This window comes from Megalobrama amblycephala, linkage group LG1 (assembly GCF_018812025.1).
Source record: "Megalobrama amblycephala isolate DHTTF-2021 linkage group LG1, ASM1881202v1, whole genome shotgun sequence".
In the NCBI taxonomy this organism is placed as follows: domain Eukaryota; kingdom Metazoa; phylum Chordata; class Actinopteri; order Cypriniformes; family Xenocyprididae; genus Megalobrama; species Megalobrama amblycephala.
In genome coordinates, this window is record NC_063044.1 from 70,073,666 (window position 1) to 70,136,995 (window position 63,330).

Below are 63,330 nucleotides of genomic sequence, written 5' to 3' on the forward strand. Positions count from 1 at the left end.
TCTCTGAATTATTATGATAATATTAAGACAAGTAAACAACAATAATTATATCATTATATCAGCTTGTTGATTCTTATGAATGATATTATATTCTTAATTTTGACAATAATATACAACACCAAAATATGCCTGTTAATTTGCAGTATATATTTATTAGTAGTTGTAGTAGCACTACTGCTAGCAGTTCTGTTTTAAAATTGTGTATTTCTTTCTTTTTAAGTGGAAACGCGTCCTGTTGAAATTAATTGTGGTGGTAAGTCTTCTCTTGTCTTCTACTCTTGTCAGTGTGTATGTCTAGTACAGTACAAAAGTCCAAAACCTGTGCATTTCTCCACCTTAACAAGTGTATGTAACACCTGATGATCATGTTCTCCAGCATGATTTAAAATGTTCTAAAGAGCATCTTGGAAGCTATTTTAAATCCTTTTGTTTATTTAAGGTACACTATGTAGCTTTTTAAAATAAACAAAATTTAAATAATGATAATAATAATAATACATCATCAATCCTTCTTAAAAAACATGATTCACTGATTCACTATGGTAAGTGTTTATATTTTAGACCTGTCAGAACAGTTTTCCGACATACATCACTCGCCCATGCGTGTCTCGTCACATCCGTAAATAGAGAAAAGTTGCTCCGGCCGCTTTGACGCGTGTCTGGTGTGGGAGTGGCACAGGTTAGCTGTCACAAGAGCAGGAAAGGAAGAGATGGAGCAGCTGAATCTCCAACCTCTGGAGAATTGCCTGTTTTAAACAAACACAGTGGAGAGTCTGCTAGAGAAAAGAGAACGCGACAGAGCTCGTAATAAAACAAGAATCAACATTAGCTCGGTTTTAGATGGCGAGAACTGATGGATTTGAAATGTAAAAGCGTTGCGGTGATTAAAGAGTTTTTATTACTCGACAGATGAGTGTAGCGATAAGTACGTTATTTAATCAATTTATGGGTAAAATATGAATATAATTAATCATAAAGCTTTATGTCTAATTATTATGCATATAACGACCCAAGGGGGAATTAAACATATATTGTGAATTAATTACAACGAATTATAATCAATGACATATATGATTAGTTCTGGTTTAATAATTGTTTAGCGAAACTGTTTGTTTGTCCAGAAAAATGTAAGCTCCTCGTAGAATATTATCAAAGGAAGGTTTTTCTCTGGCCATGAGAAAGACTTCCTATTCTAGCATCCAAACGTAAAGCAAGGATAGGATCGAAACGTTAAAGTGACCTGGTTTTTATGAATGAGCAGAAAACAAACAAGCATGAATATACTGTTTTTAATATATGAAAACAACTACCGAGGTTATACGTCTAAATATATAGAGAGGATATACATATACATATATATATATACAAGGGTGAAAGTGAAGAAAAGGGGGAAGAGAGGAAGCAAATAGCAAACTTACAGTCCTCGAAAGCCAACACAGAAATCAGTTTCATTATCTAGATCAGTGGTTCTCAAACCTGTCCTGCGGACCCCTTACCGCTGCACATTTTGTATGTCTCCCTCATCAGACACACCCAGTTCAACTCTTGCAGTTTCTACTAATTAGTTGATGAGCTGAATCAGGTGTGTTAGATGAGGGAAACATGCAAAATGTGCAGTGGTGAGGGGTCCCCAGGACAGGTTTGAGAACCACTGATCTAGATAAGAAACGGTTACTTGCATCAGTATTGCATATGGAGTTTCGGTTCAGCGCGGCTGCAGTCTCGTTGGTTTCTTCCGTTTCCACGGGAAGGTTTGAACTGAGGACTTGAAAGTTCGTTTTGCTGAAGAAGATGGTCGTCCCGGAAGAGAAGCGCGATGGAGGCGCGTGGTCACCGGAGACGTCCGGGAGAGACGTGCACGAGATAATCGAGAGACAATTGGGAGACAACGGAAAACTGTGTGTCTTTGCTTTTATGGAAACAAAGCTAACACACCTCTTTGGCTGGACGGCCAATAGATGCGTGGCAATGTTTGGCGGGCAAGGTTTTCTTTGTGTTGTCTCCGGGCTGAATGCGACGTGGAACGAGCTTTAAAAAGAATCCAAACTTGACAGACTTGACAGCATATAGAAGAAGTTATAGTTTCACAGGCAAATTCCATCATTAGAAATAACATTAGCACCACTACAGTCATTTAAACTAAGTCTAAACACTAGGAATACATACATGCACTTGACATACATGATGGGTACATTTTGGCACAGTCATATTTTGAGAATAACTGTGCATACACTCTCTAAGCATATTCGTGTGTGCGTGTGTTGGGTTTTGGCTGTAATGTCTGTCCGTGCCTATCTTGCCGTAATTCGATCCCACATTTCTACAAACACAGTTCAACAGGTTAAAAGCTTTCTGAAAATTCCACAGTTTATTGACTACAAACGGATCCATCCAGACGTTACATGAGTGAGGTATTTAATTCCAGGACCAGATAGACTGCCATATGTAGCTCTCTAACAGAGTTCACTGTACAGCATCTTTTCTGAAGCGTCGGCTTCATCTCCACAGTCATGCGAAGACAAAGCACAACTGAAACAGTGTTGCATGCCTTTTTGTTTTTTAACTGATAAAGGGCCAAAAGTTACATAGTGTACCTTTAAATGAAAGTTATTCATTTAATTTCATGAAAGGTCATTAAAAGGTAACAACATAATAACAAACAAAACTTCCATTTAACAGCCTGTGCGACAGGATGGACTGCCTTTGGATGCAGATGCTTCAAGTTTTATAATGAGCTTCGACCATGGGCTTCAGCTGAGGTATGATACATTCAGCTTCTGATATGACATAAAAATAAGAATATTCTTGGATTAACTCTGTAAACATCTGTGACACCTGTCAGTTATCATAGGAAAGTCATTTCAACTTGTTCCTCCGGTTAAAATCAAAATATATGTTAACAGTAAAGAAATTACAATGGAGCTCCAGGATGTGAACAAACATCCCTGTGATAATACTGAAACATCATAATGGTCTGAATATACAGACACAACACATTTCATGTTATCATGAAAGGATCACTTAAAAACTTTATTTCTGTGAGTTATGTCTAATCTATATACAGTATAACCAGAACCTTTTCTAGAAAAGTAGTCCCATCACAAATGGCAGATTTTATATTTCATGGGTATTTCATGAGTAAACATTACTTTGATGGTAACTGAAGGCATGTCACAGATTTTGGCAGATTCATTTAAAATAACATTGTGTTTGCTCATGTCTCTGCCTCTACAGTATGCGTGTTCGGTCTATTATAAAGGGAACCTTGCTTCTGTACACAGCCATGCGGAGTACATGTTCATAAAGGACCTGATTAGACGCACAACTTATGGATTAACACCTACCTGGATCGGAGGCCGTAATGCTGTATGCAATCATTTTTCCATCATTCTTTCTGTGTTACTGGGCATTTACAGTTACATTAAAACTCATGTAATACATTTTTCAAAATGCATGAGCATAGATGTGTTTTTATCATTTATTTTTGCTCCTCAGAACAGTTAGTTTAGTGCATTGGCAGCCATGAGAGGCACCGCTCACCATGAGGATGTCATACTCCAGTGTTTGTGTTGTGAAACTCGATGTGAAATAGTGTGGCTGATAGAGATAACTGAGTGATTTAACACTTTCTTACACAGTTTTCACATATTCTTTACTGATACCCTTTCTGTGAAATAATTTCTGTTCATTTCTGTTTAGATTTCTGACATGTTTAAAGTGGGGTTAGGGTTCATGAGGAATCATCTTTTAGATAAATAAAGATCAAACAAAGCCATGTAAAGCTGTGGACATAAACACAATGCTGTTTTTTTTCTCTTCTGTTCATAGGAGGGACTTTGGTTCTGGAGTGATGGAACCGAAATTAACTATAAAATATGGTCGCCTGGACAACCCAGTAACGGTAAAGATGAGCTCTGCGTTGAGATGAACTCTGTCAGTAAGTAACTTCTGTTAATGCTCATGAAATAACATGATAAATGATCCATCAATCTGAATTGTGTTAGACCATCAGAAGATTAGCAGATACTGCTTCATGTCATACTGTATATCCAGAAGCTAGAAAATAACTTTTTCATCACAGTTAAAAATGTTTTGTGAACATTCATCACAAACAACATGTTGCTGATTGTTTTCTAGACATCAAATCCTAATATTTCTGTGTCTACCATACTAAATAAACATTATTTAGTTTTTGCATAATACACAAATGATAAAAAACAACTATATTTTTCTGTCTTTCAACAGATGGCAACTGGAATGATGTGAACTGTAGAGAAGATAAGCCTTTTGTGTGTGTGAAATAAACCAGCATGTGAAGAATCAATGTAGAAGAAACAAGCTACTGATTCATTTACTTTCCATTAGAAATGTTTAATGGAGGCTAATAAATGTGTTAAAGGATTAGTTAACTTTTAAATAAACTTTTCCTGATAATCTTTCCATGTCTTTCTTTCTTCAGTCGAAAAGAAATTAAAGTTTTTGATGAAAACATTCCAGGATTTTTCTCCTCATAGTAGATTTGAATGGGCACCAAACGATTGAAGGTCAAAATGAGTTTCACTGCAGCTTCAAATTGTTCTACATGATCCCAGATGAGAAATAAGGGTCTTATCTAGTGAAACCATTGCTCATTTTCTGAAAAAAATTGAAAATTATATAAGTTTTAACCTTAAATGCTCATCTTGAACTAGCTCTCTTCTTCTTCTCCTCTATTAGAATTCCAGCAGTGTAGAAGCTGCTAAGCGTATTACTGCCCTCCACAGGTCAAAGTTTGAACTAACTGTTATATACTATTGAACTAGCATATTGCATATAAAAATTAGTTAGAACAGATTATTTTAGTATTAACAGATGTAAGCAACTGCTGTTGTAATCAAATGTCCCATTTTGTCCAAAATAAAAATGAAATTATGCTTGTTTTGTTGTATTTTAGCTGCGGGTACAGAGTTGCAAATCAATCATCTGTGGTCAGTGTCCACCCTATAGCTCCCACTCAGCACTGGCCTCAGCGAGATCAGCTTTCATATTGTTTAAATAGTAAATAGGCAAAATTGTATGAGCACTCATTGTTTAGTGATGACCATATTTTTTCTTGACAGTAGTGATACCCTGGACCACCTGTCAGATTTGATGGATCATGATCTTTGACCTGTCTGACCTCTGTGACCTCTGGGGCCACCCATGACATCCCCCTGCCCCACGGGCCGCCCAAAAGTTTTTCCCATCCCCCTCCCATGGTTGACCGTAGTATCACCCCCAATGACCTTTGACATTGTTGGTGATCCTCCGGGGCCTGATATGACCTTTGTCCACGTATTTTGAATAGCGATGTTGACCTGTGAACTGTCAGGATGTCTTCTGGGTGATCAAATGGCAGACGGATGAATTTAAAAGTCAAGGGTAATTTTTGAACTCTGACACGCCATATTTGAGGGTGTGATGTGACGGCATCTGCATTCCGGCTTGCTCGGGTCATTTTAGTATATTTCAAAAAGTTAATTGAATTGTATAAAATTAAACATACTTCTAAAACAGTATTAAAATTATTTATAAAACAACTCACATTTTCAGAGAGCAGGGGAAAAACACTCCTTACTATTTTGATGTCTTAACTTGAATAGCAGAATGCAATGAAGTCTAAATCTCTCTCTCTCTCTCTCTCTCTCTCTCTCTCTCTCTATAAGCACCTTCATGCATACTTTATTTATACTAAGGGTACCCCAAGCTTTTTGGTTCGTAAAAACAAGGTTTGAGCTAAGCAAACACATGTGACATAACTATTTTATTCGCTCTGCCCGCTATGAGTTAAGATCGCTATTGGACCTCTGTAGGTTGTGGCAGATAATTGAGTTGGTGATTTATTCTATTTAAAATTATAAGCCAAATAGCCTAATAAAACCAATAGCCTAAAGTTACCCCTCACGCTCTTATAGTTTTTAGTAAAATTGAATAACCATTAGCAGTGTGAGACAAAAACAGAATGCTATGGAATGTTTACGCCTGTCGTCTTATACAAACTCATATGCCAGCACTGTCACACACATTTTAAAAGTTTGTTTAAATAACATCTTACCAGAGAGATTGTCACCCTTCACATATGGTTAAATTCCTTGCCAAAAGCGTCTTCTGTTGTCTTTCGGTTGCCCCCCTGACATTTGGGTAAATAATCCAGCTCATATGGACATTGATACTTTGATTCGTGAGGGTGGGGAAGTAAGTGGTTACCGTATATTACCGAGATCCTGTTTCAATAGTAAGAGAGATTAACTCTACAGATTTAGCATTACACCTCAAATTTTTACACAATGCTTTTAGCGAAATAATGGCATTTGCTAGAGACATCTGCGGTGATGCTAGCGTAATCATTATGACCCTTATGGGGTCTTCTCTGTCATTACCCATTCATACCATTTTAACAGATTGGAATAATTATGATGTCAATCTATTTACCGATCAAATTGAGAGAGTTTTACAAAGTAATGTACAGATATTGACGGACAATGTAGTTGCGGTCGAAGTTGACGTGGCCATGAACAGACAAGGAGGTGGTCATCGTAAACTCACAGATTTAGCACTCGATCAGGTCATCAAATGCAAAAAGATGTCATTATTTTGCCCCACGAATATTACAAATAAATTATACTTCTCTATCTGCATTGCGCATTTCCTCAATCCGCAATTGCCCGACAACGAGTTAGAAACACTAGCCGCGTCCATCCACAATGACGCAGGCTTCTCAATTCAAGACAAATTTTTTTTTGGTGATTTAAATTCATTTGAAAGTCTTTTAGACATGTTTATTTACTATTGTTTTTTTACAGGACGAATGCCGGTGCGTTAGAAACGTAAAAAAATTATGATGAACCTCACCCTAAAATGGTATGTCTTTATTTGTACGACGATCATTATTATGGGATTCTGAATTTGAAGGTATTCATTGGCGCTGACTATGTATGCAAATTTTGTTTCAAAGGCTACTTAAACCCTAGAAATCCTCAGTGCAAACACGTCTGCATCAAAACATCAAAACATGCAACGTATGCTTTGATGCTGATTTTTACAAAAATCCTAAAAGAACCATGCATTGCCCCAATTGTTTGCAATTTTGTAAGTCAAGTTACTGTTACAACACCCAAAAAAAAACACACCCTGTATGGGAAAAAGCACTGTGCGACACCATAAAACATTGCAGACTGTGTAACAAACGATACGACGTCATAGGTCGAGGTGTGGGGGCACAACACAAATGTAGTCCGAACTGTTGCAACCATTGCAGTGAATGGGCTACACCAATGCTTCATACAACCCATACCACCCAAGGAACCTAACAAGAATAACATTTTCTATGATTTTGAAATGCGTTATCAAAATGGAAAACATATAGCCAATTTTGTCTATGCGATCACTATTGAAGGAGAAAAATTTGTGGCAGAAGGCCCCGGCTGTATAGCGCAGTTAATCACACACTTCAGACAGCCGCGGTACAAAGGATACTGCTTCATAGCTCATTGTGCTGCCAGATTTGATTAGTTTCTAATTCTGGAGTATTTTTGCAATACAGGGATTGCATTAGATGTCATAATGCAAGGTTGTAACCAATGGTTACAATGGCCCTGTCTAAGATGCCTGCGGCGCTAAACTTAACAACTATGGAATAAAGGTATTTTCCCCATCTTTTCAATAGGGTGGAAAATGAGAATTATATAGGACATTACCCCGATAAAAAGTTTTACAATTACGAAAACATGTCTGATAAAGACTGTTTAAAGTTTGATGTGTGGTACACCAGTGTTTCAGGTAAATTGTTTAGCTTCAGGAAAGAGTTGTGTGAATACGCTGTGAACGATGTTGTCTTGCTACGTGAACAATGCATGAAATACAGAGTGTAGGGCCTCGCTCGACAGAACTTACCAATGACTTTATCAATGAACAACGTGATCGAACAAAGCTTCATTTGACAAAGGATTAATTTGCTGACACCAAAATCCCTGGGGGCACTGGATAGCTCCTAATTCCAGCTAGTCAGCATTAAGAGAAGTGGTAACAGGACTTAAGAACAGAGAATATCTGTTCTGAGGCCTTCCTGATTACATTAAATTTATAGACGCTCACAAAACCCTTTTGTATCAAACGAACAGAACAGGAAACACTAATTAAACGGACCTGAAAAGAACAACGGATCCATAGAGACCTCCTCTGATTAGGAGTCCGTTTTGATCGCTAGTCGCTGTTCAATGACTCTATGCTTAAGGACTCAATCTTGAATCTCAAAAGGGACAATCATTTAAAGTCTTAAGTCAAGTCAAGTCAAGTCAAATTTATTTATATAGCGCTTTTACAATTGGTAATTGTTTCAAAGCAGCTTTACATATTAGAAGCACAGAAAAAAGGGAAGTGGTTAAAAATAAGCTGTACAAACAAGAGGGTAATATGTAACATATACAAGATGGTGCTACATTAAGCCAATGTCGGCTGACTCCCAGGGGTGGAAAAAACCCCCTAGGAGAAAAACCCAGCGTGCTAACACTGGGAAAAAAGTCCTAGGAGGGAAAAACCCCTGTTGGAAGATATATATAATATATGTAAATGGATATGGAGATCAAAATCTGAATTATACATTTTTATTATAGAGATTAAAAATAGATTATATATAAATATATGTAAGCGGATACGGGGATTAAAAATCTGAATTATAGATGCAGCCAGAACTGGATCTGTAGGCCCATTGTCTCCTGGGCTACGTTGTAGTCAGGTCCAGACACAGGTTCTCCATCTGATCTGGATACGGCCTGGATCCAGCACCCGCAAAACCTCAGGATAAGCAGAGAGACAGATATTAGCGTAGATGCCATTCTTATTCTGATGTACAGGTATATCTAGTGTTATAGGAAATGTTCTCGGTTCCGGCCAACCTAATTATTGCAGCGTAACAATCCTTTAACGGATTTGAAAAATGTTAATGTATTGATAATGTGTTATGTGTATGCAAGAGCAAAGAGATGTGTTTTTAGTCTAGATTTAAACTGACAGAGTGTGTCTGCTTCCCGAACAATGCTAGGAAGATTGTTCCAGAGTTTAGGTGCTAAATAGGAAAAGGATCTGCCGCCTTCAGTTGATTTTGATATTCTGGGTATTATCAACTGGCCTGAATTCTGAGATCGCAATAAACGTGAAGGACTATAATGCATTAAGAGCTCACTTAGGTACTGGGGAGCTAAACCATTTAGAGCTTTATAAGTAAGTAGCAAGATTTTAAAATCTATACGATGTTTAATAGGGAGCCAATGTAATGTTGACAGAACTGGGCTAATATGGTCATACTTTCTGGTTCTAGTAAGAACTCTAGCTGCCGCATTTTGGACCAACTGTAGTCTGTTTAAAAGCCAAGCAGAACAACCACCCAGTAGAGCGTTACAATAATCTAGTCTTGAGGTCATGAATGCATGAACCAACTGTTCCGCATTTGTCATTGAGAGCATATGTCGTAATTTAGATATATTTTTTAGATGGAAGAAGGCGGTTTTACAGATACTAGAAACATGACTTTCAAATGAAAGATTGGTATCGAAGAGCACACCCAAGTTCTTAACTGAGGACGAAGGTTTAATGGAGCACCCGTCAAGTGTTAGAGAGTATTCAAGGTTTTTTTCGTGAGGAAGTTTTTGGTCCAAAGATTAGGATATCAGTTTTTTCTGAATTTAATAATAAGAAATTTCTTGTCATCCAGTTTTTAATGTCAGCTATGCATTCTGTTAGTTTTGTGAATTTGTAGGTTTCGTCAGGGCGCAAGGAAATATAGAGCTGAGTATCATCAGCGTAGCAATGAAAACTAACACCATGCTTCCTAATTATCTCTCCTAAGGGCAGCATGTACAGAGTGAAAAGCAACGGTCCTAGTACTGAGCCTTGTGGTACTCCATATTGAACCTGTGATCGATACGACATCTCTTCATTAACTACTACAGACTGATAACGGTCAGATAAGTACGATTTGAACCATGCCAAAGCAATTCCACTAATGCCAATATAGTTTTCAAGTCTTTTTAAAAGAATGTTGTGATCGATAGTGTCAAAAGCAGCACTGAGATCTAATAACACTAATATAGAAATACAGCCACGATCGGATGATAGGAGTAGATCGTTTGTAACTCTAACGAGAGCAGTCTCAGTACTATGGTATGGTCTAAATCCTGACTGGAAATCCTCACAGATTCCATTTCTTTCTAAAAAGGAGCACAGTTGTGTTGAAACTGCCTTTTCTAGTATCTTTGACAGAAAAGGTAGATTTGAGATTGGCCTGTAATTTACTAAATCTCTCGGATCTAGTTGAGGTTTTTTAATAAGAGGTTTAATAATAGCCTGCTTAAAGGTTTTTGGCACGTATCCTAGTGTTAAATATGAATTAATTATATCAAGAAGTGGACCTACGACCTCTGGAAGCATTTCTTTCAGTAGTTTAGTCGGCATTGGGTCTAACATACATGTCGTTGATTTTAACTATATCCAGAATAACACTTGCTATGATGTGATTACTAACAGGTTGGAGTCAATGCAGTATATGTTTGTATTCCCGTATGCCTTTTCTTTCTCTGGTAATCATTGTTTTAATTAGGTCAGTCTAATAATATGTGTGTAAGAAGTGTGTCATGTTTGAGTTCTAAATGCAGAATTTATAATTCTCTGTAATTCTGTGTGAATGAAACATTGAAATTCAGTATCAGGAAAATATTAAGAAACGTTATAAAGTTGTTAATAAAACAGGAGAATGTTCCACAGATATCACGCGTTGTGATCAATAGACGATAGACGAGGCGTGTCTAATCTCCGTAGCAACGTCTCATTGGAGGATCACATCTGAAGGACGGAGCTAACTTCCTCCTTTAAAACTATGCTTTCCCAATAGCTAGTGGTCAGAAATCGATCAGAAATCGGTCAGAAATCGAAGTGGAAGTCAGACTGAAGCACAGTCGTTGAAGCCCAGTAGTTTGACCACGGCGGAAAAGTTGCTTGGGTCATGCTGAAAAGACGTTGAGAACTGATTCTTCACCGGGGCTGATTTTCCATCTAACAGTCGCCGAGGTCATCCACGAGCCGCGCAGCTGACCATTCAACAGCCGTCACATCCAGACTCCAAAATACTCTGTGAAACATCTGACCAAAGTCTCCAAAGAAGAAAACTGCTCAGAACAGCGCGTTTCACCAGCCGGCAACAACTTTAAAGCTTCCGCGCAACCCACGAAGGGCTTTCCCGAGAAGACGTCACCTGAAAGACAGCCAATCCAGAACGGGACTCCGCTGCACACGAGTCGCAGAACAACCCGATTACCTCAGCTGTCAGAGCAAACGCAGGTACAAGCAAACTTCTCTCTCTTGCTGGAAACTGGTGAAACTCCTTTAAACCTAAAGAATCAAGCCAAAGCTCTGCTTTTGTGATTTTCCTCAGGTTGCGATGTTTAGTTAGTATTTGGGACTTTCTTCATAACTCATATCAACTCCGTGAATGTGTGTGTGTGTGTGCGTATGAATGTGTGTGTGTTTAGCCTTAGTTTCCTGTAATCATTAGAAGTAGTCAATAAAGCTTGTTTTGATTTTCACATATACGAGTTTCTTGTGCTGTGTATCAAATTACTGTCTTAAACTCAAAGATCAGTTACCTCTTGCTTATAATAATATAATAATTATAATAATAATAATCATAATAAAATATTGTTACTGTTGGCTGCAGAATAATATTTTATCCAGAATTGGTAAAATACTCTAACCTCAGTTTTCGCTGGACGAATAATTGATGAAGTGTTAAATATTAATTCTGAATCATTTACAGTGAATCACTTACAGTTGATTCAATTCTTATTCCCTGTAACAATTAAATTGAGCTAATAAATGACCTAAGGTCCTTACAAGAGAGGCATTCATAGAATGAAGAGAACTTGATCTATTCAGCTTTATTACTCTAGCATCATGTTGTATGGACTTCAAAACGCAAGAAGCACGCTGGCTCTGACACACAATAACGCATACGTCCGACAGTGTAAGACCTACTCGAACGCTTCAATTGAATGGCTTAAGTATGTAAAAAAGACTCAAGATGTGGATACTCATCATGCTGCAAACCACGGTGAAGTGTCGATCGGCCGTTTCTTTTTAGACGGTTTCTACGAAAAGTCAGGGATAAGGCATGGGCTAGAATACAACGGATGTTTGCATCATGGTCAAAAAATGCCGCTTTGCCCCCTTATCGGATTCATCCCATGTCAGGAGTGCCCTATGGAGGTTCTTAGGAGGCAATTTGACGACAAGGTTGATATTCTGCGGAATGCGTACGGTTTGCAAATTGAGGTTCTCTGGGAGTATGAATGGGAAAAGATGAAGCGGACTGACCCTTCTGTGATGGAATTTATGAGTACCTATTCAGCCCCTGAGAGACTGAAACCGAGAGACGCCTTGTTTGGGGGATGTACTAATGCTTATAAACTCTATCACGAAACAGCCAATGGTGAGAAAATAAGTTACGTAGATTTTACAAGCTTCCTTTCTGCACGAAATGGCAATCAAGTAGCTGTGCTAGGATGTCAAATGTATCCTGGAAATGCAAAATACTTTATGGAGTGTTATCAAGATTAACATTCTCTATGGTACGATTCCTATAAACCGGCGACAGTACCAAAAACTTAAAAGGAGAAAAAAGGAAATTACATTTGTCGCCAATAAAAAAAAAAAATTGGTCTATCTGCCAATAAGCGAGTCTTCAATTAGAATGGAGGATTTCTTTTACCACTCCTTTGCATCGCAGTACCCTTTATTTGCAACTTAATATCATCTAGACATGGTTGAGGATGGAGTATGCTGAGAAAATGTATTTCGTACCGCAACATCAGCTGGAAAAGCTGAAAAATGAGAATGTTCACGAAAATATTCAATAGCTTGTAGAGAACGATCTGGATACGTCCATAAGAAATATCTTACTCAGGTAGCTAAACTCTACACAAACATCCTGAGCAAGGCAATCGTGAGAGTAATGTTTTAATATTGTCGCTACCCTATTCCAAACCCGACCATAAAGACAAGTGACCATCAACTATACCTGAAGACGTCGGAGGTACGGATGACATTGTGAGCAATATTCTGAAGAATGTACCATCAAGAAGTGTGAAAAACAACCAGTAGATAGAAGAAGATATCGCTGTGGATAGGCGACAATAGTTCCACCACTCTGCTGTTCACTGTGTAGAAGGCCCTCTTTTTCAGACCCCGGTTATGGTCACTGGGTCAGTCGTGTCCATATGACCGGCTGTGTCTTTGTAAAACAAGCCGGCAGAGAAAAGTGATTCCAGCGCATCTTTACTGTAGTTGATCAGACTCTCGATGATACATCGATAAGGATAAATACTCAAACTCTGAAGTATCAAACAATCTCCCAGGCTCACATCGACTTGTGAAAATATAGTGGCCCCGGGGTAATTTATCAGGCCAACCTTGGCATCGTCCGGTAAAGCGTCGCTGTGAGGTTTTGTTATTTTAAGACATAGATACAACAGCGTGTTATTTAGGTCGACATAATCATCGCCATTCCCTGCTATAAAAAAAACTCCAAAGGTGAAGAGTCCGATATAGCTGATGAAGGAGGCACTTCTAAATAACCGTTTTTCTCAATAACGGTTTGCGTCAGAGGAACCATGAATAAGTCTAACTCTGACTTGATGCACTCTCCTGACATGCGATGGAGTAATGCCTTGTTAGAATATGGTTCTTTTAACTGATACGTTTTGCTTTACAGCTTTCTTATGCTTTCTGCATACGACTGAATGTTTCTTGGGTCCACGGATTGTTTTCTTTTTTATCAAATGTCCACGCCTTCTTATACCCGGCACTTACTACCAGACATTCTTTTACGTGCCATGACCATCAAACCCGAACCGTCTTGAGATTTTCGTATTATCGTTCTAAGTTCTTGACAACGCGTTTGAGATCACGTTGGATACTATATTTTTAGCAGCCGATTTTAGGTGGGGTTTAGCGATACTGAATCCCCTTTTCAACAGCGTTATGGCCATCCTAAACAGACCTTTAAAGAGACCCCCTAACCCCGCTCCGTACATAACACCACCCCCTGAATACCCCGGTAGACCACCACCAGCTTGATTTTGGTAATAGTTAACATATTCAGTAGCGTCCATCCTGCAGGGGTTGTAATAAGCCATTTTTTAAAAAATGGACTGTTTTGCCAGTTTAAAGTGTAGTTTTACGACGCCTTTACCGCAAGAAACGGTATGTCGCGGTTTTGGTCGTCCTTCAGTTTTGATGGTAATGTCAGTTATGAGCTCCTTGTTGAACGATGCGTAATGCGGTTTGTCGTATCCAACACTGACAATATCATCGTTTTACTCATTTTATCAACAGCTTATTGCTATTGTCCAATTTTATTTTCTGCTGATTCTTCTTGCATCAGGAATATTTTCATAATTATACTGTTTATTAAGTAAAAGAATGTTGGAGGAAGGTTTTTGAATAGCCTAAATATAACATTCCCTAACAGTTATTTTTACATTTTGTTTTTGCAACCATAAAATAATGTTCCCATGACATTGCAGGGTAGTTATTTTTAAATAACATAAACATAGCTCATACAGGATGTTTCCTTATGGTTATTTTTAGGTTATTGTTTTTATAACCATGTAAACTAACCATTCAATTAAAACGTTGCAGATGTTTTTGCATAATGAGATACAGAGCTCTGATATTTAGTTTATGCAACATTTAATAAAATGTAGCAATTAAATAAAAAAGCACATTATAATGTTAATGTGAAATTCACAGAAATTATACATTTTTGGGTTTGTTTCTATCTTCATGAACTGTGCTTCATGTGCCCTCACTTTCTCTCGTCTTAAACAGTAAGCCACAAACTCACATAATTTAAAAATTTACATTTTGTTTTACTGGCTGAATAATATTTGTTTAATAAATAATAGTTCACCCCACACATGACTGACAAATGAATGAGATTAATGTCTGTCTACATTATTAACGGTTTCAACCTTGATATCCAGTATCATATGTACATGTCAAAGTGTTTGTTCTAGTCAGTTTGATGATCTTCATGAAGTCAGAACAATGACTATGAACTTTAAACAACACACAATCTTTACTAAATAAACTGAAATGATTACTCATTTCACCACAGCTTTACACAACTAGCAGAAAGAGAGCAGGCGGAATAAAGATAAGTGATCTGTAACGGTTTCACTGTTGCTGTCCATTGGTCACACCTTAATTTAGCAATTTCTAGTATCTCTTTTTATGGCCCATTTTATTTGTAAAATTAAACCTACTTAATAATTATGCAAAACTGAATATAAGGCGTTTTTTAAACTTCCAGCTTTCCTTAACAATTATATATCACTTATAAATGATTAAATACAAAATAAATAGTAGTTATTAAGATTAATGTGGTTTGGAATTGGTAAAATGGACTTGTAAAAATATCAGCTTGCATAATTATTGTGCATGTAAATGAGTCCGAACCCCAAGATCACGAGCCTCGTCTGAAAGGCAAAGGGGGAGGCGTTGCTGTAATTTATAGTAATATCTTCACTATTACTCAAAAGTCTAGTATCAAATATAATTCTTTTGAAGTGATGGTGCTTTATGTCAGTGGGTCCAAACCACATTCCCAGAGGCCCCCAGTACTGCACATTTTGCATGTTTCCTCAATTAAACACACCTGATTCAGGTCATCAGCTCATTATAGCGACTTCAAGACCTGAAATGGGCGTGACAGACAAAGGAGACTTGCAAAATGTGCACTGTTGAGGGGCTTCCAGGAACGTGGTTGGGAACCACTGCTTTATGTAACTCTATCTAGTGTAAGTGATAAAGTTCCATTTGACATTTGTGTTGGCAACTGTATACAGGCCATCAGGACACCATACAGACTTTATCAAAGAATTTGCTGATTTTCTGTCAGAATTAGTACTAGCTGAAGATAAAGGTGTAACTGTTGGTGATTTTAATATCCATGTAGATAATGAAAAACATGCACTGGGATTGGCATTTACAGACATTCTAAACTCTATTAATGTTAGACAACACGTGTCAGGACCCACTCATTGTCGTAATCATACTTTAGATCTAATATTGTCACATGGAATCGATACTGATGCCGTTGAAGTTCTGCAGCAGAGCAATGATGCTTATTTTTCGGCCCTCTTAGAAGAAAACAAACACAACCTTAGGTATTTATTTGATACAGAGGATAAAATAATGAGAAATAAAGCTTAATAATTAACCACAGATGTTTCAAAACAGCACAGCAGTAATAACTTCTTTACTTGCAAGATTGATAATATTAGAAAAAATTATAACCATGTAACCGGCTACTACACTATCGCATCAGACTGTAGTGTCCTACAATGAAACTGATCCTACAGAATTAGTCAATTACAGGCTGATCTCACATCTACCTTTTTGTCAAAACTATTAGAAAAGGCAGTATCCTCACAACTATGTTCCTTTTTTTTTTTTTTTAAGAAAGAAATGGTATCTGTGAGGATTTCCAGTCAGGATTTAGACCGTACCATAGTACTGAGACTGCTCTCATTAGAGTTACTAATGATTTGCTCTTATCATCAGATCATGGTTGTATCTCTCTATTATTGTTACTGGATTGTAGTGCTGTCTTTGAAACTATTGATCACAATATTCTTTTTAATAGACTTGGAAATTACTTTGACCTTAGTAGAATTGCATTGTCATGGTTCAAATCATACTTATCTGACCATTATCAGTTTGTAGTAGTAAACTAAGAGTCATAAATGTCATATCGATCCAGTATGTCCAGCATGGAGTGTAACCACAAGGCTCAGTTTTAGGACCGTTGCTTTTCACCCTGTATATGCTACCCTTGAGAAAAATTATTAGGAAGCATGACATTAACCTTGTCACAGAACTGCAAGAGAGGACTAGGCATGCACCAATCCGCCTTTTCGATTCCGATACGATACCTGGGATTCAGTATCGGCCTATACCGATCCGATATTCATGTAATAATAAAAAAGTGCTAAATGACATAATAAACTGGGATCATTCTTTTGTGCAAGGTATCAGGCTTGACTTAAACATTACTTTCCTAACTTTGTAAAACAAAATAACAAACAGACAGAAATGTAGTGAATTATTTATTAAATAATTGTGCATCAGTGCAACAACTGTAAATAAACCAATAGCTTCACTAGCTTGGTAGACATTCAAAATCAACAGGAGTCCAGCTGATTCCTTCATCCATGACTCATGGCTTGTTTTTCATGAATGTTTGAGTCATACATGACATTAACTAAATATATTTATATATAAATATAGATGTGGCAAGGGGACATGGTTCAGCGAGGTCTGCAGCGGGAGAGAGAGTCGGAAGACGTGCCGTGAGTGAGTGGGTTAAGCGCAAATAACGAACTCCTGTCTCTTGTTGCAGTAATTGGCGTGGAGAGAGTATTTAACGCCAGGAGAAGCAGGAGCGAGTGAGAGAGAGAAGGACTACTGGCTGCTGTACTCCTGGATTCCTGCCTGACATTGTTAGAGTGAAGTTACTGATTATTTATGACTGTTTTGTGCCTGTCTGCACACCTTTTTGTGTTTATTCTTAATGAAGCAGCCAGTAGTTAAGCCGACACTGTCCTCTTCCTTCGTAAGAAACGAACTCTGCTACACTGGTGCCAAAACCCGGGAAGGAAGATGGAAGCCGCCGCCATGCAAGCGTCCTCTGGAACGCCATTTGCGGAGATCATCAACTCCCTCGCGGTCATGCAACATGATCAACACCAGGGCCTGCTGGAGTTGAGACAAGTCCAGGAGAGGCGGTTCCAGGCCGTCCTCCAAGCCCAGCTGGACGACCGCGAGAGGTTCCGGAGCTGGATTGACCAGGAGGTTTGACCGGAAGCCGTGGGCCATCAAGCTGTGCCCACCCACATGCCACTCAGAGGCAGACCCAGAGGCATTCATGGGTTTATTTGAGAAGTCGGCCGAGGTCTGCGGATGGCCCAGGGACCAGTGGCCAATGCACCTGGTCCAATTGCTCTCCGGGGAATCCCAGGTAGCGGCACAGCAGCTTCCGGTGCAGAATCTCCTGGTCTTCGATGACCTGAAGAGGGCCATCCTCCAGCGGGCCGGCCAGAGCCCTGAACAACATCGACAGTGGTTCCGCTCCCTGGAACTGGGCAAGTCCGGCCGACCGTTCGTGATGGCCAAACAGCTCCGGGACTCCTGCCGCAAATGGCTGTTGGCTGAGGGAAGCGACGTGGAGAAGATCATCGATTGAGTAGTACAGGTGCGGTTCATCACTCAGCTTCCAAGGAAAACAGCCAAGTAGGTCCAGTGCCACCGCCCCATGTCGCTGGACTCAGCCATCCACCTTGCGGAGGACCACATGGTGGCGTGCCCAGGGGTCAGCGAACCCCTCCCATCTGCCTCTCTCTCTCCCATCTCCTTCTCTCTCTCGACCTGTCCCTCTACGCAGGTCCCGTCCACCTGGCCCACCTCGAGTTCCGCCCCGGGTGGGAATAACCAGGTTCCCTTTTCGAGTCCACGAGTCCACGGGCTGGACCCCGCTTCTGCTTCTCCGCTCTCTCCACGTCAACCGGTTAACCCACTCTCTGTCACTGGAGCTTCGGGGAGGTCTGGGCCGGCCTGCTGGCGTTGCGGGGACCTGGAGCATTTTATGGACAGGTGCCCTGTGATGGAGGTGGGGATGATGGTCCAGGTCCCGGATGTCCCGCAGGCTGCCCCCGGTCAAGCTAATTGGTACCAAATACCTGTGAGTATCAAGGGGGTACCTATCAGGCTTTGGTGGATTCAGGATGTAACCAAACCTTGATCCATCAAAGTCTGATTCAATTCGGGGCATTGGATACAAGCCGCATGGTTAAGTTGCGGTGTGTGCACGGGGATGTGGTGGATTATCCTATTGTGCCAGTCATTATCCAATTCCGGGGCCAAAAGCATAGTGTTGAGGTGGCAGTTAATCCGCACCTCCGGCATCCGTTAATTTTGGGGACAAATTGGCCAGCGATTACAGAATTATTGGGGGCTTTATGTACGGATGCCTCTTGGGGAAAAAATGCACCGGAAGGGGATGTGCTAGTACAGGCTGAACCGGGACCACTGGGTACTGCCGCAGGGGAACAGAGCGAAATCGAGAGTCTAATTCTCTCCAAGTGCGATGATTTTCCCCTGGAGCAGTCTCAGGATGAGACGCTGAAACGTGCATTTGAACACGTCAGTACCATCGACGGACAGCCTCTCCATCCTGGACAACTGCTTACCTATCCGTATTTTGCAATTATAAAGAATAGATTGTATCGAGTGACCCAAGACGCTCAGGCAAAAGAAGATACAACCCAGTTGTTAGTTCCTAGGAGCCGCAGGGAAATGCTTTTTCAAGCGGCTCATTCTAAAATCCAATGGCTGGACATTTAGGACAAACGACAACACTAAATCGCCTCATGACCCGATTTTTCTGGCCGGGCATTCACGAGAATGTGCGCAGATTGTGCGCGGCTTGTCGTGAATGTCAGTTGGTAAACCCACTGGCCGCCCCAAAAGCGCCTTTGCGTCCCCTCCCATTAATGCAGGTCCCCTTCGAGAGAATTGGTATGGACCTCATTGGGCCATTAGAGCGATCAGCAAGGGGACATCGTTTTGCATTAGTCATTGTGGATTATGCAACACGATATCAGGAAGCAGTGGCTCTCCGCAACATTTCCGCTAAGAGTGTTGCTGACGCACTGTTTTCTTTAATCTCCCGAGTGGGGATTCCGAAGGAAAGCCTCACTGATCAAGGCACGGCATTTATGTCACGGACGTTATGCAAACTTTACGAATTATTGGGCATTAAATCGATTCGCACCAGCATCTTTCACCCACAAACAGACGGGCTGGTTGAATGTTTTAATCGCACACTTAAAACAATGATTCGTAAATTCGTTCAGGAAGACACCAAAAATTGGGACAGATGGTTGGAACCCCTGTTGTTCGCTGTGCGAGAGGTCCCGCAAGCCTCCACAGGGTTTTGCCCCTTCGAGTTGCTCTATGGTCGTCAGCCCAGAGGGGTGTTAGACTTCCTGAGAGAAACTTGGGAGGACGGACCTTCTCAATCTAAAAATGAAATTCAGTATGTGCTGGACCTGACCCAGGACAGACAGAGCCGGCTGTATAATAGGGGACCAATTTGCATAAACTTTCACCGGGAGATAAAGTGCTTGTATTACTTCCAACATCAAGTTCAAAATTACTTGCAAAGTGGCAAGGACCGTTTGACGTCACATGGCAAGTTGGAGAGCTCGATTATGAGGTAATACGCTCAGATAGGAGGGGAGCACATCAAATTTATCACCTTAATTTCCTTAAAAAATGGAACGAGGCAGAATCTGTGATTCTGGCGACGGTGATTAGTGGAGAGGATGATCTTGGGCCAGAGGCGAATATAAAAAAACAATCTCTCGCACTGGCCCCAGGGGGAGATCATCTCTCGCCCTCCCAGCTCACTGATTTAACCAGATTACAGGCAGAGTTTGCTGACGTGTTTTCTCCCCTACCTGGCCGTACAAACGTCATTCAGCACCATATCGAGACAGAGCCGGCGTGGTGATTCGCAGCCAGCCATAACGCTTACCTGAACACAAGAAAAAAGAAGTTCAGGAGGAATTAGGTGCGATGCTTGAAATGGGGGTAATAGAAGAATCCAACAGTAACTGGGCGAGCCCGATAGTTTTGGTTCCCAAAACAGACGGCTCAGTGCCGTTCTGTGTGGATTATCGCAAGGTGAATGCTGTGTCGAAGTTCAACGCATATCCAATGCCAAGGGTTGACGAATTGCTTGACCGGAACAATCCAAAGAAAAAAACAGCTTTCACGACGCCGTTCGGATTACACCAATTTGTTACACTTCCGTTCTGGCTGTTCGGGGCACCGGCTACCTTTCAGCGGCTGATGAACAAGGTGTTACAGCCCCATGCTGCATATGCTGCTGCACATTTGGATGACATTATTATACTTAGTAATGACAGGCAGCGGCATATGCAGCATTTGAGGGCGGTCTTAAGGTCGCTGAGAGGAGCCGGGCTCACGGCCAACCCGAAGAAGTGTGCGATTGGGCGTGTGGAAGTAAAGTATCTGGGCTTCCACTTGGGACATGGACAGGTGCATCCCCAAATTGATAAGACTGCAGCAGTTGCGACCTGTCCGTGCCCCAAGACCAAAAAGGAGGTGAGACAGTTCTTGGGGCTGGCGGGATATTACAGAAGGTTTGTGCCTAATTATTCAGACCTCACCAGCCCCTTAACTGATCTTACTAAAAAGGAGGCACCAGATACGGTTCAATTGATGGAGCTGTGCCAGCAGGCATTTACCCAGATGAAGGCTGCTCTGTGTGGCAGGGCCGTTGCTTCACTCTCCTGATTTTTCTCTCCCTTTTGTGTTGCAGATTGATGCATCGGACAGGGGGAGGAACAGCCGGTGCTGTACATTAGTCCTAAGCTCTCTAAGAGAGAGACTAAGTACAGCACCGTGGAGAAGGAGTGTTTGGCCATCAGGTGGGCTGTCCTCACCCTCCGTTATTATCTCCTGGGACGGAATTCACCCTCTGTTAGGACCACGCTCCTCTGCAGTGGCTCCACTGCATGAAGGATACCAAAGCGCGGATCACTCGTTGGTAAAATAACGAACACCTGTACAGGACAGGTGGGGCAAATCAACCAATAATGAGTTAACAAGGTGGGCAGGGTCAAGACAATAGACATGAGAGCGCATAGAAACAAATGACAAGCCATGTGCTCACACCAAACATAACAAAAAACAAGCACAAAACGAGACATAAACACACAGCTAATGAGAGAACCCATAAACCACGTGTTCACACAAAATAAGACAATGAGAGAACTGACCAGGCGCTTTACAAAACATGAGACAAGAACACACGGCAAGTTAAAGTACACTCAACCATCCGCTCACAATAAAGACAGGACAGGGAGTGTCCGAATCCCGTCACGAAACCGAAACAGAACTAGACATGATACGAATGCCACGCTCCCAACATAAAACAGGACATGCAGACAAGAGAGCGCACGGCCCAAGAACAAATGTTAGGGTCAAGGGTATAGCTCTCAACTAAAGCAAACAGTGATCACCATAATGGTAAATACAAACTTTTTTTTATTTGCAATGAAACATAAAAACCTGTTAATTCCCAGCAAGAACTTCTATACAGGTATGAAAGAAACATGTTTGTAAACTGTGAAAGGGGTCAAAAGGCTGTGGCTTCAAATTAGTTGTAGTTCTTATGATTCTCTTTTTTTTCTTTTCTTGTCTCTCTGTCTTTCAGTTATTCTGCTTATTAAGAGCAGGTGTGCTAACAGAATCTGCTAAATACTTTACATTGAGCCTATAATGAACCATGAGAGACATTTTAAATCTATTCATAATAATATTGATATGAATACAGTTTGACACTGGACACACCCTCCTTCCTTTCCCCCTGACTCAAGTCACTGAAAGTTCTCCAAATATTCTATGTATCTTGTGGATCTATAGTTTTTTCCTTTCATGTGTGGTATCATTTTAAATGTCTCAGTGCGATTGACAAAATTGTTTCAATTTCACAGCAGTCACTGGTATTGTGCAGAAGATTGAAAACTAAGGAGAATTCTGTCCTCCTTTTGGGTGTTGAAAAACCCACTCCTCTCCCCCCAGAACAGGTGTTGGTGTAGTAAATATTTACAATCCTTTTGTTCTGGTCTGGGTATTTAAAGGGAAAGTGCAAAGCAGTCATGTGGGATCTTCTGTAGCCAGAAGCCCCCATGCAGTGATGGGTGAATGTCTTAAAAACACAAATCCACCACTGTGTCTATATGCAATTTTTACTCTTAGAGTCATCTTTGAGCAACTGATGTCATGTATTTATGATTTCTGAATTGGCTTCTAATTGGTTATTTGTGTAATTGGCATGATACACTTTTACCTGATGAATAAATATTATATTTCGATTTATTGTGGACTCTCTTGAAATCATTATGACCAGTAGATTAAGGCTGATTTATACTTCTGCGTCGAGTGTAAGCCGTCGCTATGGCGTGAGTTTATGTGTTATTCCCCTTTTGCAAAGAAATGTTATTTGCTTGCTTTTAAGTTAAAGCCATATAAATATGTTTGAAAGCTGCTTAGAAAGTACCTGCAATCCTTAAAATGGTGGTAATGTAGAAACAAATGTATTTGACTTGACTCAGCATGAGATGAGCAAAAGTTTTGAAAGTTAGGTTCCTGAATTTAATGTTTTGTAACCAACAACAGAGCTTATCGAGAGGATACATGGGGTGAAGAAAACGTGTTGAAATCACCAACGGAGATGAGATAGACAAAGACTACAGTGAAGAAGAGCAAGAGTGCTAGAAGAAGACAGAACATGGGTAAAAAAATAAATAAATAACCCAACAAATTTTAGAGAGCTGACTGCATGTCATGTTTGCAATTGGTTCAAGCCACATTTACCTTCAGATCTTTATTTGTTAAAGAGACTGTCCATGTCCTGATCAGTGGCTTGTGTAGTGTGACTCAAAATGAGAAATAACTGAATGAAGTTTGTGTGTTTAATGCATGAATGTGGAGTAAAAGATTCACACTTGCATGATCAGAATCAGCTTTCTAACTTGTTTTCTGTTGATATCAACTGAGAATCAACATCCCAAACGGGACCGGTGTGGGTGGGAGTATCCGTGGTCTGAAACAGATTTACTAACAGCTTTCACCAGCGCAAAACTTTCCAATTGTTTGGAATTGCATTCTCATGCTAAAATACCCTGTTTAGTATATATGGTGATTAAAGAATTATGTACATGTTAATTTCTAATTATTAAAAGTGTCATCAGGTATCAATTCCTTACTAATAGTGTACATTAATGTGTTAATGGGTCAAAGACATGTATTTCAGCTTCCAGGTCATTACTGAGTAATATATCATTGTGGTTATGATTATGGTTGACAACCCTACTAATATTACTTATTACTTAACAATTATTTAATAGTCATATGCCTCAACAAGTAAAATCATTACACAATGATACCTTTGCAAATTATTAGATAATGATTAAAGCAGACAACTGAAAGATGAAATACATGGCTTCGAACAATTGTGGTATTACTTCTGTGGTGTTTTTTCTGAGAGTCATGTGATTTAGAGAGATCAGACATCTCAGTAACATGCAGATCTTTTCTGATTGGCTGACACGCATCTTACGTAACATGAGTACACGTATTTAAGCTCACAATGTAGTGGAAAAAGAATACATCAAGAGTTCAAGAAAACAAGACACATCTCTGATATACTATCCAGCAGAAACACTCAGTTTGCTGTTCGGAGCACATTTCCTGAGGTTTGACTTTTCTACATTTACATTTATTTCACTTTTAGCTGACTAAAACCCATTTAATCATTTTTGATTTGTGGGGCATTTTGGGAATGCTAGTTATGTTGGAACATTTCCAGAACAGAGCTTAATTTTTTTCATTATTATTATTTGGTTATTCAGAATGTAGATTATGTTTTATGTTGTTTGGTGAATTAATGATGCTAAAATGCTCAATGCAGAAGCGCTTAACATGTTTTAATGCATTCAACAGTAGCTAATGTTGGAGGATACACCATCGATGATGCAAGCAGAATGTGATTAAGTCATTTTGAAAAGTGATTATTTTTGGAAGACTTTTATTTTTGACGGGCGTTGAGGCTGTTGCACGTAGAAGTGTGTGTTGAGTCGTGTTCGAGAAGGTTACCTCAATGAAGTTTATCAGGGCTTAAGTCGGTTAAATGATTTAATTACGTTTTGATTGAGAAGCAGTTATGGATTAATTAGATGCACAGATTGCAATTATCTTGGCCGATTGCGATGTTTTTTTGTAAGTGTGACCTGCCAGTGCTGTTTTTGCCAATTCTGATTTTCTCTCTAAGAACTATTATTGACAGCATAACACAAATCTACTTTTCTTCAATGCTAAATTTAATTGTCATAAAATGTTATTAAACATTACAATGTTCTACAGTATGTGCGTTGTTAATCTGTTAATCATTCAAACGAGGGAACATTGTGCACACGATTTCGTGAATGATCATGTGCGGGGCTCCATACGTTATTGCCTGTGGGAATGTATTCAATGTTATTGTATGACTGTCATCAGCGTTGGTCAGTGCAGTGAATCAATGCTATTGAAACTGTTAATAATACAGCTCAGCTGACCCTTGTAAAGTGGAGATGAAAATTAAAATATTCAACACCTTTACATCTATCTTTGAATGAATCCGTGTTCATTGAATGAACGGTTTGAGGATTTGCTCAAAGACAGTCCCAATGTAACTGCACTGAGGGACAGTCTCTCTAGAACACACAAAGGCAAGCATTGCTGATACTGGAGAAATATCAGCAGAAAGCCTCTCGTCAAGTGAGATTCAAGGTTTGGAACTAACTGGTGTACATAACAATAGCCTAATCAGCTTATTGTCAGGTTTATGTTCTGTTATGTGGACCGTTATTTTGACATTCTTTTTTGTTCACTTCATTTCCTGTTTCAGTGCTCTGTTTAGTTTTGTTTTCATGCCACGTCGTAACACTTATTCATATAGAAATAAATAATAAATGGTGATAATATCACGCTATTGAGCCACTCAAAATTACCGCAGGGGTCGAGTTCTCATTGGCCTGATTGTGTTCAGCTGTTCCTCATGTGCTCTGCTCCCGTTATATCGTGCTTCCTTCCCTCATGTCTTTGCTGGTTTGTTGAGTTCATTGTGTTTCTTACAGATCTTGTCAGTCAGTGCTGCATTTAGTTCCCTGCAAGGTTGCAGTCTTGTTTTATTTCTTTGTCTTTTTGAGTCTTGTGTGTGTGTGTGTGTGTGTGTGTGTGTGTGTGTGTGTGTGTGTGTGGTTCCTGTGTCCTGTTCCACCCTCATTGACTCCCCTGCAGTCACTCTAGTGCTGGTTTCATCTCACCAATGCCAATCCTCTGGTTCCTTGAGCCACTGTCAAGCCGTCAGCAGAGAGCCTGGAGTTTCTCATCCCTGACCAGTCTGTTCTCCTGCCCTAATGTCTGAACTGTGTTCTCACCTGTCTTGTGTTTTGTCTTTTGTTAAAAAATATCACCTGCGTCTGTGTCCTTCCTTCTCAGAATCCTGACAGAGACAGCCCTATGTATGGATAGGCACATATTTTGGCTTTAAGAATTTTGCTTAAGCTCCCAATGTGGAAAAATGAAAGCCAGATGTTTGTATCTAATAATATTCCTACTATGCATGCTTATCAGCCACCAGCTCAGTCACCTTCCCCACAGTACATTTCCCAGCATCCCTCCTGATCCACACCTGCACATCATTACCTGCACTCTCCATAAAGACTCTCTTCTCCTGCACTCCCTTGTCTGGTCCTGTCGATGTGTATCAGTATGTCTAATGTACGTCAACTTGTGTGATAATCTTCACGACCCTACCTGTTACTCTAGCTAGTGATAGGCAGATCGAGGCTTCGTGAAACACTGAAGCAGTTGAAATGTGTCGTAATGTGTCGAGGCTTCGAAACAATCTGACACCCGTCTCCACGGTGACCCCTAGTGGTCAGAACAGAACCTTTTACAAATGTATTGCAAATGTTTTATTGAAAGTAAAATCTATCAAATGCAATTAACTAATCATCTAATAAGATTGAATATAGAGTGTCTGTATAATATGTGTTCTTTTATCAATTTTCAAGGCTTGTTTCTCTATTCAATGGCTCAAGATAAACAGGCAAATAAGAGATTAATAACTACCATCATTCATTTTAATTATTCTAATGTCTAATTAAAACATCTACAAATGTATAAAACTGATCAGAGATCAGGTAAAGCCCACAGAAACTTGTTCAATAGTTCTCTTTTCACTTTCACTTTATCATCGCCCTCTACCGATGAACCAATTTCAATCTGTTGACGTGATGATACAATGAAGCCTCATTTACTGAAATCACATGACTTTGGCATTTGATACACGCTCCGAATCACTGATTCGAAACAAAAGATTCATAAAGCTTCATGAAGCAGTGTTTTGAAATCGGCCATCACTACTTACTAGTGATCCTGATTTATCTCATGTCTTCTGTTCCTTGTGTCGTATCCCTGGATTCTCCACTCAGCCTGCATCACCGTCTTCACTGCAATACATGGACTGTATTACCACCAGCTAAGTTCACCATCTGCCATTCAGTGACTGTTTCCTCTTACCTGTTCACTTTTAGCCTGCTCTCTAATACCTCCAATAAAGCACTGTTTGTTTGCTGCTCACCTCATCTGTCCTCTTCTGTGTGTGACAATGCTGTGTTAAGGAAATATATGTATCATTTCATGTTGTCACAATACTGGAATTTCTAACTTTGACACTATACCTACGATACTGATATTGATATTCAATACCACAGGGAAAAAACTGCTAGAGCAATCGGGCCTTAAAATTGTAATCATCAAAAGATAAATATAACAAGGCAAGAACATGACAATAAGATTTATTTTTACATGAACAAAACCACCTTGAGGTAGTGCACTTGTTCAAAAGCTTGAGATTATTGCATTATGAAAGTATGACAATCAGTAAAAAATAAACAAACAAACAAACAAAAAACAGTACAACCTTTTCTATTTTCAAGTGAAATGTTTTTTCTTTTTCTTTTTTTTTACTAAGTGTGCGAACAGGATTAGTTCAATTCAGACTTAAAGGTCCAAATTGCAGTTTAAATTCAGTTTCAAAGGGCTCTACATGATCCCAGATGAGGAATAAGAGTCTAAACAAATCTACTCTTTATAATAATAATAATAATAATAATAATAATATAATAATAAACTTTATTTTATATAGCGCCTTTAAAAGTTATGCGCCGCCACTGCGCAATAGGCTATCCACAAATTACCATTTCATACGTATGAATTGAAATCAAATGAACACAGACAGCATACGCAGATCATCTAATAAAGATCTTCATCGCTGGCAAACAATTGGATGCATTTGCCGATTTGCTTTTAATTGACTGTAGATCCACTGCCACTTTATTCAACGCTCCGAGTGAGAAACCGCTTCAGACGATTCAGTGCGTGCAGGAAATGAATCATTCAAACTGATTCGCGAACCAATTTAGACAGTTTTACCAACTTGTTTGATCAAGGCTGCGTTCCACTCTAGTTTTAGACACGCACTCGCGAACTTCCCTAAACACTTCCCCTCGGGGGAATCCCTGCCGCCATTTTGAAGTGCGTTCCACTTTGTGAAGTGGACGGGGGAAGTTTATATGGACAGACCCTCGCTCCCTCGATTTTAACCGAGGGAGCTAGTCTACTTCACATGTACACTTCAAGCAGCTCCATAACCCACAATGCAGCACGTTTATGACGTCACCGCATATCGCGTTTAATTTACCCCACCACAAACAATTCTATGATATATTACTTATTTTTTTAAACATTTAAAACACACATATATACATATAGAATGCTGTATTAAACAAATTTTGTAAGGGGAAAAAATAAATAATAAATCAGCTCCATTGTGGATTCCAAGTGATCGAGGGCTTAGGACGTTCCAGTTCAGCCCATTGCAAGGTTCCGCCAGAAGTGGGCACTCGTGCAACGTAAGCAATGACGTACATCCGAGTCAACGAGACTGAGGGAAGTTAGCGAGGGAAGGGCATTTACAAAAACCGAACTGGAACGCAGTTCTAGTCTTTGAACAGAATCGACTCAAAAGAGAGATTTATTTGTGAATGGGGCATCATTCATGAAAAACGAGACAGAGCACTTGAAGTAAACTACGTATATCTTAACATGTACAGAAATGCATTAAAATAAAGTAACGAGAGGAAAAAGTAGTACATATTTTTTATTACCAATCTACTAGGGGTGGCACGGTTCACAAAACCCACGGTTCGGTTCGTATCACGGTTTTAGGGTCACGGTTTTCGGTTCTGTACGGTTCTTGTTGTTATTTTTTCTTTTAATCTTTAACACTCCAGAAATTTCCTTCAGCATAAGACATATAGCTTATTAGCTTAATTATCCACAATTTAGGATACAGTATTAACATTTTTGTAATGTAATCATGCAATTTAAGCACATTATTGGGACCATCTCTGAGTAAAAGCTAGGTGAGATTTTCGATAGGAGGAGCCTGATTCGACCACCAATCTCACAGTCGAATCTTCGCAGAGGTGTTATGAAACGAGATATGGGGGTGCTCAATATCTGATTTTCCACAGATGTACTGATCTCTCCCAATAGGTTATACAACCTATTATGTTAATGCTGTAAATAAAAATGTGACAAGAAAGAAGCTTTTAATAAATATTTTTAATGTGTGTGAATAAATCCAACCACCCCTGTGACAGATTCAAATTTCACTTCTATGATCCGTGACTGACAGAGGAGCATCTTGGCGGCAGGGATTAAATCTTTAACAATGTCTGGGATAAGAGAATCTAAAGTGTAGAATTGGATGCACTTTGAAATTGTAAAAGATGATCCAAAAACGTATGATGCAAGTTGTGCCAACAGCTCATGTCCTATACAACTCAACGACAAACACCGCGGCGCGTTTCTGCCGGCCAACGTTAACGAGTGACTATAGCGCGCAAAAGACTCAAACGGACACAGGCAGATCGAGTGAAAGTCTGGATTTTTTCAATCAGGTAGGGTACAAGTGATTTCAAAACATTTCAGCCGGTTGTAATTTGATTTTTGGATACTGTGAATGTTTAGCTAAAAAAACTGCCACTCCAGTTTAGTATTTATTGTCTCTGCAGTTAAATTCTGCTAAGACGTAAGTAAAGTCCAAAATGACAATGAAAGTCTGGCCTTCTTTATCTCCTCCATATCTCTGCAGCACTACTCCACTTTTATTGTCTTTATTATGTTCACGCGAAAACGTAACGGGGTAATTGCGCATGAAATGCGACGCACACAAGAACCGAACAGTTCGAGTGTGTTTCATGTACCGTGCCACCCCACACACCAAGTTAAAGTAAAAGTCCCACATTTAAATCTACTCTAAAAAGTAAAAATTTTCCAAAAAACTACTCAATTTAACAAAGTAAAACTTCGTTACTACACCTCTGACTGTATCCTGCGCACTGCTCGTCCGCCAACTCCAGGGGCGGTATTAATCTTGCATCCGCTCTCTGGACTATTCATCTGTTAAGACTGTTGCAATGTGCCAACAACTTATCTCCTCCACTTGCCAGTGTTGGGGAGTATCTCTGCAGTTTAACTACACTACTTGTATGTAGTTCCACTTAAAACAGTTAGCTTTTCCAGTGTTAACTCTTTATCAAGTATGTTAGCGCGACCAAAAGCACGCAATTCCGTTTTGTGTTCTGAACTGCAATCTGAAGCAGCACAGCATCTTCAGATCACGAACTAAAACGGTTACCGCCATCTATTGTTATATACATCTTGCGGCTTTACAGTTCATCGCAGAGATGCTGATGATTATATGAGGACAGGAGTGGGTTTACACTTCAACGAATCGATTAGTAAAGGTACGCTTAATTTATAAACAAATGATTAAAACGCTGTCTGTGTCGAAGCAAATACTTTTTAAATTGATTGTCCAAGCTATATCAAATGTACGAACTATTTTATTAAGTGGTGACCCGCCAAAATAGACATAATAAATCTAAGATCACTAACGCTGTGTTTTGCGTCATGCATTGGCAAAGCACCGTCAATTGAACAGAAAACAAAAATGCACCTAGTGCCTTATCACACGACAGGCTGATCTAAAATCGGTTGCGCGGGTTTCAGAATGATGTTCACGCAAGAAGCACATGATTCAGTTAAAGTAACTGCATGTGCTGTGAGTTTAACATATTTTTCTGTCCAATTTAAGTTTAAGTGCATATATTTTGTTCTTGTATTGGTGCATCCGGTACCAGAATAAATCTAGGGTGCTCTGAAATTAGTCAGGATGCTAAGTAGTGCATGTAATTTAAACAACGGCTCCACCATAACAAAAATGTACAGTTAGATTTTTTACATTAATTTTCAAATAATTGGAAAGAATTAAAAAAAAATATTGAAAATTTTTCTTGTCTGCGCATTGCTTATGTTATTATTATTATTATTATTATTTAATTTTTGTCCCATGTTATGGTTATGGTAGTAATTTTGAGTAATCCTGCATTTACTTGCTTCAGTGTATTTATATCACTTTACTGCAGAGTGCAATTGGTCCAGTCCTCTTATAGCTGAAAAACAAAACTGTATTAAAACTGAATGTATTATAAAGCGTGCAAAGAGTGCTTCCTTTATAATCACTAAAAATTCATAACTCAGTTATAGCTGTTACACTGCACAATGGTCACTCAGTGCTGAATGAAAACTCTCGTCTTCGGTGATTCTTACTAACTTAACACCCCTGTGGCCATTGCATTCAAGAACAAGTTGTGCTGTGATTGGCAGTGCTCACCGCTGCACAACGTGTTGTAAATAGAAACATTTGAAATTCTCCAGGGCAAACACAAATAGGCACTGGAGCATTGCCAAATCTGTTTCGCCTTGATATTATTACAGTATCACAGGGTGCTCTTGCTTTTCTTGTGTTTGAGGGTGCTTAAGTGCTAGAACCGGGCCTCATTGGTGTGACATTTGACAGTTTGGTATTCATCAGAGATATGTTAAGACTGATATACACAACAAAATTGTACACTTTGCCAATGTGTTTTAAACCCCAACATTTACTTAAAAGTAGTTTCAACAACTTCTTGTAGTGTAGCTAACTACTTTTTCAGAAGGGTAGCTTCTGTAGTTTAACTACTTTAATTTATAAGTAGCTTGTAGTTCGGCAAACTACATTTGCACTCCCCAACACTTGATGCCAGATCTCTTTAAAACAAAACTTTTATTTTGAATGACTTCTTCAACTCCAGGAACTTGGGCTTTTTACTTGACAAAAAGCACAAATTCAGGGCATCAAAATTCCAGGCCTCAAATCAGCCTCAGACTCCAGAGGGTTAAGCTCCCAATGTAGACAAGTGAAAGCCAGATTGTGGCGACCAGGGCGGGGAAGCCGTGAGGGAATGGCGCGAGGCCGGTGGGCGAGAGTTAACGAGCTTGGAGGCGCACCGGCCTTATTCCCTCACGGAGGAGCTCCGGGAGCATAAAAGGAGGAGCGACGACCGTGAGGACGAGAGAGGACAGGCCTGGAACCGCCTCTCTTGATCCTGACGCAAGTCCAGCAGGGCCTGATGTTGTTCTTGCTGCCTGACCGCGAGAGATGTAATTAGCTCCGCATGTCAAGGGCGTCTGCAACTTCTCCAGGCCTCAAATCAGCCTCAGACTCCAGAGGGTTAAGCTCCCAATGTACTCTCGCGCCACCGGCTCGCGCCATTCCCTCACGGCTCTCGCCCGCCCTGGTGAAAGTATCTAATAATATTCCTACTATGCATGCTTATAAGCCACCAGCTCAGTCACCTTCCCCACAGTACATTTCCCAGCATCCCTCCTGATCCACACCTGCACATCATTACCTGCACTCTCTATAAAGACTCTCTTCTCCTGCACTCCCTTGTCTGGTCCTGTTGATGTGCATTAGTATGTCTAGTGTACGTCAGCTTGTGTGATAATCTTCACAACCCTACCTGTTACTCTAGCTAGTGATGGGCAGATCGAGGCTTCGTGAAACACTGAAGCAGTTGAAGCAAATGTGTCGTAATGTGTCGAGGCTTCAAAACAATCTGACACCTGTCTCCACAGTGACCCCTAGTGGTCAGAACATTGTAAATGCAACAAAACTCAGGCCAAACATGCATAAAATACCTTTTACAAATGTATTGCAAATGTTTTATTGAAAGTAAAATCTATCAAATGCAATTAACTAATCATCTAATAAGATTAAATATAGAGTGTCTGTATAATATGTGTTCTTTTATCAGTTTTCAAGGCTTGTTTCTCTGTTCAATGGCTCAAGATAAACAGGCAAATAAGAGATTAATAACTACCATCATTCATTTTAACTATTCTAATGTCTAATTAAAACATCTACAAATGTATAAAACTGATCAGAGATCAGGTAAAGCCCTATAGACACTTGTTCAATCTTCCTCTTTTCACTTTCACTTTATCATCGCCCTCTACCGGTGAACCAATTTCAATCTGTTGACGTGATGACGCAATGAAGCCTCGTTTACTGAAATCACATGACTTTGGCAGTTTGATACACGCTCTGAATCACTGATTCGAAACAAAAGATTCATAAAGATTCAGAGCTTCATGAAGCAGTGTTTCGAAATCGGCCATTGATCCAGTGATCCTGATTTATCTCCTGTCTTCTGTTCCTTGTGTCGTTTTCCTGGATTCTCCATTCAGCCTGCATCACCGTCTTCACTGCAATACATGGACTGTATTACCACCAGCCAAGTTCACCATCTGCCATTCAGTGACTGTTTCCTCTTACCTGTTCACTTTTAGCCTGTTCTCTAATACCTCCAATAAAGCACTGCTTGTTTGCTGCTCGCCTCATCTGTCCTCTTCTGTGTTTGTGACAATGCTGTGTTAAGGAATTATATGTATAATTTCATGTTGTCACAATACTGGAATTTATAACTTTGACACTATACCTACGATACTGATATTGATATTCAATACCACAGGGAAAAAACTGCTAGAGCAATCAGGCCTGTAGTCATCAAAAGATAAATATAACAAGGCTCGAACATGATAATAAGGTTTATTTTTACATTAACAAAACCACCTTGAGGTAGTGCACTTGTTCAAAAGCTTGAGATTATTGCACCCAAGCATTCCAGAGTTTGGGAGCAAAACAAGAAAAAGCCCGGTCACCCATAGAACGTAAACGCGTTGAAGGGTTAGGAGCAGGAGCAGCTAAATCTCCAACCTCTGGAGAATCGCCTGTTTTAAACAAATACAGTGGAGAGTCTGCTAGAGAAAAGAGAACGCGACAGAGCTCGTAATAAAACAAGAATCAACATTAGCTCGGCTTTAGATGGCGAGAACTGATGGATTTGAAATGTAAAAGCGTTGCGGTGATTAAGGAGTTTTTATTACTCGACAGATGAGTGTAGCGATAAGTACAGTTACTTAATTTATGGGTAAAATATGAATATAATTAATCATAAAGCTTTATGTCTAATTATTATGCATATAACGACCCAAGGGGGAATTAAACATATATTGTGAATTAATTACAACGAATTATAATCAATTACATATATGATTAGTTCTGCTTTAATAATTGTTTAGAGAAACTGGAGAATCTGCGGTTTTTGGTTTCCTCCTCTGAAGACAGCTGAATACACGTTTGATGGTCTTGTTTTCTATGTATTTCAACTTGTTTTTATGCCACTTCAGAAGCTTGGGAACATGAGTTAGTCTAAAACTCATTATACAGTAGAATATTCTGGTATTTGTGTGACTTCTGCAGATGTGTGTACCATGAAAGAGTGCTTATTAATGCTTTTTTTAAACATAATTTTTAAATTTATTATTAATATATACACCCATGGCAGGACATATTGAGAAAGCAGGAGAGAATGAGAATAAAGTTAAGCATTTGTGTGTTGTAAAGTCAAATGTGTAGCTGTGGGTGAAAGATTGGCTAGTTTAGTTTTCCTCACACGACAAAATTACAGATAACGTTTAAAAACAGTCTCAAAATGAGTTCTAAAACAGCTAAACTCGATTGAAACATTTGCAAAAATGCCTAAAACTATTGGGCTTGGAGAAACGAATCCTCTTAAATGTGCTCTCTGATGGTTCTGGTCTGGGTCCAAACATGCCGACTCGTAAAGTGAAACATTCGTGAACTGAAAGTGAAAATATGCGCTCGGGGACAAATATGCTCAGTGACTGGAGAAAAATAAATAAATAAATAAAATAGCCACAAAACGTCTATCTAAACAATTACGTGCATCAGATTGTGTGGGTACAGGAAAGAGACAGTAGATTTGTACACAATTAGATCGTTCCCACCAAAACTACAGAACGCACATCAGTGCAATCGTTTATTTCGTTTTTCTGTGCGTATCCTGAGATAAAATCCTGCAGACGCCTCTGCTTGTGTTTGATAGTCAGACACACTGCAGATGGCTAAAACACTTAATCACACAAATAATTACTGCTCAAGGAAAGGCAAACACTTGAGGTCTGTCAGTGACTTTGCATTTGCATAAAATCGCCTGTGTTTGTAGGCTGCAAGCACGCGCATTAGTGGCGCGCGGCGCGTAACCTGTTGCGTTCTGACACTTGTGAGTGAATCGACTGCCCTGAGCAGAAACATGTCCATATATGACTGATGATGTAGTGGATTCTCGCTGTCCAATCACGCGTCAGACTCCCCTCTCTCTGTTTACTGAATAATTCCGCTCACAGCAGCGCATCTTCATCAGCTCTCGAGATTTGGAGGATAGTGAGCAAATGTAAAATATCTAATATATCTCAGATATGATTTTCTCAGCAGTAGCCTAATGTATGCAATTCTTCCTTTAATTTATACCTAACGAATTAATGCGCGCATGCAATCCAGTCATAAAAATGGATTTTTTTCTGTTTAACGCAGTAAAAATAATTATTATTAAAGCAGGATATGTTCATGGAATGAAAAGGCATATTTTGCTACTCTTACTGTTTTGGATACATAAATTGTCTATAGTGTGCTGATGCAGCTCCATTGATTATATCTTGAAGTGTAAAATACCGAGTCGCGGTCAGTTTCGACTCTCAGTACTGAACTGTTGGTGCGCGCACACACACACACACACACACACACACACACACACACACACACACACACACAAAATGTTTCGATGCAGAGCGAGGATCTCTCGCGCCAACAAGCTCTAAAAGAAGGTGTGGCAGTCAGAGTGACAGTTTGCTCTTCCAATGTCTTGTCTGATATCGTCAGTAATTTGCATATTTCCGTCCCGCCCCTCCTGCGGTTAGAATCGGCATGTCACTCAAAAGGCTCCAGTATTCTGATCTGCATGGAGCCTATGATAGTGTTGCGCAATATACTAATATTAAAAAAATAAAATAATAAATAATGAGTAAGTTATAGGCTATTGGTAAGACGAATATATTAATCTTAAAATAAAAAAATGACAAATATAAATGACAAAATATATGACTTAAATATAAAAATGACAAAATTATTTGCTAACTTCAGCATATAATTAAACATGGGTCTTATTTTTTTATGCAAAAAAGGCATAGAAAAAAAGCTCACTAGAAATAAAGCATACAGTGATTACAGTGTGTCCGGTCATCTCATCTAGTTCAAGTCTTTCTCGGTTTGTGTCAGTAACATCCTTTGAATGAACGAATGTGAACTTCGAACAGGGAAAAGTCCCTAAAAGTGTGCAGCTCTACCACAGTGTGTGTGTGTGTGTGTGTGTGTGTTGTGTTGGTTCCTGTGTCCTGTTCCACCCTCATTGACTCTCCTGTCCTTCAGTCACTCTAGTGCTGGTTTCATCTCACCAATGCCAATCCTCTGGTTCCTTGAGCCGCTGTCAAGTTTCCACCGTCAGCAGAGAGCCTGGAGTTGTCTCATCCCTGACCAGCCTGTTCTCCTGCCCTAATGTTTGGACTGTGTTCTCACCTGTCTTGTGTTTTGTCTTTTGTTAAATAATATCACCTGCGTCTATGTCCTTCTTTCTCAGAATCCTGACACTGACAGCTCTATGTATGGACAGGCAAATATGTTGGCTTGTAAATTATATACAGTGGGTACAGAAAGTATTCAGACCCCCTTAAATTTTTCACTCTTTGTTATATTGCAGCCATTTGCTAAAATCATTTGTTCATTTTTTTTCCTCATTAATGTACACACAGCACCCCTCAGAAAAACACAGAAAAACACAGAATTGTTGACATTTTTGCAGATTTATTAAAAAAGAAAAACTGAAATATCACATGGTCCTAAGTATTCAGACCCTTTGCTCAGTATTTAGTAGAAGCACCCTTTTGATCTAATACAGCCATGAGTCTTTTTGGGAAAGATGCAACAAGTTTTTCACACCTGGATTTGGGGATCCTCTGCCATTCCTCCTTGCAGATCCTCTCCAGTTCTGTCAGGTTGGATGGTAAACGTTGGTGGACAGCCATTTTTAGGTCTCTCCAGAGATGATCAATTGGGTTTAAGTCAGGGCTCTGGCTGGGCCGTTCAAGAACAGTCACAGGGTTGTTGTGAAGCCACTGCAACCAGTCGTCCTGTCCCTGCAGCTGAAAAACACCCCCACAGCATGATGCTGCCACCACCATGCTTCACTGTTGGGACTGTATTGGACAGGTGATGAGCAGTGCCTGGTTTTCTCCACACATACCGCTTAGAATTAAGGCCAAAAAGTTCTATCTTGGTCTCATCAGACCAGAGAATCTTATTTCTCACCATCTTGGCAAACTCCATGTGGGCTTTCATGTGTCCTGCTCTGAGGAGAGGCTTCCGTCAGGCCACTCTGCCATAAAGCCCCGACTGGTGGAGGGCTGCAGTGATGGTTGACTTTCTACAACTTTCTCCCATCTCCCGACTGCATCTCTGGAGCTCAGCCACAATGATCTTTGGGTTCTTCTTTACCTCTCTCACCAAGGCTCTTCTCCACCGATAGCTCAGTTTGGCCAGACGGCCAGCTCTAGGAAGGGTTCTGGTTGTCCCAAACATCTTCCATTTAAGGATTATGGAGGCCACTGTGCTCTTAGGAACCTTAAGTGCAGCAGATTTTTTTTGTAACCATGGCCAGATCTGTGCCTTGCCACAATTCTGTCTCTGAGCTCTTCAGGCAGTTCCTTTGACCTCATGATTCTCATTTGCCCTGACATGCACTGTGGGCTGTAAGGTCTTATATAGACAGGTGTGTGGCTTTCCTAAATCAAGTCCAATCAGTATAATCAAACACAGCTGGACTCAAATGAAGGTGTAGAACCATCTCAAGGATGATCAGAAGAAATAGACAACACCTGAGTTAAATATATGAGTGTCACTGCAAAGGGTCTGAATACTTAGGACCATATGATATTTCAGTTTTTCTTTTTTAATAAATCTGCAAAAATGTCAACAATTCTGTGTTTTTCTGTCAATATGGGGTGCTGTGTGTACATTAATGAGGGAAAAAAACTTAAATGATTTTAGCAAATGGCTGCAATATAACAAAGAGTAAAATATGTAAGGGGGTCTGAATACTTTCAGTACCCACTGTATGTGTACAGATGATGTTAAAATAACACTTTACTTCTCTTTCAGCGTAGCAGTGGTAGGAGAAACCATGTGCCTGAATGATGGGACCAAGTGATGTAGTGTAAATGGAGAAGAGGAGGGGTCCAAGAACTGAACCCTGAGGAACCCCTGTGGTCAGTTGATTACCTTTGGATACCTCCCCTCTCCAGGCAACCCTGAAAGACCTTCCAGTGAGATAGGAATCAAACCAGAAAAGTGGAGTACCTGTGATGCCCAGTGATGAGAGGGTGGCCAGGAGGATCTGATGATTCACCGTGTCAAAGGCAGCAGATAGATCGAGCAGAATAAGAACTGATGATTTGGAATTAGCTTTTGCAATCCGCAGGGATTCAGTGACTGACAGCAGTGCAGTCTCGGTCGAGTGACCACTCTTGAAACCAGATTGATTGACGTCCAATTGGTTGCTCTGTGAGAGGAAAGATGACACCTGGTTGAAAACAACTCGTTCAAGTGTTTTTGCTATGAATGGTAGGAGAGAAACAGGTCTGTAGCTGTCTACAAGAGACGTGTTTAATGTGGGTTTCTTAAGCAGTGGGGTTACCCGAGCCTGCTTGAATGTGTTAGGGAAAGTGCCAGTGTGGAGAGATGTGTTGATGATGTGTGTCAGTGCTGGTAAAAGTGTGGGAGCGATGGCTTGTAGAAGGTGTGTGGGGATGGGATCTAGAGGGCAGGTAGTAGGATGACTGGAGAGGAGAAGTTTGGATACTTCTGTCTCAGTGAGGGAGGAGAATGAAGAGAGGAGGTGTGTGGCTGTGTGTGTGGTTGGTCTGAGATCCTGTGTGTGTGGAGTGGAGAACTGACTGCTGATGGTAGATGTTTTGTCAGTGAAAAACTTAGCAAAATTATCAGCAGTTAGGGATGAGGTGGGTGGCGGTGGAGGGGGACAGAGGAGAGAGTTGAATGTTTTGAAAAGTGTGCGTGTGTTTGAAGCATTGTTGATTTTGTTGTGGAAATAGGAAGATTTAGCAGCATGAATTTCAGCAGAAAAGGTTGAGAGCAGAGATTGAAAGCTACTTAGGTCAGATTGGTCTTTTGATTTGTGCCACTTCCTCTCTGCAGCCCTGAGTTTGGTCCGATGTTCACGAAGAACATCAGATAACCAGGGATTAGAGGGAGTGGCACGTGCAGGCCTGGACAGATACTGTCTAGAGATGAAGTTAAGGTGGAACAAAGTGTCTGTTGCTGTATTCACATCCAGAGATGAGAATTGTGTGGGTGAGGGAAGGGAGGATGATACAGCAGAGAAAAGATGAGAAGAAGAAAGAGAGCGCAGGTTTCATCTGAAGGTAACTGGTAGAGGGGTTGGTGGTGAACAAATGGGGAGTTGTAGATTAAAAGTGATGAAGAAATGATCGGAAACATGCAGAGGTTTTACCAGAATGTTGTCGGTGATGCAGTTGCGTGTGTAAATGAGGTCAAGTTGGTTGCCAGATTTGTGTGTACTCGTGGTGATGAGCCGACTGAGATCGAATGAGGCTAGAAGAGAGTGGAAGTCTGAAGCATAAGGCTTCTCTAGATGAATGTTGAAATCGCCAAAAACTACAAGTGGGCTGCCATCCTCTGGGAATGAGGACAGCAGCATGTCCAGTTCCTCTACAAAGGTACCCAGTTGGCCTGGGGGGCGATAAATTACTACGATATGAATTTTGACAGGAATTGAGATTGTAATAGCATGAAACTCAAATGAATTGTAATTGCAAAGAGAGGAATGGGTCGAGTATTTCCAATTGTCAGAAATGAGGAGACCTGTGCCCCCACCCCTCCCAGACTGGCGAGGGGTATGAGAGAAAGTGAAGTTGTTAGAGAGAGCAGCAGGGGTTGCTGAGTCCTCTGGATGAATCCAGGTCTCAGTCAAGATATTGAGAGAAGAATTAGTAGCAAAGGCTGGAAAGAAGTCAGCTCTGTTAACTGCTGACTGACAATTCCATAGACCCACAGAGACAGAGAGTATTAGTGTTAGTGTTAGAAGAGGAGTAAATAGGAGGCAGGTTAAAAACATTGCACTGCCTTTTACGTGGGTTAGTGGAGCGTTGCCGAGAGTCAACAGGAATGTGTTGAAAGCACATGCTGAGGAAGAAGGAAAAGTGTGAAAGAAAGTTAAGTGCCTACCGGTGTTGCCGCTCGGTGGAGTCGCGCAGGTAGAGTCGCAGGTCTTAACCCGAGTCGGTCTTCACACGAGGAGGCTGAACGCTTCCGCGACAGTGTGCACACACACACTATTAACACGTGATTGAAAACAGCCAGGCCCGCCTTGCAAATTAGCACTGCAAAAGCCTAAACCCGTGAATGGCTGAAAAGCGAAACTAAACTTTGCTCAAGTGCAGACAATTACACCAATCAAATCTGTAAACGCGCCTGTTATTCTAAACAAGTACAATAAAAATACAATTATAGTCAAATGTAGAAAAGAGGGCAAGTGCAGATCGAAAAAAGAATCCTTCTTAGCAGCAAATAATAAACGAAGCAAAACTCTTACGCGCTCTTGCCGTCACTGGTGCCTTCATTGGTGCCGTCACCAATGTCAGCCCGCTAGTCTTTTTACTTGGTGTAGGGTCTGAAATATTTATTATTCATCTCACATCATGTCTTGTTTGTTTTTGTTAGAACTACCAGAAAGCATCTGGAAGGAGAGGACAGAGAGATCCAGTGATCCAGAACCTGCAGAATGAAATGTCAGGGATCCCACGAGTCATGGAATTTCTGGAATATCATGGAATTTTAAAAGGTCTATTCCAGTCATTGAAAGTCAGGGAATTTTATATACTTTTTTGTCCAAGTCATGGAATATCAGGAAAATTTGTTTGTCACTTTAAATTTGAGTTTCCTTATCAAAATGTAATTTTTCTACCATTTTTTTTTATTGTGTTGTTTCAAGCATTTTACATAGGCTACTTAGGCTATTTTTCAGTGGCATTTTATTCCCTTCCCTTACTTGAAGGTCAAATGACAGTTTCAGTGCAGCTTCAAAGGGCTTTAAATGATACCAGACGAGGAATAAGAGTCTTATCTAGCAAAACGATCGGCCATTTTCTTAAAAAAATACAACTGTATATGCTTTATAAACGCAAATGATCGCCACGAACGTACTTCCGCTTTCAGCATTCTTCAAAACGCTTACACTGAATGTCCTACACCTTCCCTATAAGAGGGTATGCATCGACGTCACTTTCCCGCCGGAAAGCGCTCCCTCAGCTCAACTGAGTGGCAAAAGAACCTGCTGCATGACTGGATTGAATAGGGGAAGCTGCGAAAATGAGAGTAAAACAAACAATTACACTGAAGTTTGGACTCGAAAGTGTTTCTTAAAACTTGTCAAATAAACCTAATCCATGGATATTGACATGCAGCCAGGAGTCATGTTTCATGACATTTATATGTGCCTGATTTCGACGCCGAGAAAATAGATAAAGCAAATCTGCTTTATTTAACTACAATATAGGTAGGTTTAAATCTGTGTAATCACTTAAAGTGCGAAAGTTTGGGAACCACTTGCAGAATCTGTGAAAATGTGAATAGTTTTAACAAAATAAGAGAGATCATACAAAATGCATGTTATTTTTTATTTAGTACTGTCCTGAGTAAGATATTTTACTTAAAAGTTGTTTACATATAATCCACAAGACAAAATAGTAGCTAAATTTATTAAAATATCTCTGTTAAAAAGTATGTGAATCATTGATTCTCAATACTGTGTGTGGTTACCTGATGATCCACAACTGTTTTTTTGTCTTGTGATGGTTGTTCATGAGTCTCTTGTTTGTTCTGAGCAGTTAAACTGAGCTCTGTTCTTCAGAAAAATCCTCCAGCTCCAGCAGATTCATCAGTTTTCCAGCATCTTCTATGTATTTGAACCCTTTCCAGCAGTGACTGAATGATTTTGAGATCCGTCTTTTCACACTGAGGACAACTGAGGGACTCAAACTCAGCTATTAAAAAAGGTTCAAACATTCACTTTTGCTTCAGAAGGAAACACGATGCATTAAGAGTCGGGGGGTGAAAACTTTTAGAATTTGAAGATCAAGGTAAATTGTACTTAATTTGTCTTCCCGGAAACACGCAAGTATCTTCTGTTGCTTCCAAAGGGAAGTACTAAATGAAAAAAAAAAATTTCAACAAAATAAGAAAAATATGAACTTCTTCATCCTGTTCAAAAGTTTTCACCCTCTGACTCTGAATCTGCAGGACCTGGAAGATTTTTCTGAAGAACAGAGCTCAGTTTAACTGATCAGGACAAACAAGAGACTCATGAACAATCATCACAAAACACAAAAACAGTCGTGGATCATCAGGTAACCACACACAGTATTAAGAATCAAGGGTTCCCAAACTTTTGAACGGAGATATTTTAATAAATTAATCTACTTTTTTGTCTTGTGGATTATATGTAAACATCTTTTATGTAAAATATCTTACTCAGGACAGTACTAAATAAAAAAAAAATAAATAAAAAAATAACATGTATGATCTCTCTTATTTTGTTAAAATTATTCACATTTTCAGAGATTCTGCAGGGGTTTCCCAAACTTTCACATACCACTGTATATCGTCCATCCCTAAAACATATATAGTTTTATAGTATAGTTTATTTCTTTATTAAAAAAAAAAACAAAAAAAACAATTATGCAGAATATAAGATGGAAAATATTTAATTTATGATTTGTCAACATAATATATAACAATACAATATATACGGTATGATTTTACCTCAAAATCCACCATTTCGACACAAAATGATAACTGCAAATCCACATTTCTCTGCTGGAGTCGATCTGTTTCTGTGAATTACAGTGATCTATTTGCCTCTTTTTTTCTGTAGCTTTCGGAAGTCTTTAAATGTGTACATCAGGTTTTGTGTCAAAGCTATTTGTACAGTCAATCAATAATTGGGTGTTTTTAAATAAACACTGACAAAAACTATACTATAACAATATGTATGTTTTAGGGATGGACGATATGACGATATAAGTGATTACTCAGATTCAAACCTACCTATATTGTAGAATATAAAATATTCACAGGCAGATTTGCTTTATGTATTTCCCCGGCGTCGAAATCAGGAACATATAAATTTCAGGAAACACGATTCCTGGCTGCATGTCAATATCCATGGATTTTCATAAGGAACACTTTCGAGTCCAACCTTTAGTGTAATTCGTTTGTTTTACTCGAGTTTTTGCAGTTTTCTCTATTAAATCCAGACATTCAGCAGGTTCTTCTGCCACTCAGTCCAGCTGAGGGAGCGCGTTCCGGCGGGAAAGTGACGTCGATGCATACCCTGTATTCTGCTTACGGGAAAAAAAAAAAAAAGAAACTGGCGCCGCGTTCGTTCTGTTAGTATAATAGGAAAGGCGTAGGACATTCAGCATAAGCGTTTTGAAGAATGCTGAAAGCGGAAGTACGTTCAAGGCGATCATTTGCGTTTATAAAGCATATACAGTTGTATTTTTTTCGAAAATGAGTGATGGTTTCTCTAGATAAGACCCTTATTCCTCGTCTGATATCGTTTAAATCGTTTAAGCCGCACCGAAACTGTAATTTTGACCTTCAACCGTTTGGAGGCCATTGAAGTCCACTATAAGGAGAAAAATCCTGGAATGTTTTCATCAAAAACCTTCATTTCTTTTTGACTGAAGAAAGAAAGACATGAACATCTTTGACCACAAACTGACCACTTAAAAGACTGTCCTAAACAGCCGTGACACAAAAGGATTTTATTTATTTATTTATTTTTTTTAATTGTTTCTACATTTCTGAGATTTTACAGCTATCAGTTCAGGTCATAGAGAGGGAACAAGGACATAAATGCACAATGACAAGTATGTATTACTTAGATTTTGAAAAGAAATAAAAAAAACAACAACAATGTTCAAACTGTGAGGTAAATTAGCCTATCCATTGTTGCTCTTATCATGGTTATTAAAGTCATGCAAAATGATATTCAAGCTCAAACCAGTTTAGTATTATGCAAAGCTCAAACAAGTGTATCATAGATTGTATAAGTCAGTGACTAGGTATTTTGAATAATGTTTTATGGTTTAATTTTGTTTAGTTTAATTTTGTTTGGTTTTCGTGTTTAGTTAGTTAGGCTAGTTTTTTGCTGTGATTTATGATTGATTTTGTCATCTTGTAGCTTTGTGACATCTGGTTAGGACATGGTAAAAAAAAAAAAAAAAGCACACTGTAAGCTGCCTTTTCACTGCACACGACATTAGGATACGATTGTTGAATTTCGCCCCCTAGTGGCAGTCGCACAGAATTTTCAAATTGGTCCTGTGTAGCACGGTCTGCAAAAACTAAATGTGAAGAAATAAAAAGACTGAATGGTGAATTTGATGATAAACAAAAATCCTCTAGAGCGTTTAACCCCTGAAACCATAAACAATATGAATTAATTTCTGTAGAAATAGTACAGAATAATATTTAAGTGCATTAAATGGGTAAAAGCACAAAAAAAGAAGTGTATTTAACTTAGTTTTGTACTAAAAACGTCTGTGCACAAGTAAATAAAGCTTGCAAATGGATGGATTTAAAATACTGTCTGTGGCTGATTTTTGTCTTCTCAGTGCTCAGCACAACAGCGGCCTGTTCATTATAGGTCATGGAAATTTAATGATTTAATATTTCTTTTAGACCTGATGGACATGAACAAGAAAAGAAAAACAGACGCTAAAAAATCTGTCAAAAAAACATTTCACATGTAAATCAAGACAGAAGACTCACATGAGGATCCACAGCGGAGGGAAACCTTACACCTGTGATCAATGCGGGAAGAGTTTCTCCGTTCTGAAATCTTTCAATCATTCAGGAGCTGAAGAAGAGACCAGAACACTTCTAACAGAGACATGAATCTGAATGAATCCCTGAACATGGATCACTTTTACTTCATTTTTGTGCTTTAAGAAATGATTGATTAAACTTGATTAATAATTGATTAAACTCATTACTCTTGCATCAGAAATAATTTCATAATTATCGGTTATGAAAGCCAAGTATTATGTTTGGTTTGGTTAATATTTTGGGGAACTAAATAATAATATTCTAGGAATGTTCTTTATCAAATGAAATAATGTTCCCAGAATGTTGGAGGAAGGTTGTTTTTAAATAACATAAACATATTTTATACAGAACGTTCCCTAATAGTTATTTTTCAATTTATTTTTGCAACCAAAAAATTATGTTCCCAGAACGTTGCAGGGTAGTTATTTTTAACATAAACATTCTACCAAGGTGGTAGACGCAGGGGAATGACCATTGCAGCACAGACAGGGGATAGTGCAGCCTGTCGTACGTCGAACGTGACCGACTGAATGGGAACCAGTATCATATATACATTTCAAAGAGTTTGTTCTAGTCAGTTTGATGTTCATTCACACCATGAGGCTTCATGAAGTCAGAACAATGACTATGAACTTTGAACAACACACAATCTTTACTAAATAAACTGAAATGATTACTCATTTCACCACAGCTTTACACAACGAGCAGAAAGAGAGCAGGCTGAATAAAGATAAGCGATCTGTAACGGTTTCACTGTTGCTGTCCATTGGTCACACCTTAATTTAGCAATTTCTAGTATTGCATTATTATTGCGTCCTTCTCATGAGCATTTGATAATTTTTTACTTTATTAAGTGTGAGCTGAATGTCTTTTTATGGCCTATTTTAACTGTAAAATTAAACCTACTGTTACGTGTGCTGGTGCTGTAGAGACGAGATGTAATCGGATATCCACAAACAGGGTATTTATTCACAAACTCAGGAGAAACACGCAATACACACATTGACTAACATTAAGAACGGACAGGGAGTGAAGGGAGTGAGTCCATTATAAAGGGAGTGCAGATGATCATGTCCAGGTGCAGGTGATGAGTGATGATGGGGAGATGACGAGGGAAGTGAATGCAGGTGTGGAGACAGGAGGATCTTAGGAAATGGAGTTCAGGAGACGAGGGAACTGTGACAGTACCTCCCCTCCCGGTAGGCGAGCCTCGTGCCGTAGATGGAACAACCGGGGAGGGGGGGTGGGCGCACTGGAGACCTCACGCAGGTGCAGGGAGAAGAGTGGACAGGAACGGAAGTCTCCAGGACGGGTCCATGGGTCCAGGCAGCCATGGCAGGTCAGAGGCCGTGGGCGGCCATGGAGGGTCAGGACCCTCAGGCCATGGAGGTTAGGCCTTGCGGCCATGGAGGGTCAGAGCCGTGGGCGGCCATGGAGGGTAGAGCCTTGGCAGGATGGAGGGTCAGAAGCCTTGGCAGGCCTGGAGGGTCAGAGGCCGGGGGGCCATGGAGGTTCAGGCTTGGCAGGCCTGGAGGGAGAGGCCGTGGGCGGCCATGGAGGGTCAGGACTTGGCAGGCCATGGAGGCAGAAGCCTTGGAGATGGAGGGTCTGGAGCCTTGGAGGCCATGGAGGGTCTGGAGCCTTGGCAGGCCGGAGGTCATGAGCCTGGCAGGCCATGGAGGGTCAGGAGCCTTGGAGGCCATGGAGGTTCAGGCCTTGGCAGGCCATGGAGGGTCTGGGCCTTGGCAGGCCATGGAGGCAGGCCGTGGGCGGCCATGGAGGGTCAGACCTTGGCAGCATGGAGGGTCAGAAGCCTCGGCAGGCCACGGAGGAACAAATGATAAGTTGGGTTGCTGAATATACGATCCCTTTCTTCAAAACCACTCTTTGTAAATGATATGATTTTGGGTGAATATCTTAAAAACACAAATCCACCACTGTGTGTATAAGCAATTCTTACTCTTAGAGTCATCTTTGAGCAACTGATGTTATGTATTTATGATTTCTGAATTGGCTTCTAATTGGTTATTTGTGTAATTGGCATGATACATTTTAACCTGACAAATATATGTTACATTTCGTTTTTTCAGGACTCTCCTGAAATCATTATGACCAGTAGATTATGGGAGTCTAAAGGCTGATTTATACTGCTGCATCAAGTGTAAGACGTCGCTATGGCATGAGTTTATGTGCTATTTACCTGTTGCAAAGAAATGTTATTTGCTAGTTAAAGCCATATAAAGATGTTTGAATGCTGCTTAGAAAGTACCTGCAATCCTTAAAATGGTGTTAATGTAGAAACAAATGTATTTGACTTGACTCAGCGTGAGAAGAGCAAAAGTTTTGAAAGTTAGGTTCCTGAATTTAATGTTTTGTAACCAACAACAGAGCTTATCGAGAGGATACACGGGGTGAAGAAAACGTGTTGAAATCACCAACCGAGATGAGATAGACGAAGACTACAGTGAAGAAGAGCAAGAGTGCTAGAAGAAGACAGAACATGGGTAAAAAAAAATAGTTGACTGCATATCATGTTTGCAATTGGTTCAAGCCACATTCACCTTCAGATCTTTATTTGTTAAAGAGACTGTCCATGTCCTGATCAGTGGCTTGTTTAGTGTGACTCAAAATGAGAAATAACTGAATGAAGTTTGTGTGTTTAATGCATGAATCTGGAGTAAAAGATTCACACTTGCGTGATCAGAATCAGCTTTCTAACTTGTTTTCTGCTGATATCAACTGAGAATCAACATCCCAAACGGGACCAGCGTGGGTGGGAGTATCCGTGGTCTGAAACAGATTTACTAACAGCTTTCACCAGCGCAAAACTTGCATTCTCATGCTAATTTACCCTGTTTAGTATATCTGGCCCTATAGGTGATTAATGAAGTAAGTAAAATGTGAATTTCTAATTATTCATCAGGTATCAATTCCTTAACAACATGTACTAATAGTGTACATTAATGTATTAATGGGTCAAAGACATGTATTTCAGCTTCCAGCTCATTATTAAGTAATTTATCATTGTGGTTATGATTATTAGTTAATTAGTTAACTAATAATTAGTTAATAGTCATATGCCTCAACAAGTAAAATCATTACAGAATGATACCTTTGGAAATCATTAGATAATGATTAAAGCAGACAACTGAAAGATGAAATACATGGCTTCGAACAATTGTGGTATTACTTCTGTGGTGTTTTTTCTCAGAATCATGTGATTTAGAGAGATCAGACATCTCAGTAACATGCAGATCCTTTCTGATTGGCTGACACGCATCTTACGTAACACGAGTACACTTATTTAAGCTCACAATGTAGTGGAAAAAGAATACATCAAGAGTTCAAGAAAACAAGACACATCTCTGATATACTATCCAGCAGAAACACTCAGATTACTGTTCGGAGCACATTTCCTGAGGTTTGACTTTTCTTCATTTACATTTATTTCACTTTTAGCCGACTAAAACCCATTTAGTCATTTTTGATTTGTGGGGCATTCTGGGAATGTTAGTTCTGTTGGAACATTCCCAGAACAGAGCTTAGATTTTATTTTATTATTTGGTTATTCAGAATGTAGATTATGTTTTATGTTGTTTGGTGAATTAATGATGCTAACATGCTCAATGCAGAAGCCCTTAACATGTTTTAATGCATTCAACAGTAGCTGGGTCATTCTACAGAAACGTCCACTTTTGGTATGACAAAATGTCTTAAAATGTATTTTTTTTTAACATTTAAACTTAGACCACATTATTATATTACACTTGGACTTTATGAATACACATAAATGACAGCTTAATGATTTTTTATTTTTTTTGTACATTTATTTAAAAACTGCATGTCCCCTCTTTTTGTCACTGGTGTTACCTTACTTCTCTGGCATTTTTAAACATTTTTATGAAATTATTTCTCATTTTTTTTCAGCACATGCAGTCAGAGTTACAGAATAATAATGATAATGCAAAAAATAAGGAGATTGTGTGTTATTTATTTTAATCAGGTTTGTTAAAAGTGTGATTGAATGATGTTAATTCAATTGCGCAACCATGTATTTGCTATAACAATAAAAATATTTGAAAAACAATAATAAACAAGTAATGATACAATCCTTTACATCTTAATTCTTGAGTGTAGCAGAATTCAATGAATGTAAAATTATTATCATGTCACATATGACATTTTATTTAATGTGACAGACAAAAAACAGTAACACCAGTGACACAATGAATCTCCAGTGACGTATACATAGGACCAAAGATCCTTAATTTTTCAACTATAATTAAGTAGTTTGGACTAAATTTTTACATTTGGTGTACAATAAAAGACTGTCATTGACACTTAGTGAAAGCAGTCAGTAAAAGATTATAAACAACATTTTAAAACTGTCTGTAAAGTCCCTGCACTGAATTTAGCCAAATCCCCTTAATTTAGCCATATCTGACCAAAGGAGGATTAACAATGAGAAAGAAAAGTTAGAATCATGTAATCTTAGTGCTTTTTTTATGCAAAATAACTAAATGAATAGCTTTAAATAAAGTTTATCTAAAAACGGGTAACACCAGTGACGGTACCACCAGTGATATTTTTCATAAAAAGGTAACACCAGTGACAGTAACACCAGTGACATTTTTCATGAAAAATGCATTTTACAAAATGGCTGCTGCAAGGAATCAATCCACATGTTGTAAATTATGATATATTCACTAAATCAAGTAATTTAATCCATTTGTATTCTAGTTTTTAAAATTCCCTAGCAATAAAGTAGGTCACACCAGTGACTTCAATTAAAAGCTTCATATGAAAATATGATTTTATAATTAAAATTTCTGATAACTGAAAAGAGATAGTGGACTTTCCATTGGCCTTTCTTCATTGATCTTCAGGAAATAGGAAGAAGGAAGTCAAGTGATGTCATCAGTGTGATTTTTTTCTTTCAAAATAAGAGATTTTTGTTAAAGGTAACACCAGTGACACAACACCAGGGGACAACTACATTCATTAAAAATGTTATAATATTTATTTAGCATTTGGTTTTTTTATGTCATTTACATTATATATTTGATAGTTACGCATACATTATTGTATTTGAAATGGTAGAAAAACCTGTTTGTGAGCTCAAAATAAAGCACTTCCCCTCTGTACATGACTGTGGGGACGAGCACTTCTGTGGCGCTTGGATTTTTTATAATTAATTAAAAAACAATATTGCCACATTGATGGCTCAACAAGGTTTCATTGTTCAAATAACATATTGTTTCATATTAAAATATAAAAAAATTGTAATCCTAAAGTGTTTTTTAAGTGTAATATTTCTGTAAAGTCTAGGGACAGAAAAGTGGACGTTTCTGTAGAATGACCCAGCTAATGTTGGAGGATACACCTCATCGATGATCAAGCAGAACGTGATTAAGTCATTTTGAAAAGTGATTATTTTTGGAAGACTTTTATTTTTGACGGGCGTTGAGGCTGTTGCAGTGACGCAGTAACACGAGAACTGTTGGTGCATATAAAGTACAAATCTGCTTGATTAGAGACATTTGAAAATATTTGTTACATTTTTTAAATATTTGTTACTTTTGTACTTCTTACATTTTGATTGAGAAGCAGTTATGGATTAATTAGATGCACAGATTGCAATTATCTTGGCCGATTACGATATTTTTTTTGTAAGTGTGACCTGCCAGTGCTGATTTTTGCCAATTCTGATTTTCTCTCTAAGAACTATTATTGACAGCATAACACAAATCTTGTGTTTTGTCTTTTGTTAAAAAAAATATCACCAGCATCTGTGTCCTTCCTTCTCAGAATCCTGACAGAGACAGCTCTATGTATGGACAGGCAAATATGTCTGCTTGTAAATTATATATGTGTACAGATGATGTTAAAATAACACTTTACTTCTCTCTCACCACTTGTGGTGTAAATATAGTAATGCTACAATGAAAAAGCTCCAGTTGGCATGTAATGATGCTTTAAGAATTTAGCTTAAGCTCCCAATGTGGACAAGTGCAAGCCAGATGTTTGTATCTAATAATCAGAGCCAGCCCGTTATATAGTCAGTATAGGCAAATGCTAAGGGCGCAATCTCGCTAGGGGGTGCCAAAGAGGCTGGATGCGTGGACAGGGGCGGATCTACCGGGGTGGCATCTGCCACCCTAAGAAAAAGCTTTGCCACCCCATCTGCCACCCCAAAATTATCACAGAATAAAATATGTAAGCAGTGTTTCAAGTACTGCTTTTCAGGAGCAGCGCTTCAATATGATGACCTAAAAAAATTGCGTAACGCAAAGTAATGGCAAGAAAACAAGTCTTTAAATAAATTTTGCATGATGGTTGCACGCAACGCACCCAGTGTGCTTCATTAACAAATGACTCTTATAAACAGGTTCTTTCAGAGTCAAAAACACAGCGCAGCCAAGTTCACTTACGATTTTTTCCCATATTTGTACGTTAATCGGAAAATTACTGCTTCCCGGCTAACTCAGAAGTCCTGTGAGAAATGTAATCTCATCCGAATATGTCTGAGATTAATTTTCATAATTTTTCATCATTTTGGCGAGCTGATTCAGCGACCGCCCGCTCCACTTTCATCATGGATAAAGGTATTTTTGCCATCCGACGAACCAATAACATGAAATCAATACGGAGATCCCGATCACAGAAAATAATAGCAGAGTAAGTAAGAATCTAAACGTATTTTAGTTTTTCTTGATTGCTAACACATGATAAGTGATTCAGTTGGCCCAGTTTCCCAAACCATTCGTTCAGTTATCAAAACAAAGAGAGAGCTGAATGAATAATTTACAGGGGTTTTAAATGTACACAGTACCAGTAGGCTACTTTAGATGAGGGAAATTTCACGTTGTACACCCTCAATGCTGTGATTGTCAACTTTCTTTGTAGCCATTTGCTATATGTATAGGCCTACTGTATTTTTTTCAGCGCTGAGAAATGATTGCCTAGGGATATAGTCTTGTGTCAGAAGACCAATACACTGCTATAGTACTGTACTGTAATGAAATTTAGCCAAATGTGCAGAGGATGCTGAATTTACTTTTACTGCAATTGACAGTATACTGTATTGTGGTGCATACCAAGTTAATACTTATTTTTCTCATGCTTTTCATCTTCTGCAAGATCAATTTATAATAGTAATGAAAAAGGTATTTTTGTTACAGTGTTATATGAATTGATGTCACTAGTGTTCACTGGGCAGTGCAGTAGTCTGTGTATTTGTTAAGTTTTGTGTGTCATCTAATGCCAAAGTTTGATTTTGTCAGACAAGAATAAGTTTTTGACTAGAACATTTTATTTTGACCTGGACGTTTGAGGTTTGTGCAAGTTGGTGTATAGTTTTGATATTGTGTTTAGTTGTGAGAAAATGTTGAATTGTTTCATGAATTGTGCGTTAGCAATCAAGAAAAACAATAGAGACTGAAAAGTTTGAAGGACAAATTTATGTTGGCTTGTCATAAACCCAACTTCAAGTCTTGTTTAAAAAAAAAACATAAAAACTTTGTTCAGTTAGGCTGGAATATAGAGGTTCTGGGTGATTGCTACAGTGTTGCTAGGTGGTTGCTAGGAGATTCTGGGTGGTTGCTAGGCTCTTGCTATGCAGTTGCTGGGGTGTTGCTAGAGTATGTGTTTGATAGGGTGTTCTGGGTGAACACACACAGACATTCCCACCTCTGTTAATAACAGAAACTCAAAAATAGTTTTGTTGCTCTTTAACTTGCACTAAAATGTGATTTATACCATTGAAGTAGCCTGTGTAATATTAATAAAACTGCTCATCTCCTTTAGTGATACAAGCTCAGACACATTTAGAAGTTTTTCATATAGTGTATTTACTTGGTGCCATGATGGATATTGAAATTTTGTTATTTAGTAATTTTAAACAGTATATAGATACTTTCTGGTAATGCAATGTTTGTGAACACAATTGTGTATGTAAGACTATAAATCTCCAAAAACTAAGCATGGGCACTTGCTTTGGAGTTGCCACCCCTTTGCCACCCTATAAATATTTTTCTAGATTTGCCCCTTTGGATAAATCGCAATATAAGGGGGCACCAAAAAAAATCTTACCTAGGGCACCAAAGAGGCTAGGGCCGACACTGCTAATAATATTCCTACTATGCATGCTTGTCAGCCACCAGCTCAGTCACCTTCCCCGCACTACATTTCCCAGCATCCCATGTCTGGTCCTGTCGATGTGTATCAGTATGTCTAGTGTACGTCAACTTGTGTGATAATCTTCACAACCCTACCTGTTACTCTAGCTAGTGATGGGCAGATCGAGGCTTCCTGAAACACTGAAGCAGTTGAAGCAAATGTGTCGTAATGTGTCGAGGCTTCAAAACAATCTGACACCTGTCTCCACGGTGACCCCTAGTGGTCAGAACAGTGTAAATGCAACAAAACTCAGGCCAAACTAATAAGATTGAATATAGAGTGTCTGTATAATATGTGTTCTTTTATCAATGTTCAAGGCTTGTTTCTCTATTCAATGGCTCAAGATAAACAGGCAAATAAGAGATTAATAACTACCATCATTCATTTTAATTATTCTAATGTCTAATTAAAACATCTACAGATGTATAAAACTGATCAGAGATCAGGTAAAGCCCACAGAAACTTGTTCAATAGTCCTCTTTTCACTTTCACTTTATCATCGCCCTCTACCGGTGAACCAATTTCAATCTGTTGACGTGATGATACAATGAAGCCTCATTTACTGAAATCACATGACTTTGGCAGTTTGATACACGCTCCGAATCACTGATTCGAAACAAAAGATTCATAAAGATTCAGAGCTTCATGAAGCAGTGTTTCGAAATCGGCCATCACTACTTACTAGTGATCCTGATTTATCTCCTGTCTTCTGTTCCTTGTGTCGTTTCCCTGGATTCTCCACTCAGCCTGCATCACCGTCTTCACTGCAATACAGGGCCTGTATTACCACCAGCTAAGTTCACCATCTGTCATTCAGTGACTGTTTCCTCTTACCTGTTCACTTTTAGCCTGTTCTCTAATACCTCCAATAAAGCACTGTTTGTTTGCTGCTCACCTCATCTGTCCTCTTCTGTGTGCGTGACAATGCTGTGTTAAGGAAATATATGTATCATTTCATGTTGTCACAATACTGGAATTTCTAACTTTGATAATAATATTGATATTCGATACCATTCTCAATACCACAGGGAAAAAACTGCAGTGGACTTGAAGGTCCAAATTGCAGTTTAAATGCAGTTTCAAAGGGATCTACATGATCCCAGAAGAGGAATAAGAGTCTTATCTAGAGAAACTATTGTTAATTTCCTAAAAAAAACAAAAACAAATCTTCTCTTTAACCACAAATGCTCGTCTTGCACTGGTTCTGTGATCCACCAAGAACAAACTATATAAAAACATTGTTTGTACACATTGATCTACTGGGTCTTGTCACAAAAATACAAATCTTTGTAATAATTATTTGTGTATAATTGTGTTTTAAATCTATGCAGAGTTCCAGTGTTCTCTGAGAAACAATGGCGGTCTGGACTGTCTATCTGTCTATCTTTCTTCTGGTCACTTTGAATGCTTCAGGTAAAACTATTATTCCACGTCTCACATCATAACTGTTATTTTAACATGAATTGAAGCACATCTGGGACTCTGTAATGACTGATCAGAAGCAGGAATGATCTAATACAGTATGTGCACCTGAGAAATTATTCATTCTAATTATTATTTATTTAGTTATTTAATTATTATGATAATAATAAGATAATAAAATAACAATCTTTATATCATTATCTGGTAAAATTGTTGATTCTTATGAATGATATTATATTATTAATTTTAACAATAATACACAACACCAAATATGCCTGTTAATTTGCAGTATATATTTATTAGTAGTTGTAGTAGCACTACTGCTAGCAGTTCTGTTTTAAAAATGTGTATTTCTTTCTTTTTAAGTGGAAACGCGTCCTTTTGAAAAGAATAAAGATTGTGGCAGTAAGTCTTCTCTTGTCTTCTACTCTTGTCAGTCTGTATGTCTAGTACAGTACAAAAGTCCAAAACCTTTGCATTTCTCCACCTTAACAAGTGTGTGTAACACCTGATGATCATGTTCTCCAGCATGCTTTAAAATGTTTTAAAGAGTATATTGGAAACTATTTTAACTCCTTTGTTTATCTAAGGTACACTATGTAGCTTTTTTTTTTTTTCTTTTTCAAAAAAAAAAAAAAGTCAATACATCATCAATCCTTCTTAAAAAACATGATTCACTGATTCACTATGGTAAGTCTATTAGAAGTGTTTATATTTTAGACCAGTCAGAACAGTTTTCCGACATACATCACTCACCTGTGCATGTCTCGTCACATCCGTAAATAGAGAAAAGTTGCTGTCTGGTGTGGGAGTGGCACAGGTTTGCTGTCACAAGAGCAAGAAAGGAAGAGATGGAGCAGCTGAATCTCCAACCTCTGGAGAATCGCCCGTTTTAAACAAACACCGAACAGAATAGAAAGGAGAGTCTGCGGGAGAATGTGACAGAGCTCGTAATAAAACAAGAATCAACATTAGCTCGGCTTTAGATGACGAGAACTGATGGATCTGAAATGTTGTAAAAGTGACATGGTGATTAAGGAATTTTTGAGGTATTTAATTCCAGGACCAGATAGACTGCCATATGTAGCTCCAGGGGCGGATCTACCAGGGTGGCTAAGAAAAAGCTTTGCCACCCCATCTGTCACCCCAAAATTATCTCAGAATAAAATATAAATGTAAGCAGTGGCGTTTCAATGTGATGACCTAAAAAAGTCAGCATAACACAAAATAATGTGTAATATGGCAAGAAAACACGACTTCCGGTTGCAACACGCCCATGTGTAGTCAGCTTCATTAACAAATGACTCTTATGAACCGGTTCTTTGAGAGTCAAAAACAAAGAGCAGCCAAGTTCACTTACGATTCTCCCCCTATTTGTACATGAATCGGAAAATGACTTTGGCGAGCTGATTCACCGCCCGCTCCACTTTCATCATGGATAAATTCTTTTTGTCATCCGACGAAACGATAACATGAAATCAATAAGAAGTTCCCAATCACAGAAACTAGTTAGGAAAGACTCTAAATGTATGTTATTTTTTTCTCGATTGCTAACACTATAAGTGATTCAGTTGGCCCAGTTTCCCAAAACCATTCGTTCAGTTCTCAAAACAAAGACACATTTCTCAAAACGTTTAACAATGACTACATTAGGTAGTAAAATGACACACCAGTCAAAATCTGAGAGAGAGAGTGCTGAAAGACTCATTTACAGGGCATTTAAACTTAGAATAGTGACATTTCCCTCATCTAAAGTACTATGTACAGTAAAATGGAGCATGTTGTACACCCTCAAACTTGTGATTGTCAACTTTTTTTTTAGCCACATGTTATGTGTACTCTATTTTTACAAAACTGAGAAATGACTGCCTAGGGATATAGTCTAATATAAGAAGACCAATATACTGCTATAGTACTGTATATACTGTAATGAAATTTAGCCAAATGTGCAGAGGATGCTGAATTATACTGTCAATTGCAGTAAAAGTAACTGTATTGTGGTGCATACCAAGCTCATACTTATTTTTCTCATGCTTTTCATCTACTGCATGATCAATTTATAATAGTAAAATGAAAAAAGAAAAAAGAATCCCTCCAAAAGTTCATTGCTGTATTTTACTGTATCTGCATCTGTAAATGTATTTTTGTATAGTGTAGTAGACGTTGAGCTGCAAAATAATTCCTGAATCCCAGTAGGCGGTATTTTTGTTACAGTGTTGTATGATCTCACTAGTGTTCACTGGGTAGTGCGGTAGTCTGTGTATTTGTTACGTTTTTTGTGTCATCTGTTGCCAAAGTTTGATTTTGTCACAAGAATAAGTTTTTGACTAGGAACATTTTATTTTGACCTGGAACTTTTGTAGTTGGTGTACAGAACTCTAACAGAGTTCACTGTACAGCATCTTTTGTGAAGTGTCGTCTTCATCTCCACAGTCATGCAAAGACAAAGCACAACTGAAACAGTGTTGCATGCCTTTTTGTTTTTTAACCAATAAAGGGCCAAAAGTTACATAGTGTACCTTTAAATGAAAGTTATTCATTTAATTTCATGAAAGGTCATTAAAGGTAACAACATAATAACAAACAAAATTTCCATTTAACAGCCTGTGAGACAGGATGGACTGCCTTTGGATGCAGATGCTTCAAGTTTTATAATGAGCTTCGAACATGGTCTTCAGCTGAGGTATGATACATTCAGCTTCTGATATGACATAAAAATAAGAATATTCTTGGATTAACTCTGTAAACATCTGTGACATCTGTCAGTTATCATAGGAAAGTCATTTCAACTTGTTCCTCCGGTTAAAATCAAAATATATGTTAACAGTAAAGAAATGACAGTGGAGCTCCAGGATGTGAACAAACATCACTGTGATAATACTGAAACATCATAATGGTCTGAAAATACAGACACAACACATTTCATGTTATCATGAGAGGATCACTTAAAAACTTTATCTATGTGAAGTTATATCTAATCTATATACAGTATAACCAGAACCTTTTCTAGAAAAGTAGTCCCACCTGAAATGGCAGATTTTATATTTCACAGGTAACATAATAAACAAAAAATAAACAGCACAGTGAGTAAACATTATTTCGATGGTAACTGAAGGCATGTCACAGATTTTGGCAGATTCATTTAAAATAACATTGTGTTTGCTCATGTCTCTGCCTCTACAGTTTGGGTGTTTGTATTATGGTGGGAACCTTGCTTCTGCACACAGCCATGATGAGTACATTTTCATACAGAACCTGATTAGACGCACAACTCATGCATCAACACCTGCCTGGATCGGACTCCATCATGTTGATGAGGTAAGTAATCATTTTTTTTTCATCATACTTTCTGTGCTACTGGGCATTTACCATTACATTAAAACTCATTTAATACGTTTTTCAAAACGCATGAGCATAGATGTGTTTTTATCATTTATTTTTGCTCCTCAGAACAGTTAGTTTAGTGCATTGGCAGCCATGAGAGGCACCGCTCACCATGAGGATGTCATACTCCAGTGTTTGTATCGTGAAACTCGATGTGAAATAGTGTGGCTGATAGAGATAACTGAGTGATTTAACCCTTTCTTATATAGTTTTCACATATTCTTTACTGATACCCTTTCTGTGAAATAAGTTCTGTTCAGATTTCTGACATGTTTAAAGTGGGGTTAGGGTTCATGAGGAATCATCTTTTAGATAAATAAAGATAAAACGAAGCCATGTAAAGCTGTGGACATAAACACAATGCTGTTTTTTTCTCTTCTGTTCATAGTCTAGTTATTGGTTCTGGAGTGATGGAACCAAAATGATCTATAAAATATGGTCGCCTGGACAACCCAGTAACGGTAAAGATGAGAACTGCGTTGAGATGAACTCTGTCAGTAAGTAACTTCTGTTAATGCTCATGAAATAACATGATAAATGATCCGTCAATCTGAATTGTGTTAGACCATCAGAAGATTAGCAGATACTGCTTCATGTCATACTGTATATCCAGAAGATAGAAAATAAATTTTTCATCACAGTTAAAAATGTTTTGTGAACATTCATCACAAAAACATTGTTGCTGATTGTTTTCTAGACATCAAATACTAATATTTCTGTGTCTACCATACTAAATAAACATTATTTCGTTTTTTTCATAATACACAAATGATAAAAACAACTATTTTTTCTGTCTTTCAACAGATGGCAACTGGAATGATTTGGCATGTTCTTACAAGAAGCCCTATGTGTGTGTGAAATGAACCAGCATGTGAAGAATCAATGTAGAAGAAACAAGCTACTTTGATTCATTTACTTTCCATTATAAATGTTCAATGGAGGCTAATAAATGTGTTAAACAGTTTAATTATGTTTGTTTGATTTGATTTATTTATTTGTGAATGATAATGATAATTTATAATTATCACTCTACGGTCTCTCTCTTTTCACATCAGGGGTGTCGCACGTGCCCCAGTAAAATGTTCTTAATAAATGATATTTCTGATCAGGTAGATTACAGTAAATGTCTAAAAATAGGCTTTCTGATTCACATAACGTTATCATTTACATTAGTTTAATTATTTAAAATATGAAGGCTGGTTGCATCGCTGAAGCGAAAACATCCAGTGCGTCCTCTCACGCCTCGTCCCCTCGCTGAGCTCCTCCTCATACCTTTACTTTTCACCACAGAATCCTGGAGAAAACCTGTAGAAATTAAAAATGCATAAATGAATGAATAAATAAATGAATAGGTAAATTAATGTGATAATAGGAAAATAAATAGACCGAAGGCTGCCCGGTCCCGTACATCCTGTCGATTGCCTCTCTGCTGTGATTTGGCCTCGCGCTGAGCCAGTCTGTGTAGACGGGTTGGTTCTGGCTATTTTTCTTTTATTTTTATACTGTTTTAATGAACTGGACTTTTATTTGTATTTAACCCTTTATGATTGGTCCGTGTGGACGAATGCATCGGCACAAATAGGATGTATTTCTATACTGCCTACGAACTTTTAAACTTGAATTCAGCCTTTTGTCTGAATTCAAAAACGTACAAAAACTGTACTTAGTTAGGAATTGCACGTCGGCCCCGTTATGTTCATCGGGGGATTCGAGAAGTCCGATACCAGCCGTGCACTTAACAACTGTATCCTGAGGTGGGTAGAGTATCAAGAACCTGTACTCAAGTAAAAGTACAAGTAGGGTAGAACGGGGCTAAAGGCACCTTTGATTTTATTTTCCTCTAAACCACTAGATGGCACAAAAACTTGCCGCAGCACTTTCTGCTTTATATCCGCTTTTCAGAATGCACATGCAAATTTGACTGATCCTTACGGAAGAGGATTAGGGCCAAGCAATAATAAAAAAATAAAACCATCTCGAGATTAAAGTTGTTAAATTTCAAGAAAAAAGTCGTTAAATTACGAGAACAAATTAGTTAAATTATGAGAAAAATGTTATAATTTAACAAATTTGTTCTCATAATCGAATGACTTTTTTCTCGTAATTTAATGAGTTTATTCTCAACATTTTATCTCAACTTTTGTCTCGAAATTTAATGACTTTTTTCTCGTAATTTAACGAGTTTATTCTCAACATGTTATCTCGACTTTTTTCTCGAAATTTAATGACTTTTTTCTCGTAATTTAACGAGTTTATTCTCAACATTTTATTTCGACTTTTTTCTTGAAATTTAACGACTTTTTTCTCGTAATTTAACGAGTTTATTCTCAACATTTTATTTCGACTTCTTTTTTCTCGAAATTTAAAGAGTTTTTTCTCGTAATTTAATGACTTTATTCTCAACATTTTATTTTGACTTTTTTCTCAAAATTTTACAACTTTAATCTCGAGATGGCTTTATTTTTTTATTATTGCTTGGCCCTAATCCTCTTCCGTAGATCTTTGACGTGATCGCGGGCAGTGACGCAAAGTTAATTCTGAGGTAGTTTGATCTAATATTTAATGTTTTTTTTAAATGTTGTTGATTTAAGTAGCAAATAAAAATCAATTTCATTAATGTTTGTATTTTCAGACAAAGGTCTTCTTAATGATTTTCAGTTTTGTTCAAGGTAATTCAAGCAACAGTTTTTCAATAACAGAAGAATATGTAAAAGTATGGTATTTGGGGTAAAGAGCGCCGCTGCTGTTCGGGGAAAAGGCACAATAATTAACATGATAATGAATCGCTGGCTGACTTTTCCATTTCATAACATGAAATGGTAGATTCACATAGCAAATATCATATCAGATTGGGTATCCATCTTAGAGATAATACCCATATTCAATGAAACAATCAAATTAAAAAAATATATTATCATTTCATAATAAAATATAATTTATTGTTACTACTGTAAATGTGTGTATATATATAATCTAAATATTATGGGATCTCCTTCAATGCTTTCAGAATCTTTACTTTTTAAAGTAATTTTGTTTATGTATTTTTTAAAATAGATTTTATATTAACATAGGCCTATTTTAATGATAGTATATTTATTGAACACAAATTAATTATTTTATATTAAACAGCCTTTAGCCCCGTTGTACCCTACTTATAGAAATATTTACTCAAAGTAAAATAATCTTAATAGTTACTCGAGTATGAGTAAAAAAGTATACAATGAAAATCTACTCAAATAGCTCGTTACTAGTTACTTATATATATATATATATATATATACAAAGTAACTAGTAACGAGCTACAAGCTACAATATAATTGCATTATTTAGATATTTAAATTATTATCATAATTAGCATCTTTGCAACAAACACAGAAGAGACAAGCATTATTTCTGGCATCTGTAGCCCAAATATCATTGCATGTCTTTTGCTACAATAACGTATACAGCTACATTTGAAAGAAGAGAGAAACTCTGTGTGCTCGCGCTCATAACCTCTAAACATCTGATCACAAACAATGATCAAATACACATTGATGGATCTTCTTCGGTCTGTTCTCCAAAATGTAATCAAATATATTTCAGCAGGCGCGAGTAAACTGGTTAATTGTGTCTACGCAGGGACGGATTACGAACCGGGCCAGCGGGGCCGCTGCCCAGGGGCCCTAGGGGTGCAGGGGGCCCGTGGGCCCCTAGCCCAAAACAATTTGCAACGCTGATCAACAATGTATTTTCGTTTGTCTATTTTAGAGGGCCTACATTCTTTGATCCTCTGCCTACAAGGGCCCCTGACCCTATAGGGAGGGCGTTTGGCTGCCAAGGGCCCTTGAATTGTGGTGGTTGTGGTGGTGGTGCTGGTGGTGGTGGGGGGGGAGGTCGGTGCTTTCAGGGGGCCCCGGCCCTGCTATAGGAACTTTAAAGGGAAATGGGTGCATGGGAGCCTACTTTTAGAAGGCCCTCTTAGGCCCTCCTATTATGGTCCTGGCTTCTGGCTACCAGGGGGCCATAGGGAGGATGGGGGCTTTGGGGCTTTTAGAGGGCCCTCTGATTATGAGGGCCCTACTAGGAGGCCCTAGGCTAGGGAGGAGGGTGTAGTGTACCTTTAGAGGGCCATCTGATTACAAGGGCCCCAACCATGGGGCCCCTGGCTTCTGGGGGGAGGGGAGGGGGGCGTGTTAACAGCCTTACAGAAGGCCCTCTGACTAGGGAGCGGTAGCATGGTGGGATGGAGGCGGTTAACCTGCCCGCTGAGTGGCCCCCAGACCAGTGTAGCAGTGTAAGAGTTTGACCAGTGTAATCACTCCCAGGGCTGTAGTGGAGGCTAAACGCAAGTAAACACAGTTTACCCACCTCTGAAATTTCAGAATTAGAGTTTACCCACTTCTCAATTGATCTAAATGCACATCATAGTATAGTTTATGCACAAAATGTGATCACAGAATTCTTATTTTACCACTACACCCCTGATCACTCCGTTCTGTACGGGGATATGGTACACAGGTGGATTCTGGCATGGTTCAGCTGAACACGGCACACATGTAGTGTGATCACTAACCGTGCCACAACATGGCTCTCACTGTACGTTCACACCAGGAGAGACCAAAGCGAACACGTCGCCAAGGTCGTTGAAGAAGCTTCGTTGTTGAATTTGCTTTATTCACTTTGTTCGCTCATTGGAATGTTTGATTTAGCCTGTTACCGTGGGGCGTTGGTAAATCTGTATATTAGAATTGGTTTTCACCGAACCGCGTCATAACTCATTACATAAGGTTAACTGACTTTTAACTTCTCTTTTTCACTCTGGCCCGCCCAATTCGCTTCGCTGCCAGTGAATTTGCTTTGTTCGGCCAATTCGCCGAGAAATAATGACTTTCGTCGCTCTGGTCTCTTCTGATGTGAATGTACGTGACATCAATAATGACACTACAAATAATAAATATTTGAATTAATTTGAGAAAGTTGGTGTTAATAACAGTTTTTTTCACATTGGACTCCTTGCAATGCGTAAATCATGGGGAGAGACCTATCTTTTCCATGGTAATAACCAGGCTGCTGAATAGAAATGGGATGATCAGGGGCGGAGCCAGACATTGTAAACATTCGGGGCTTAGACCAAATCTATATTTGTCCAAAGACAATTTAATTTTCTATTAACAGCTTTACTGACATGAAAGGAGCTTTTGTTGACGTATTCTTGCTCAGAAAATGTACATTATTTGACACTGTAATTTGTAAAACTTTGTTGGATGTATCTCCTCTAGGGGGTCCGGGGGCATGCC

The 63,330-nt window shown here is 38.9% G+C and overlaps 2 protein-coding genes across 3 annotated transcripts in view; both read left to right on the forward strand.

Annotated features, from left to right (window-relative positions):
* LOC125248309 (galactose-specific lectin nattectin-like) overlaps positions 1-4,434 on the forward strand; it is a 9,405-nt gene extending 4,971 nt beyond the window's left edge. The window contains exons 3-7 of the mRNA XM_048160034.1: positions 221-253; positions 2,680-2,759; positions 3,235-3,366; positions 3,829-3,937; positions 4,246-4,434. Of these exons, the coding sequence (XP_048015991.1) occupies positions 221-253; positions 2,680-2,759; positions 3,235-3,366; positions 3,829-3,937; positions 4,246-4,304 (413 nt within the window). The 3' untranslated portion in view covers positions 4,305-4,434. The remainder of the gene's footprint in view (positions 1-220; positions 254-2,679; positions 2,760-3,234; positions 3,367-3,828; positions 3,938-4,245) is intronic.
* Positions 4,435-24,308: 19,874 nt separating this feature from the next.
* LOC125248210 (galactose-specific lectin nattectin-like) lies at positions 24,309-59,018 on the forward strand. 2 transcript variants are annotated; one of them, XM_048159942.1, is made up of 7 exons: positions 24,309-24,416; positions 54,577-54,658; positions 55,034-55,072; positions 57,271-57,350; positions 57,851-57,985; positions 58,440-58,548; positions 58,856-59,018. In XM_048159942.1, exons 2-7 carry the CDS (start codon positions 54,601-54,603, stop codon positions 58,912-58,914), a joined length of 480 nt encoding a protein of 159 aa, XP_048015899.1. In that variant the 5' UTR covers positions 24,309-24,416; positions 54,577-54,600; the 3' UTR covers positions 58,915-59,018. The 2 variants fall into 2 exon arrangements, with proteins under 2 accessions (XP_048015899.1, XP_048015905.1); XM_048159948.1 differs by lacking the exon at positions 24,309-24,416 and adding an exon at positions 48,391-48,488.
* Positions 59,019-63,330: the final 4,312 nt, after the last annotated feature.

Excerpts from the sequence above, each read along its gene's own strand:
- LOC125248210 (XM_048159942.1), top strand. The coding sequence starts at position 54,601 with ATGGCGGTCTGGACTGTCTATCTGTCTATCTTTCTTCTGGTCACTTTG. Across the intron at positions 57,986-58,439 it reads GACTCCATCATGTTGATGAG|TCTAGTTATTGGTTCTGGAG; the intron begins GTAAGTAATCAT and ends TTCTGTTCATAG. Across the intron at positions 58,549-58,855 it reads CGTTGAGATGAACTCTGTCA|ATGGCAACTGGAATGATTTG; the intron begins GTAAGTAACTTC and ends GTCTTTCAACAG.